The sequence below is a fragment of the Centroberyx affinis genome, unplaced genomic scaffold (assembly GCF_046629955.1).
Source record: "Centroberyx affinis isolate AG114_WGS23_722 - 3 ecotype Tasmania unplaced genomic scaffold, CSIRO-AGI_Caff_v1 ptg010090l_1, whole genome shotgun sequence".
Classification (NCBI taxonomy): Eukaryota; Metazoa; Chordata; class Actinopteri; order Beryciformes; family Berycidae; genus Centroberyx; species Centroberyx affinis.
In genome coordinates, this window is record NW_027284734.1 from 1 (window position 1) to 63523 (window position 63523).

General features: G+C 42.2%; 2 protein-coding genes across 4 annotated transcripts; both read right to left on the minus strand.

Annotated features, from left to right (window-relative positions):
- Window positions 1–15067: 15067 nt before the first annotated feature.
- msrb3 (methionine sulfoxide reductase B3) lies at window positions 15068–37865 on the minus strand. Of its 3 annotated transcripts, none has more exons than XM_071514812.1 (7): window positions 37645–37758; window positions 31295–31413; window positions 25514–25622; window positions 23443–23520; window positions 22783–22811; window positions 17513–17610; window positions 15068–16103 (listed from the first exon to the last, which is right to left on the minus strand). In XM_071514812.1, exons 2-7 carry the CDS (start codon window positions 31395–31397, stop codon window positions 15903–15905), a joined length of 618 nt encoding a protein of 205 aa, XP_071370913.1. In that variant the 5' UTR covers window positions 31398–31413; window positions 37645–37758; the 3' UTR covers window positions 15068–15902. The 3 variants fall into 3 exon arrangements, with proteins under 3 accessions (XP_071370913.1, XP_071370915.1, XP_071370914.1); XM_071514814.1 differs by lacking the exon at window positions 31295–31413 and adding an exon at window positions 28936–29089 and having other exon boundaries at window positions 37645–37754; XM_071514813.1 differs by lacking the exon at window positions 31295–31413 and having other exon boundaries at window positions 37645–37865.
- A 1129-nt stretch (window positions 37866–38994) lies between these two features.
- Window positions 38995–55380, minus strand: lemd3 (LEM domain containing 3). Its single transcript, XM_071514811.1, has 13 exons — window positions 54039–55380; window positions 51790–51830; window positions 51144–51213; window positions 50931–51004; window positions 50049–50128; window positions 49803–49948; window positions 47323–47424; window positions 46987–47089; window positions 46198–46376; window positions 44797–44878; window positions 43865–43970; window positions 43605–43683; window positions 38995–41910 (listed from the first exon to the last, which is right to left on the minus strand). The coding sequence occupies exons 1-13, from the start codon at window positions 55378–55380 to the stop codon at window positions 41732–41734; spliced, it is 2583 nt and encodes an 860-aa protein (XP_071370912.1). The 3' UTR covers window positions 38995–41731.
- Window positions 55381–63523: the final 8143 nt, after the last annotated feature.

Consider the following 63523-nt stretch of genomic DNA (forward strand, 5'->3'; position numbering starts at 1 on the left):
GGACAAAATCATATGTAACAGTAAAAATATTCTCAGATTTGGGTCCGAGAGACAAAATCTCATCAAATGGGGGTCCGTGGCCCGAATATGCACTAAACTAGGGGTCCTTGATATAAAAAAGATTGAGAATCACGGATATAAACATACTCAATGAACGATTGCAACACCCAGACAAGTTAAGGAGAGATGGAGATGGAGATGTATGAATGGAAATGTGCAAAAAAGTCTGGGTTAACAGGATGTGTAGAACAGCAGCAGTAGTATCAGACAGAAAGACTGCGTGAGATTGAACAGTATACAGTACATACAGTAGATAGCAACACTGAAACGCGTCCATGTGGTGCTGCTGTCTAGATGATGAATATTAATCTGTGATATTTCTTTTCTTACTTTGCTTAATCAGTAGAAACAGCTGCTCACTCTCCTCTTCCAGTCGGGCCAGTTGAGAGCAGTTACCAGCTGTCCATTCATCTGCAAGCACAAGTAACACAATGCCAGGCTCTCTCTCTCTCATTCTCTCCCTCTCTCTCTCTAGCACCTGCCAGCATGAGGAGGGACCCATGGAGCGTGTGTGTGTGTGTGTGTGTGTGTTGTTATCTTAACTAACCGCTGCTTACCAGGCCAGAATCCACGCCAGGAAGACGCCAACATCTCACCACTGGCCAACTGATAATTGAGAGGTGACAGAGAACACAGGACTTCAGCTTACCCACGATCCTCCTCTGGGATGGAGACGCCGCCCGGATATGAAGGATTTATCACCAGGGGAAAATCTTTATGTGGGGAATGCTTGAGCAGGTGGAACAACAATGACACCGCATCTCCCCTTTAAAAGCCATATCGGTGTACAGTAATCATTTCTCGGAGGTCACTGCGGTGCAAGGCTAAGTATATGTGAAGTGTACACACATCTGTTCATTTGATGATATTCTGAATCCTCTCACCACTCCTCTCACTTTAAATGCCTCACTGTAAACAACCGCAAACGTATTCATCAATTCATAAATCCAGTCTCAGCGGAGTAGTGATTTCGCTTTCATTTTGGCTTCGTCCCCGTAAAAAAAAAAAAAAAAGCTTTTCTTCCTTTTGCGTGGTGGCTCCCCTTTTATATTTAGAGTCTTGGCCGTGCGTCCAGTCGATGAATGCCGCCTCAGTGCATCTGTCCCAGCGACCTTTGGCAGTGTTGGGTTGTTGCAGCGTGGCTGGCTGAAAGAATGTGCTTTCTGCCGCTCCAAGATTTGTTTTGAACGGAGGCCAGCGGAGAGTCTCCAGGCTGAGTGGAAGCAAGTGAGCAGCAGTGACATCCAGAGAGCTGGCATTCACTCAGTGCTCGGGCCAGACAGAGGAACAGCAGAGTACAGCAGGGCTTCTCAGACGTTTTCATATCGCAGACTCCCAAACAGACACACATTAGACCACAGACCTCCATTTGATCAGATTTAGTCCCAGGAACACACATCGGAAGTATCTGTATCTGGGGAGATAAATGATGAGAGTGAAACCTCGGATTACAATAGTCATTCTTATGCAATCTCTAATTGGCATAACTTTTAGGGAATATAATTATAGTGAAAGTAACTGTTCCTCATTTTGCTGGAGACCCACTGGAATACCTTCAAGGACCCCTAGAACCCCATCAAGGACCGCTGGAATCCCTTCAAGGACTCTTGGAACAGCCTCACGGACCTTTGGAATCCCCTCAAGGACCCCTGGTATCCCCTCAAGGATCCCTGAAACATCCTCTAGGACCCCTTGAACAGCCTCACGGACCTATGGAATTCCCTCAAGGATCCCTAGTATCCCCTCAAGGATCCCTGGAACATCTTCTAGGACTCCTGGAACAGCCTCACTGACCTATGGAATTCCCTCAGGGACCCCTGGTATCCCCTCACGGATCTCTGGAACATCCTCTAGGACCCCCAGAACAGCCTCACAGGCCTTTGGAATTCCCTCAAGGACCCCTGGTATCCCCTCAAGGATATCTGGAACATCCTCTAGGACCCCTGGAACAGCCTCACAGACCTTTGGAATTCCATTAAGGACCCCTGGTATCCCCTCAAGGATCCCAGGAACATCTTCTAGGACCCCTAGAACTGCCTCACCGACCTGTGGAATCCCCTCTAGGACACTTGGAACCCCATCAAGGACATACAGGAACCCCCTCACAGGCCCCTGTTATCCCCTCAAAGACCCCTGGAACATCCTCTAAGACTCCTGCAACAGCTTCACAGACCACAGAATCCTCTCTACGACCTCTGGAACCCGCTCAAGGACCCCAGTTTGAGAACCACAGGAGTACAGTAAAGGAGAAAAATCAAGAAATGCAAAATGAGCAGATCGCTGTATACATTCTCTTCTAAATTATACTAACTAATGCACAGCAGCATTAGCTTTGGCCCTCTTAACTCCCACCCTCCAGACCAAACCGCAGAGTTTTCAGTGATACATTTTCTCCCACTGTCTGTTAGCTTCTTCGCAGTTTTGTTCCTTGTTTAATTGTTCTGTAACTGTCATGAATCAATTCCAACTCACACATGATGATTAAATCAGAAGACAAACGAATGCTTGAGATCGGTATTTACGCTTGAGACTAATGCTCAATGGTTGAGATAAATCAAATTCTGATCTTTATGATGTTATGGCTGGATATTTATCTGTGCAGTGGCAAAACTTTCCTTTTATCTCACGCAGCCAATTCCATTAGCAGGGACTGCACAGACGGTCAGCCAGCTGTCAAGAATTACTATTGTGGTTGGGGAAACCCTATAAAAATCCTCTTGGAAAAAAAAAAAAGAATCAAATTACTATTCACCAATAGTTGGCATGTCAAAGCTGAAAACTATCTTGGGAGCCTAGAGTAAAAGCATCCAATGTGGATCTATGGGGTTATAGTAAAGCACCATACATCAGGTGTAGTAATGCACATCTCCTCACCATCTTTTGAACTATAAAACTGTCAGTACTTCAGAGTTTCCCACAGTCCTGATAACTGGGAGCAGAACCCCAACTGTCTGCTGACTTGCTGCTATGCAAATGGCCAGTGCCTATAGCTGCCATTTCTATAAATAACTCTTGAGTAGACTCATATCTCCTTTCCTCCCAGGTGCTGACTCATAACCTTGATCTAGTCTTTTTCCTCCAGATGTGAGTCCTGCTCAGGGTTCCACTACAAAGGCCCAAATGGCCTCTGTCAGTTTTTACGGCGCTGGTCCTCGACGCGTCCTTATAAAAACTAATTGTCATTCAATCGCAGATTCTCAGAAGTCGACGGTGGGTACAAACAGGAGGCCCGGGAGCCCCCCAGGTTCATAATTGATCCCAGAGCTGCTTCTTCCGCTCGATTCCGCTCCCGCCCCCCCCCCCCCCCCCCCCCCACCTCCATCCAACCCCCACCCACCACCACCACCCACCCATTTCCTCCCCACCCTCCCACCAACCCCCCCCCTACCATTCCAAGCCTCTTAATTAATCAGGAGTAACATGACTAGGTAACGTGTTCCATACATCCTCCACTTTAAGAATAAATTGCCTCTCACTTTTCCTTCCCTAAATCTGTTTCCACTCAGACACCCCACCCCCACCCCCACCGCCCCCCCGCTTCCCCCCCCCAACCTCACCATCACCACCACCATTTCCCCTGACAGACCCCTTCTTTGTGTCCTCTGTTCCTGGTTCCCTGGTTCCAGATAGGGACCAGAGAGCAGACTCAGGGGTCTGCTCTCCCACAACAAGCAATACTTCCATCCCACACCATGTCCATTCTTCTAAAGGTGCAGCATGAGCGTCCATAAACCCCCCGTAGCTTCCGTCCGACCATGTTTGTGGGGTATTAAAGGCCTAGGCCGGCCTCCCCAGGCCTCACGCTGGGTCAGGACCAGGTCACCGCCACCAGGCTCATCATACAACCAGACACATTCACAGCAGAGATTCTCCAGCCCAGACAGGAGGAGTGTCTGATTTACACACACACACACACACACACACTCAAATGCATACACACACAAGGGGAGACAATCTAAGCTTCATTCTTTGAGCTACTTCAACCCAAATACTGTCTTTTTATGCTAGCTGGAAGGTCAAATTGCTTGTAGAAGTGTTTGGCTAGCTAGTAGCAAATTCATCTCAAGGTACCTGGTTTCCTAAGATCAGTCGTGTCATTTTACAACATTAGATAGTTTGATGTACATTGAGCATATTGCTTGTTGGACTTCTTCGGTATTAAATGGGTTTAATCCTTTGCTGAGGATGCAATCTTAGTGTGGTAGGCCTTGCTAAGTGTGTGTTTGTTAAGTTAAGTTGTAGTAGTGAGCTGTTATTGGTGATTTTTATTTTTCATTGTTAGCTTTTGACTGGCCAAGACACTTGCAGCTAGCAAGCATGTAACTAGCGCTAAGCTGGTTTTCGCTTGTTTTAATTCCCAACCCTGGGAAAAGAATGTCTGGTTAAGACAACAAATGAACTGTTTGAGAAGCACAGATCCTCCTCTCCACTTCCTGATGTGAAGAATAACAGCATGGCCTGCCCTCTTGGTGTCAGAGAGGTGGCGATTGCCTGGTAGACGTCCGAAGCTGTGATGTGTCACTGGCAAACCCCCCTGACATATTCACCAAATCACAATTAAAAAGCACAACACAGCCGTAACACGAGACAGGAGAGCCAGGGGGAAAAACATGGGAAAACGGGACGTTTTAGAGAAAACAGAGAGACGGGGAAGGCAGAAGGAAAGCATGCCTGCTAAATTACATGATTAAAATCATTGGAAATCAGAGCGGAGCAGCAGAGCAGAGCAGAGCGCCTGCTGTGGTCTCCACATAGCTGCAGCATTTCAGCCCTGCTGATAACCACAATGTCAGATGCCGGCGCATAAATATCTCCTATTGGTAGAAGAGTGGATGGTGATTGTTCAGATAGAAGGCTCTGTCTGTCTCGGTGAGATTAAAGACAGCGTTTTCTCTTGATGCTGTTTTTTTTCTCAGACGGTTCCCATTTGGAAGTAATCACGCAAGAGCAGCGCTGAGTGGGAGTGGAGGGCAGAGCCCGACTCTGGGTGGTGTTTGGGGGGCTGCTGGTGTGTGTGTGTGTGTCTGTGTGTGCGTGTGTGTGTGTGTGTGTGTGAGCTGTGGGTGAGCTGAGCCTCGGCGCTGCAGGCCTCTTGCCACGCTACGGAGCGCCGTTCACCCCCTTCATGTGGTTTCTGTCAAATTGCATCATTTGGACCGAGGCCACGGCAGCCTCCGTCCGACCCGCCGACTCCCTTGCTGCCCCCCCCCCCATCCTCCCCCCCCCCCCATCCTCCCCCCCCCCCACCCGCCTCCTCTCTCCCCTCGCCGAAAGAAAATACTTGGCAAAAGTTTACAGACCACAATGAGATCACTGCCTTCCCTTCCAGGAGAGGAGTCCTGGGCCAAGATACAGTACGGCCATTCCCCACCCCCCGCCAAACCAAAATGTCTCTCTCTCTCTCTCTCTCTCTCTCTCTGTCTGTCTCTCAGGCTGGAATCCGGAGTATCCTAACAACGGGGGCTTGGATGTTGTGTTTAATAGTTTTCCGAGGCCTGGAGATGGAGCGCTCCAAGGAGGTAATGCAGACGAGGTGGAGATAAGTCGGGACTGCGGTATCTGCGGAGCCAATTAACTCCTAGTGTATACGGCACAAGCCCTCACTGTTTAATGGGCTGGGGAGACTGCAATAATGAGAAGCAGGGCCTTTCTGTTTGTCTCCCTCTGTCCACTTTCTCCTCATTTTTAACTCATTTTGGACAGTAAGGATTGAGTGGATACTAGGGCTGAACAATTAATCGAAATTTTATCAAAATCGCAATATGGCCTATACTGCAATTTTCAAATCGCAGGAGGCGCAATATTTGTTAAAAGGCGAAATGTGTGTCAAAATACCATTTTAAATGAAATATTGTGGTGCTGCAGAGATGTCCTGGCCTACACATCATATTCTACAGACTTAAGAAAACATCCCCGCAAAAAATCACACCATAATCATTTTAATATGTTTTTCAATGAAAATGAGAATAATGATGTAAAAATTATCATTCCCTCTAATATCGCAAATGATATCGCAAATGATATCGCAAATGATATCGCAATTGCAATATCATTCAATCCCGTACAAATCTGCAATCTCCATAATTCGCGAACTAAAAAAAATTCTGGCACAAATTACCCCCCATACATCGGGGAAGACAGGGGTCACAGATAATCCCGCACAAATCAAACCCTCCATAATTTGTTTTTGCAATCTCTTTTTTTCTTCTTCTGCATACACAGTGTATCTCTTCCTCCTGTCATGAAAGACAGAGGCGGTAATGGAATCTATAGAGGAAGGTTTTGAATCCGTTTTGTCAGAATCAGAATCAGAATCAGCTTTATTGGCCAAGTATGTACACATACAAGGAATTTGACTCGTTGCTCTCAATGTACTTACACAGAATAAATATACAGCTAAAAACAAGGACAACAAGATGAACAGAGGTAAACCTAAATATTTAACTACTATGTACAACCCATGCATATATATAAAAAATTCCTTCCGCTAATCAGAAAGCGGCGAATTGTAAAATCCAGACCTTATACAGTTGCATCTGTGGAGAATGCATTTCACAAAGCGTACAGATTGTGGGGTAATTCATTAATTGCATGAGGTCTCCACTTATACTAGACCAGTACAAATAGGGCTTAAGTCCCTGCACTGATTAACCAGCTAAAAGGGCTCAGCAATCAGCCAGACTCATTAAAGACACTCACGGGAGTTAATGCTGAACCGAAACGTGGGTTCAAAGCAGACCTGGAGGTACATTGGCAAACACACACACACACACACATACACACACACACACAGGTCCTATTCTAAGCCGGGCGGGGGGGGGGGGGGGTTGGGGTCTGTGTATCTGGGTGGTAGTGCTGTAGCGCTGCTGGTAGAGCTCCTTTGTTTGCATGTGGGCTTCCTCTGTTCAGAGACTAATGGAGCCACTGTCCTAACATGTCTTAACAGCCGGCCTGATACTCCAACCAGGGAAACATGAGAGAGAGGGAGAGAGAGAGAGGGGGGGGGGGGGGACTGGAGGTGTATAGGACGAACACTCAACATACCGGCCTAAAATGGCATCAGAGCCTTGAATACGCAGTCCGCAGGATCTGATGGGACGCTCCTCTATAAACCAGGAGGGAGCGTCTATAAGCCCGGTCTGGAGGTTTAAGGGAAAAGGTGGTGGGTGAGTGAGTGTGTCTTCGGTGATAACAGACTGTAATGAGAATCCGTCTGACCCGGTCTTGAGTGGCAATTCCCTCGGGAACTCTTAAAGTAATAATCCACAACTTTTTCCATCTAAATAAATCTCTGTTTCGTGGCTCGCTATTGCAGATTGATGCCATACAGCAGGGATTCTACCTATAGTCGGTTCATGAAAGTTTTTACATTTTCAACACCGCTTTCCCGGGAAAAATCCTCTGCTGTACAGGAAGTGATGTACGGAAGAGGATTAGGGCCACGTGAAAAATGTGAGTTCTGAGTTTCAAGTCAGAATGCTGAGAAAAAAAGGCAGAATGCTGAGTTTAAAGTCAGTGTTTAAAGTCAGAATTCTGAGTTTAACGTCAGAGTTTAAAGTCAGAATGCTGAGTTTAAAGTCAGTGTTTAAAGTCAGAATTCTGAGTTTAACGTCAGAGTTTAAAGTCAGAATGCTGAGTTTAAAGTCCGAGTTTAAAGTCAGAATGCTGAGTTTAAAGTCCGAGTTTAAAGTCAGAATGCTGAGTTTAAAGTCAGTGTTTAAAGTCAGAATTCTGAGTTTAACGTCAGAGTTTAAAGTCAGAATGCTGAGTTTAAAGTAAGAGTTTAAAGTCAGAATGCTGAGTTTAAAGTCAGTGTTTAAAGTCAGAATGCTGAGTTTAAAGTCAGTGTTTAAAGTCAGAATTCTGAGTTTAACGTCAGAGTTTAAAGTCAGAATGCTGAGTTTAAAGTCAGAATGCTGAGTTTAAAGTAAGAGTTTAAAGTCAGAATGCTGAGTTTAAAGTCAGAGTTTAAAGTCAGAATGCTGAGTTTAAAGTCAGAGTTTAAAGTCAGAATGCTGAGTTTAAAGTCAGAATGCTGAGCTTAAAGTCAGAGTTTAAAGTCAGAATGCTGAGTTTAAAGTCAGAATGCTGAGCTTAAAGTCAGAGTTTAAAGTCAGAATGCTGAGTTTAAAGTCAAAGTTTAAAGCCAGAATTATGAGTTCTGACTTTATTCTCAGAATTATTATTTTTTTCTTTTCAGAATTCTGACAGTTCTGACAATCTTAGAACTCTTATTTTAAACTTTTTCACATGTGGCCCTAATCCTCTGCCATAGTGATGCGTTTATGGAAGCAGTTTTTTTTTTTAAATAAATAGGTAGGTAGGTAGAAGAAATAAAATAAGTTACAGTCTTACAGTCTTGAGTGTCTTTATTGTTACAGTATGTTGCATGTGAATGCTGAAATGTAAGTATGGCTGACATAACATTACTTTCTTTCCATTTTGTCTCGTCTTGTCAGTGTTCTGTAATATCATGTAACATCTGTATGTAACAACAGTAACATAATCCATATATTTTGGAAATCCATACCCCTGTCCCATATTTCCAACCAGTACAGTCTACTTAACATGTATTTAAATTGACACCTACCCCACAATCTATTTGACTGCTGTGTTATTTATTTTTACAGGATTTTTTTGGCTTACTTTCTAATTTATTTTGTGTGCTTTTATTCTATTTGTCTTCATAAGTTTCATCTCATCATTTCATGTATTTTCATGTTTTTTTTTGTTTTTTTTTTGGGGGGGGGGGGGAATCAATCATAAATACTACTGCAAAAGTCTGTGTGAAAACATAAGGCTCAGACTGCAGAGTGGAAGCTTAATGAACGCCTCCCCTCACTCATCTCATCTGCAAATGGATCATTTCCTCCGGCCGATGCCCCCTCCGTGTTTGTTTGACCTCCGGGGACGGAGATGACACGTTGTAAAATGTTGGAGTTTGAGATGCTCCAGCTGCCCCCCTCCCAACCCCCCCCCCCCCTCCTCCTTTCCTCCCCCCCCCCCCCCTGCTCTGTACCGCCGTCCTCCGCAGTCTAAACACACCTGACTTGTAAATATTCCTTATTGCGTACGTTAACATAAACGCTCTCAGCGCTGAGGCCCCCGGCCACCGGCTTTTCCCACACTCGGTGCTGCCCAACCCCCCCCCCCCCCGGCTCCAAAATGGGGTCCTCAGAGACCCGGGCCCGCCTGGGCTGACGTCACCTATCTGGATGCCACCCACACACACACACACACACACTCCGCACCTTCAACTTGTAGCGTAGAAGCGGGTAGAGAAGCAGCTTGTGACTGGCAGGTTGTTGGTTCCAATCCCTGGACTGAATGAGTGACACTCTCCCTTCCCTCTGTTAAATACTGTTGAGGTGCCACTGAGCAAGGCACTGAACCCCCAACTGCTCAGTGGCCAACAGTAGAAGACTGTGGCTGTACTGGGCAGCTCCCAGTGTATGAATGTGAAGTGCGACGTTCCCTAAATCAGTGGTTCTCAATGTAGGTTCCGGGGACCACCAGGGGACCTTGAGGGGGTTCCAGGGGGTCCCCAGCAAATTGATGAATTGTTAAACTTCAGCATTGTTTCATTTACAAGAAGTTAACACAATTATAGAATGTAGAAGAATGACTGTTTTCGTCAGAGTTTAAGGAATAGTAAAGGAATAATAGTAAAGGAATTCTGGGCAAAATCATATTTAACAATAAAAATATTCTCAGATTTGGGTTCGAGAGGCAAAATCTCATCAAATGGGGGTCCGTGGCTCTAATGTTTACTAATTTAAATTTTATTTTAAATTTGACCCTTTTCATGCCAAAACATGCCTCTGAAACAGCATTTAGACCAGTGGTTCTCAACGTGGGGTCCGAGGACCACCAGGGGTCCTTGAGGGGGTTCCAGGGGGTCCCCAGCAAATTGATGGATTGTTAGATTTCACCATTATTTTATTTACAAGAAGTGAACACAATTAGAGAAGGTAGAAGAATTACTATCTCTCTACCTACGATACAGATAGTCATGGAATTCTGGACAAAATCATATCTAACAATAAAAATATTCTTAGATTTGGGTCCGAGAGACAAAATCTCATCAAATGGGGGTCCGTGGCCCTAATGTGGACTAAACTAGGGGTCCTTGATGTGAAAAAGGTTGAGAATCACTGCCCTAAATAAATACAAGTTAAAAACTAGTGTGTGTAAGTGTTTGGATAATGGGTTAAACTGGGTTTAATAAACCCCCACAGTCAGCCACAGGACTAATATGATCATTAGTTGGTAGCAAAAGATACAATCGAAGGATTTTGTTTGTTTCTCTTTGTTATAATCAAGGCTGAAATGTGTTCACAGTGTGTTCAGGTGTTCAGAAATAGGACTGAATCCCACCAGAGATTTCTGTCCTGTTTCTCCTTCCCTCACTTTCTGTCCAAGAAAATAAAAATAATAAAAGGTGGGTGGACGATGAGCGCCCACTCTATGTTGTATAAAAATGGGCCACATTTTAAAGCCTGTATTTCTTTCCTTACTTTAAAAAAAACCTTCAAAACCATTTTACTGTATTTGTTTATTCATTTTTTTTTGTTTTGTCCTTTTTAGCCCTTGTCATTTTGTTTACTTACCGCTAGTTTGTTGTTCCCATATTGGCTTTTTTGCACATCTATTAAGTCATATAAGATCCGTGGCATATGTATGTGTGCTAAATGTTGATGTGTCCTACATGTATGCAACTTAAGAAGTAGCCTGTGTATGAGCTTTGACTTATCTCTTTATTTTCACATCTCTTATCTATCATTCTGTAATTGTTATATTAACACTCGTCCATTTTAACAATGGCTATTTGGTCCTATGTATGCCCTGTAAGCTACTTGAATTTAGTTTGGTTTATTATTATCGTTATTAACATTATTTTCAATGTACACCCAAGGACTGTTTGGGGTTGGTGGGGGGTGATGTTCTATATGCTTGAGGGGGAGGGAGGGAGTGGAGGAAAGGGCGATGGGGATTCTACTGTCAATGCAATTGTATTAAAACTCAATAAAATTGTATTGAAAAAAAAAAAAGAAAAACCCTTCAAAGACAAGAGGGAATCGTGACAATGTTGGAACACAACACACAATTTGGAATTTTGGCTGAACTATGGAACTAAGTGACTGTAGAAAGCGCTGTGGTGTAAAGCAGTGGTTCTCAACGTGGGGTCTGGGGACCCCCAGGGGTCCTTGAGGGGGTTCCAGGGGGTCCCCAGCAAATTGATGAATTGTTAGACTTCAGCATTATTTCATTTACAAGAAGTGAACACAGTTAGAGAATGTAGAAGAATGACTGTTTTGATCATATTTTCACTGTTATCTCTCTACCTACAATACAGATAGGCCATGGAATTCTGGACAAAATCATATCTAACAATAAAAATATGCTCAGATTTGGGTCCGAGAGACAAAATCTCATCAAATCCTTGATATGAAAAAGGTTGAGAATCACTGGTGTAAAGTATTTATAGCAGGGGAGCGGGGCTATCCCAGTGACTAGACCAGCTATCTCCTCCCGGGACTCAGATAACATTTGCCTGGCACATTTAAGCGACACCAAAGCAAACATTGACTTTTCATTCATGAAATGGAAACCCCTCACTCCCTTCAAAGGGACGCAAGTCAACAGATAAATATTGTCTTAGTGCCGCGCTCGGCCGCGTTCTGGACGAAGGCCACATCCAGCCTCCTGGTCAATCAGCGATCAAATTAGAGCACATTCCACATCAGGGATTCCTCGCCTGCTTCCTGCAGCCTGAGGCCCGGCTTCACTTAACGCTCTACCTGACAGTCCTTCAAGTAGACGACTGGAACTCAAATAGTCGGTCGTATATGTTTAGAAAACCCCAATTTTGTATTCTGTTATGTTTATATTCTATTCACAACCCGACTTTCATTCAAGCTTCATCTTCAAATGACTATCAATCTTGTATTAGAAAGCGGAATTTTCTTTTTGCTTTCCTTTTATTCCCTATGTGGTCCAAAGTCCTGGTTTAAAGGCTTTGTCAGCTGATTTTGTGCTTTGACAAAAGAAAAAATATAAAAATAGTAAATTGATATATATAACGGATGAAGTGGAGGATAAACCACCTTTTTATCTGTAGAATAGAATTTACCACCTTTTTATACAAATACGACGCAAGTTAGCCGATAAAGCACAGTGCTATAAAGAAAAAAAGTATGAATTAATGTTTTATTATGAAAAATACTAAATTTTTGTTCATATGTTCATATTTGCCTTATCATGGTCACTGACTGGAGGTCATAGTTTACTCTCCTTTTTATTTTACCACTACATCTCTGCAAATAATATGATTACATTGTCATGTGAACTCAGCTGTAATTGCTAGATAATGTAAATGTCCCTGGTCCTGAAAGAGCATGAGGACTAGCAAACCAAAATAAGCTGAGAACAAAGCAGCATTCCTGCTTTGTGTCCCAGGAGACCCGAGACCCCCCCAGCCCCCCCCCCCCCCCCCCCTTACACCAACACACTATATTCTTCCCAGTTAGTAATCAACGCAAGTCTACTGGGGGAACCTAAATGCAGAAACGTCATTTGAGGTACACTAATATTTGCATAAATTATATTTGTTTATATTATTTCTATTTATTTATATATGTGTTCAAAGGCTGTTGCAGATACTGATATATTTAGATTGGAGCTACCGCTAGCCGCTATAAGGAGGGAACATCGTCATGTCGCCCCCTGCTGTTGGCGTGTTTCAATGGTTTGCACATTTCATATTTCATATAACATAAGGTGCAATTACACCTCTATTTGAAGGTGTGAAATTGATCATTATAAATATAAATATATAACAACCAGGCGAGAAAAAGAGAGCTAGCACAAGTCAATCATAACTATGTAATAGAACTTGCTAAAAGCACTCGAATGGGATTTTGAAAGCACTGGTTTCAGACCCCATTGACTTGTACTAGCATTGCTAACACATGCTAACAGGAGGCTGGTGCTGCTCTCTCAGAGATGAATACTCTGATGTAAAAAATATTTTGAATGTTATGATAGTGGACACAGTTAGTGATAAATAGGATAGGTCTCCAAAATCGCCAAACTTATCCTTTAATGCAGGGTGACCTACCCCACCTGTAGCATTCAATGGCATGGAAACTGCTAGAAACTATTAATCTGCTAACATTAGCTCCCTGTTGATCATTTCCAGGATGGTACTATTTCCAGGAAATGGTACCATAAGCCCAATCGCCAATATAAATTTTAAAAAAAATCGAATTTATTTTCAGCAAAGTAATTTTTCCCTGAACAGACCATATTCTCAATACTAATTCGGATGTTTACTATGAACATTATTTAATAAAGGTTTATATCAGGCTAAAAATGTGGGTAAACTGCATCAACAAAATCCATAAAGTCAGTCCTGTCACAACACCGTCAGTCCTGTCACACAGGACATTATGATATAAAAATTGAATATTTGAGAAAATATTGATGAATTAATCTCTTTAACTGTGTAGATGAAGGTGGGGGTATATATCCACCATTACGTTTTTGTAAAAATCTCCTATGTAAAGGAGTTTTTTTTACAACTATATGAGTGCCTGCCGGTTATTCTGTGCTTACCATCCAGTACAGTTGACCGAAAAGTTGCTTATATTTCTTATAGGAATTACAAACCATGTTAGATACAATCAGGGACATGTGATCAATAAGAAAATGCTATTTCTATCAAAGAAATTCATTAAGAAACCATTCTAACATATACAAATTTGTCTGTGACAGGGCCTGACATTTTAGGGGTGAAACGTGTATAAAAATGTATTTTATTTATTTATGTATTTTATTTCAAGCATAAAAACATGCTGAGATGGCATGATATGTGTTTCTCATAGTTTAACATGTCCTCCATATGACTCAATGTTCAGATTCAAGAATATGGTCTTTTTTCCCCCAAGATTTTTAGAAGTGGAAATGTACGTTTCTGGTAGAATGTCCCTTCCTCAGATGTCTACTATGAACTTTATTTACTAAAGGTTTATATCAGGCTAAAAATGTGGGTAAACTGCAAATACAACAGCGTTTCATAGAGCGAAATTTGAATTTGAACACTTTTAATACCATGTTAATGCTACCTGGAGCTGACTTTAAGGCCAATTTAACAGCTAAAAATACAGAAACAAAGCTGGCAAATCCAGCCACACCACATCCCTGTCTGTAAGTCTAGACTCCTGCTGGATCTGTCCTGCAGGAATCGAGTGTTGACGGCTTTGATTTACGACGCGTATGGAAAAAGCATGCCACCACCGACACCTAGCGCTGCATTGTACTAGTATTGACACATGATAGCGTGGCATTGTCCCGACCGGCGGGCCAGTCTGCTGACCTCTGGGCGACCCCTCTTAAAACAGCCTCTCTAAAGTTTTACTGCAGCCGACTTCTGGCAGCTCGGAAAACTGTTCGGCGGGTGGAAAAAGCATTTCCCACCAGCGCACAGGGATCCTCCTGTTTGGGAATGCGGTCCGGAGATACATGGACAGCAACAGGGTGATTCCCTAGTATGAGTGCTATGAGTGTTTCAGTGTCATCTAAACCAGTGGTTCTCAACGTAGGGTGCGGGGACCACCAGGGGGTCCTCGAGGGGGTTCCCGGCAAATTGATGAATTGTTAAACTTCGCTATTATTTCATTTACGAGTTAACACAGTTAGAGAATGTAGAAGAATGACTGTTTTGATCATAGTTATCTCTCTACCTGCAATACAGATAGTCATGGAATTCTGGACAAAATCATATCTAACAATAAAAATATTCTCAGATTTGGGTCCGAGAGACTAATGTGTAGTAAATTAGGGGTCCTTGATATGAAAAAGGTTGAGAATCACTGATCTAAACAAAGGTGTAGAGCTCTGCAAATGTAAGGAGTCGTTCAATAATGAGAAACAAGCCAACCAAAGATAGGTTTGATTTGAGATAAACAAGATATCCACCAAAAAGAAACGAGGAAGTCATAAAAAGCGGTATCTAGATCTTTTTATTCAACAACTGTTCTCAGTGTAACCCGTGAATCAAAAAAAGGGAAAATACTCAACAAACACAAAGCACCGAAAGAGGCGAAGGAGCGAAGAAAGCGCCCTAAAGAAGCCATGCTACATTTTGTGTTCAGACTAAACATTTGTCATCTGTTCCGTTTTATTTGAAAGAATGCTTTGTTCTCGGCTTGATGCTTATTTTACTGCTCGCAGGAGCACTTGCATAGGGTTTTCCTTAAATCGTCAACCTCTCAGTATCAAATGTCACTTCAAAAATAAAACATTTCTCAGAGAAAGGACACACGGCTACACTCCAAGTAAAAAGCCTCCAATATACTCTAATAATAAAATACTTCAACTTATATTATCAAAACCTCTGAAAGATATATTTCTAGCAACACAATACTGCATCCATCGTTTGAATCGGCAGACCAAATTCTACTACACAGACCTAGGAAATTAAGGCGAGCAGTGGATAGAGGGTGTCTGGCAGCTTTGACTGTGGCCACACGATGGGTGTTTTGGAGGCCTGCATTATTTCAGAAAATCGGGAGTTCCCCCCGGCTGATATATTACGCTTGAGAATATTTGGTCTGTGTCTGGAGCCTGACGACCGGCCCATAAACCTTCCTTTCTCAATATGATCACCTGTCTGACATCATGAATCAAACTAGAAAGAAAAAAAAAGAAAAGAAAAAACACTAACATTTCTATTTATGTCAGATCGTTGCCATCTTTTAAGTAAAGGAGGCTTCCCGATGCGTCCGGGCCACGGTTTTTGAGCCTTGCTGCGGTTCCTGGAGACTTTCCAGGAATCTCATTCAGAGCTCCGTCTTCCCTTCGCTGGCTGAGCCGCCGCCGCCGGCCCCTGCGGCCCCGGCCCCGGCACCGGCCCCGGCACCCGGGGGAGCGGGGGAAGCGGCGTCTTGGGCCTGGAAAGCCAGCGAGGCTGAGTTAATACAGTAGCGTTTTCCTGTGGGTCGTGGTCCGTCATCGAATAGGTGTCCCAGATGAGCCCCGCACTGAAACACAGTGAGATGATTGGTTACCTAATGCACCGCGTTGAACTGAACTGAGGACAGTGGACACGAGCTGCAATATGCAACTCTCTGACATTATAGTAACAATAACTAAATATATTCTGCGTTATCGGTCTGTGTCCCTGTTTGTTCGTGACTAAATCCCTCATTGGACAGAAGTTGACTTTTCGATGTTTTGGGGCATACACCATTTGCTGTGGGCATGGCCAGCAATGAGCTGGTTGTGGCTATCAAGGTGAGGCTAGTGGCCACAGAGGGTAAGTCTTTGCACTAACAATAATGGCGGAAAGCAGTAAGAAAAGAAAGAACAGCGAAGAAACACGTTTTCTTATTGCAGATTGGCCGCGGTGTCCCGATAGATGACTGACAAGCGCTTTCTTTCTCTTAAATATAAACATGAATTCCTCCCAAATATTAAAACACAATCGAATGTCTTCCTGGGTTTATTTCAAACTTTGGACGAACAGTAGTTGTCTATTAACAGGATGGTTTGCATAGCCTAGTTACTTTCATCTGCTATGGACCGAAGTCTCCTGCCTGACTGGACGAACGCGTTGGGCTGAAAAACACGGCGGCTTATTCAGAAACGTTCTCTTATGTCACCTAAACAGTCCACAGAAATCCGTTGCTGAAAATATCTGAAGCGAGAAATAGGCCATGCAGTTGCTGAATCTTGCATCAGTTTAGATCTACAATGGCTAGTTTAAAAGTTTGTTCATGAGCTTCGGGACTTTCGAGAGTCACGTTGGACGCCCCTGATTTGCAGTAGACTAATAAGTAAATAGACTAAACAAGACTAAGTAGACTAGACCTCAACTTTATGCAAATGCAAGAGCGGCCAACAGGACGTGACATTTCTGGAAACTCGCTGCGTTGCTACCTTGGAAGCGTGGAAATGACGGAATTGGTAGAACTGTACCATCAGGCTAGATGACAGCTCATCAAGACTGAGTGGTAAGCGCTGGGGTTGGGAACTTGACCAACTGAGGGTGAGGAGGGCGGACTAACAATGTTAGGGTTTAGGGTTAGGGTTAGGGTTAGGGTTAGGGTTAGAGCTAACACAAATAGACAGACACTTCCATTCATACCTATGGGCAATTTTAGAGTCTCTAATCCACCTGACCTGTGGGAGGAAACCCAGGAGAACATAGGGAGAACATGCAAACTCCACCGGGAATCAAACCCAAAACCTCCTGGCTGTGAGGACACAGTGATAACCACTGAGACACCTGGGTGCCCTTCTCTGATACTATCTCAAAGGAAAAAAACGGAAGGAAAAAGACGTTTCTATCGTGTATTGCTGAGTTTCTAAGGATTTGTGGATGGGTTATGAGTAGCAGAGGAACCATATATATTTCTATATAAATATACTGTAGGATAGTACTGTGTACCTGGCTGCAGGTAGTCTCCACTCTGTGCATCCCGTAGGAGAAATCATCTGACAGACTGACGGACTCTTCTTTCACCAGGTCAAAGAAAGACGGCCAGCCTGTACACACGACAGTATAATATTAGGTACAAGTTAAGAGACTATAACATAACAATGCAGAGGACAGTGATAATTCACCGAGCAGCACTGGACATACTGCACTGTCTAAACACTGTGATGGCTGAACTTAGCCTTGGAGAGAAATGTACCATGTGCGCGTACGTATCTCTGTCTGTGAGTAAATACATGTGTGAATGTGTACGCAAGGATTTCCCAACGCTCCTTGGCCGCTTTCCCTCCTCCTCTGTCACCGCTTTCACTTCATCTTTGTTTGCCAAACCAGCTCTCGAGCATTTATTTTCGCAGTTTGTTCCAGCGAGACACTCAAGTTTGACTCTCCTTTCGTTTCCTAAGGGGGGGGGGGGGGAGCCCGGCCTGCCTCGTCACTGGAGAGCGGCGTGTAACACGGACACTGTTAAACCTAAAACATATTTCTGCGGGGGCTAAAGAGACAGAGTTTCTGTAAACAGGGCTGATGTGTTAGTGTCCGGATGGAGAGGTAGATAGTGCCCCCTACTGACCGTTTCAATTCTCGTATCTCAACATGAACTAGTCCAGGATCAGGTCACAGTGCTGCAGTTGCTGTTTTATTATAAGAGTTGTAAAGGTTTTTAACATAACCTTCGAAGACTAGCATCTTCCTAACAAACCGGTCATTATCTCTACACAATTTGTTGGTCATACAAAAAGAAACAAAGTGAGTATTCATGGGTACTTGAGCCGAGTTGATGTCTAATCAGACCAAATAAAACACATCAGAGGAGCTATCTCTCTTCCTCGCAACTGCTTTTCCACTGAGCTATGGGGGTCTTGACAATCTCTGTCGCCCATAAAACCCGGTTGAGGTCAAAGCGGCGCGGCAGCTCCTGATGGGTGGTCCCGTTCACAGCTCCCTAGGTAGGCCGGGGCCCGTCTCCGACACAGGAAAAGAGGTATCACTCTGCTTCAAGCTTCCTACCAAGGGGCCCACTGCACTGATTTCCACTGCAGAGCCACTTTTGAAACCAACAAACCCCAGCAGAGCCCAGCTCCCGCTTAATGGAGTCGTCAAGGGAAGAAGAGCGAAAATCACATGGGGTTAATTCACTTTTCTGCAATGACTGTTATGGCTAATATGTGTATTGGATAATCTTCAAGACTTGTTCCAATTTCCAGATTTTTAGATTAAAAAAATTTGACTTGATTCTGCTTATCGACATCCATCTTAACTCAGTCTCTTTAAGCCATAATGTAACTCCTGGATTATTTTGCTGACCTTGAGGCACATCATCAACTGCATCATACAGTAAGGCAGTGGTTCTCAACCTTTTTCATATCAAGGACCCCTAATTTAGTCCACATTAGGGCCACAGACCCCCATTTGATGAGATTTTGTCTCTCGGACCCAAATCTGAGAATATTTTTATTGTCAGATATGATTTTGTCCAGAATTCCATCACTATCTGTATTGTAGGTAGAGAGACAACAGAGAAACTATGATCAAAATAGTCATTCTAAAATGACAAAATAATGCCCTCAAGGACCCCTGGTGGTCCCCGGACCCCACGTTGAGAACCACTGCAGTAAGTGATGCTGACCTTGCTATCAAACCCTTAGGAAGCTGAATGAAACCGTGGCTGACCCCGGACTGAATGACAAGTGCTACACTGTTTTTTTTTTCCTCGTTTCACAAGGCTGGAAAATAACTAAAATGTAACGCTGCAGAAAAGCAATTTCCTGTAAGGGAGGCAACACCTAAAAAAAAATGAAGAGGCATTTGTTTGAGGTTTTGGAGAGCAGATCACTAGAATATGACAATCTCTCCCTCCGCACTTTGGACATGAATTCCACCTGACAGGTTCTATATAGCCATCCTGGAATAAAGTGAGAGGAATATGTGCAAGGGGATGCTAGTGCAACATCTTTGGCTCTGATGTACTGGACTGGTTACTATCTATAGGGAGTAACCTGGTGCAGAGTTTAACAGAACAGTATGGTAGTATAGATATAGATATTGCATAGATATTGCATTGACTGCAAAAAATCTCAATCTTAACAAGTCATTTAGTCTATTATTGAGTCCTAAAATCGTAGTTCTTAAAATGAGTGAAAAAATCTGCCAATGGGGTTAAATAATTTCACTTGTTTCCAATACAAATCAATTTGTTTCAAGAATTTTGTAGAATCAAGTGTCATTTTCCTGATAGTAGTGCAGTGATCTGCATTTTTCCCAGTTGTTTCAAGGTATTGACACTCATTTCTAGAGGAATCCTGAAACAAATGACACTGCACTGGAAACACGTGCAAGTTATATCACCTCACTGGCAGATTTTGTCTCGTTTTAGGTAAAATAAGATTTGAAGGCTGAATATGAGACTAAACAACTTGTTAATATGGTCGTGTTTTGCAGTGCAATACTTCTTACAAAAATGATCATGCTAAAAATTGGTGCCAAGAATTACTGAACAGAATCGGAGGGTAGGGCTGAACAATTAATCAAAATTTTATCGAAATCGCAATATATGGCCTACTGCAATTTTCAAATCGCAGGAGGCGCAATATTTGTTAAAGGCGAAATGTGTGTCAAAATAGCATTTTAAATGAAATATTGTGGTGCTGCAGAGATGTCCTGGCCTACACATCATATTCTACAGACTTAAGAAAACATCTTTGTTTGGTACAGATCCCCGCAAAAAATCACACCATAATCATTTTAATACGTTTTTCAATGAAAATGAGAATTATGATGTAAAAATGATCATTCCCTCTAATATCGCAAATCATATCGCAATTGCAATATCAGTCAAAATAATCGCAATTAGATATTCTTTCAAAATCATTGAAAAATCATCAGGGTAACCAAGCTAATATGGTAAACATTTGCAAATTCTCTAACATGATTGGCTATACTTTATACTATATTATTCTAATATAATAACATGATTGGCTGAACTAGAAAAAGTATATTCTGTCATATTCTCACTGTTAGGCCCCAACTCCCTGCAGCTTTACCAGCTTTATCCCAAATAAACCAAAGTGAAATTAGTTCTTAAAATAACACTTTGGAAGGAGCAAGGCACTTCAATACACACTTCTGGGTTTCTTTCGCCTCTTTCATCTTTCACCCTAAGTGCAGTGTATCAGATGTAATACACACCATGACAAATGCCACAACACTGTTCGCATCCCCTACATCAAACGGGCCAAGCTTAGACATGAAGCTGTAACGCCAAGTGTCCTATCAGTAGTGGTACAACTCGGCAGCCTCCTCCTTCCCCTACACTCCCACTGTGGAGAAGAAACCCATGGCCCTTGCCATCTACCCCCTTTCCTCTCCCCCAGTCTGGGAGGGGTCGCCTGGCCACAACTACAAAGCCATGAAATTCCACTCGAACCCAGGAAAAGTCTCAGGGGAATACAGGAATCCTATGAGTCAGAGCAGGAGAATCCCGGTGGATGGTTACTGCGCTGATCTAATGGAGTTTTATCGCCATGCCCGTGGCCCAGTGAATGGGGCAGTGTAAGGGAGATCTAACAAAACAGGAAATTGGGTATATATGAGCCTTGGTTTCACTAGAAACAGAGTGCTGTGCTCGACTGAGGTTCCCATCTGCTATTCGGAGCCCAGAGACACAGTGCAAGTGAAAAACCTTTATTCCTTTCAGGCCAAAATGCTTCAACTGCTCTATGAAAATAAACCCTGAGCCACGGAGTCCTTATTTTGTACCAGTAAGCGGTTCATTTAGACACGGACCCCCATTTGATGAGATTTTGTCTCTCGGACCCATATCTGAGGATATTTTTATTGTTCGATATGATTTTGTCCAGAATCCCGTGACTATCTGTATTGTAGGTAGAGAGATAACAGTGAAACTATGATCAAAACAGTCATACTTCTGCATTGTCTAATTGTGTTCACTTCTTGTAAATGAAATAATGGTGAAGTTTAACAATTCATCAGTTTGCTGGGGACCAACTGGAACCCCCTCAAGGACCCCTGGTGGTCCCCGGACCCCACGATTTAGACGAACTATAACATCTTATATCGAAGTTAATTTTTCCACAGATGTTTGAGAACCTAGCATGTATCTCTGTCTCGTCCCGTTGACCTCGTCACACTCCAACTTAGTTTGTCAATTCGGAGCCTTTGACAATCCCACAGAAGACAGGGAATGAGGTAAGCAAGAAGTAAAAGGCCATAGCTCAGCAAGAAGATGGACTGAGAACTCACCATGAACCAAACAAAAGTCTAAAAGTGCCTAGTGCAGACTCCTTCACAGTCCTCCTACCACATCACCTTTGGATATACAGTGTTCCTCAAGTTCACATCCATCATGACATCACTCATTCGTTTCTTTTAGGTATGTCCTAATTACAGGCGAAGACAAATGGCGGTTCGAGAAGCAACCGCAATTAAAAAAAAGCGGAGGAATTCCTGGGGATTAGCGATGACAGAAGCCACATGTTTACAGGCAATAACTTCATCACAGAATCCCAGATACCGTTCATTAAAAAGGACGCTCCGGAAATATTTTAATCTCCTTAAGACACCCAGATATTTCACATCAGAGGTGTAATTCACCAAGATTAATGACCATGAAGGCCTTCTCTTGCTCTCTTCTGAGAAGCCATTAGACAGCTGACTGGGAGCAGCCTCTGTCCTTGCAATCAAGCAGAAAGGGAGAAGTGAGGTCAGGCTCTTGGCTTCTCTGGTGTAAAACAACAGATAAAAACGCTTCCAAGATGGACTGCGCTCTCTAATCTCTAGCTCATGCCGACGGGTGACCTTCACTGCTGTGTATTTAAGAAGGCAGAACGGGCGATTATTTTGACTGACATTGCAATTGCGATGTGATTTGCGATATTAGAGGGAATGCTAATTTTTACATCATTATTCTCATTTTCATTGAAAAACGTATTAAAATGATTATGGTGTGATTTTTGCGGGGATCTGTACCAAACAAAGATGTTTTCTTAAGTCTGTAGAATATGATGTGTAGGCCAGGACATCTCTGCAGCACCACAATATTTCATTTAAAATGCTATTTTGACACATTTCGCCTTTAACAAATATTGCGCCTCCTGCGATTTGAAAATTGCAGTATAGCCATATTGCGATTTCGATAAAATTTCGATTAATTGTTCGGCCCTACTGAGAACATATCCAACATACAGTATGTGGGATCAACCTACCTGATCCAGAGTCGAATTTTGTGGCTGACCTGCAAAAAGGAGAATGTTCATTAGAAAAATTATTTTGTACAGTGACAGCAGCATCCAGGCTACGACAGTGGTTCTCAATGATGGTCCATAGAGGTCCAAGAGTGTTGCAGGTTTCATTCCAACCAAACACTATAGCAGCTGATTTCCCTGCTTAACACACCTTCAACCAGAGAGAAAGAAGTGATCAGTGAAATCAGCTGCTGTAGCGTTTGCTTGGAAGACTCTGCGGACTCTTGGGGACTCTTGAGAACCACTGGGGGTTACAATCGGCCTGTATCCCGGTACAAGTCCACAGTAAGGAGGCACTCTGCATGCTTCTGGAGGCTGGGAGGGGGTGGGGGGGGGGGGTCTGTGGGAACATTGTGTCTGAGATATGGGCTAACTCTGGCTGTAAATTCAGCCTCCTTTGAAGCTCTCCATCGAGCTGTGGGAAAATGGCGACCTGGTAATGGTTCCCTAGATGGGTCTGACGTGCTGTCAGGTAGCATTAATCTCTGTAGGTTTGTGTCAGGCGCCGCGTGGAGACTCTTCAACCAATTAGAGAGAGTGGCTCTGGATGAGTATAGTTAGAGCTGTACTAATAAAACACACACACACACACACAGACAGAAAGTGCAGCACTCGGCTTACTGAAATAACGGGGAACCGCAGACGACACAAGTGTAGGTTCCGTCCTCTTTATGGTCTGTGAACTCGCCCCTGAAGGCACTGCGGAGAGAGAGAGAGAGGCTGTGTTAGTAAACCTGCACGGCTCACCATGGTGAACGAATGAGTCACCATCAGCATGTCCACAACCACCAGTCCAACACAGACTACAAATAAATTCATACAAAATGCCAGGTTCGTCTTTTTTTTTTTTTGGGCATTTTTAAGAAAGACAGCTTTAAACGTCACATATGAAAGTGGAGGAGTGAAGCACCTAAGACCACAGTATATACAAAACCCACTAGCCTTTAGCAGCCTGGCGTCTGGGTCGGCTACTAAAGGCTAGTGGGTTTTGTCGCTGGCCAGGAGCCCGACTCTGCTCCGAAGGCCTCGTCTCCGGGCCTCCACCACCACGCAGAGCTGGTTATTGGGCATTTTTGACATTCCTTCCGCAAATGAGCCGATAAATACCTTCCTCACGTGTGGATTGCCGGGGTTAGAGGAGGGCGGAGGGATGGAGTCACTGAGTTCCTTTATTATTTTTGGCAAACATCTCTATCGATGTTTTTTGTTTTTTTTTGCCCCGCTCACTAGATAGCTCGCGGTCACCTCTGGGCCTGTAGGATAAGTCAGCCAGGCTTTGAGATCGGTTTGACAGAGGAATGTGGCTAAATAATGCCAGCAGATGGAGCACAGTCTGATCTCACAGCCAAATGCCATGTGCCGTGAACACAAGACATTGCGGTTAGACCGATACATTGGTTTTTTCACCGATATTGAGGTGCAAATATGATTTTACTCCTCAGTGTCATCCTGCCCCGGCCTTAAGGAGCTACTAACCCGCCCAAAAGAACTTCATTAGTTGGGCTTTCAATGAGTTTTAGTGTCCCATGATGGTCTAAATCAGTGATTCTCAACCTTTTTCATATCAAGGACCCTAAATTAGTAAACATTAGAACCACGGACCCCCATTTGATGAGATTTTGTCTCTCGGACCCAAATCTGAGAATATTTTTATTGTTAGATATGATTTTGTCCAGGATTCCTTTACTATTCCTTAAACTATGACGAAAATAGTTATTCTTCTACATTCTCTAGTCATGTTAACTTCTTGTAAATGAAATAATGCTAAAGTTTAACAATTCATCGATTTGCTGGGGACCCCCTGGAACCCCCTCAAGGACCCCTGGTGGTCCCCGGACCCCACGTTGAGAACCACTGGTCTAAATGCTGTTTCAGAGGCATGTTTTGGCATGAAAATGGTCAAATTTAAATAGATAGAATATATATACAGTACTGTGCAAAAGTCTTAGGCACCCTAGATTTTTTATATAAATTTCTTAGAAGTCTTAGATGTTTATTTGTTTTCTGCATTAGTGTGTCAGTAGACTGCTGTAAATTTTTGATATTCAGAAACTTTTCATTTCATTAGTTTTGAAAGCATCTTCACTTTATGGATTTCTTTGACATATGCCTAAGACTTTTGCACAGTACTGTATATATATTAGTATCAGCTTTAAAAAACCCATATTGCTTGTAGAGCTGCAACGCTTAATCGATTAGTTATCAACTATTAAATTAATCGCCAACTATTTTGCTAATCGATTAATCAGTTTGAGTAATTTTTTAAGAAAAATAAGTCCAAATTCTCTGATTCCAGCTTCTTAAATGTGAATATTTTCTGGTTTCTTTACTCCTCTATGACAGTAAACTGAATATCTTTGGGTTGTGGACAAAACAAGACATTTGAGGACGTCATCTTGGGATTTGGGAAACACTGATCCACATTTTTCACCATTTTCTGACATTTTATAGACCAAACAACTAATCGATTAATCGAGAAAATAATCGACAATGAAAATAATTGTTAGTTGAAGCCCTAATTGCTTGAGCCACGTCTCCATGTTTTATATTACAGAAGGTAGTAAAGGTAATACTCTACTTTCTCTTGCTTTTATGATGGAAAAAAGGTTAACACTTGACATTCAGCGTGATTCAATGTAAAGAATTGAAATCAGATCTTCAAGCCTCATTCCGAGTGTCTTCCCCCCCCTACCTCTCGGTCCCTCTCTCCTGGGTGACGTGGAACTGCATCGGCGTCAGGCGCTTCCTCAGCTCCTCCTGAGGGAAGCCCACCGGCCACGTCTTCTTGGTACGACATGCTCCTGAAGGGGGGGGGGGGAGGCAGGGAGGACAAAAAAAAAAAAAATTACTATCAGAGTCTTCTGCAGAGACTGGGGAGGGAAGGGCCGCATGTCACTACTTCACTTACTACACTATCCCTTATGCCTGGCCATTGTACTACAAACTGGCCCTCCCACTCCTCTGTCTCAACACCATGCTCATGCACTGACCTCCCTCTGGGGGTCAAAACAAGGGCCAACAGACCACTAGTTCCTCTCTGGCCAGATCAAATAGAGCTCGTATAGTTGTTTTGGTTGCATTTTCCAACTCTGTTGATTTCATGTTGGTGTGATTACGCTGCATTTCCTATGGTAAACAGTGCTGAAAAAGAAAGCTTGGAGCTAGAAGGGCTACACAGCTTTTTAACAAACTGTATACTGCATCACAATACAAATGCATGCACCCATTTCATTTCTTAAGCAAGTATACTATTGATTCTGAGTTTACACACCAGTGATTCTGTGTTGTGTCTGTGCATGGAGAGTAAAGATGTGCTACAGCCAGAGCATGTCATTGGGCAAACCACAAGCCAATATAAAATGTGGGGTTTGGGTGAGTTAATGCTGCATTACGAGGCCTGTTAGATGCTGTTATAGGTCAGTAACACGATCTATTTCTGCTCAGTGGTTATGAAGCGAAACAATGTTTCTTAGCATCTACGGACATTGTTTCACGACTGTCCTAAAAGAAAGATATAAGAAAGAAAAATGCAATCTACCCCGATGAGTTGAAGGTATAAATATTAGTCAATTTCCTTGGTATAACAACCCTGCAGCCTCTTTGCTGTTCCCAGGGCCAGGGGCTCCCAAAAATAACCGGGCGCTAAAACCATCTTTGTCTGGCTGGCTTACTATGAAAGAAATACTTTTGGGAGCACCGGCCCTGCTTGGCACAAGGAGAGGGACACATCCAGCTTATTTTGAAAAAAAAACTTGTGGAACACTTCGAAGCCTAAAAATAGGAAATAAACATTTTTTCCTCCCTGGTGTAGCAGTAACCAACACTGGGGATGGAAGGACGTCCATCTGTATGTCATTTAGTTAACGAGACACGACCGTCGTCTTAAGTAAAAGTGAATTGGACCGCAATTTCCTGGCAATGTACCACGTCTTTGCCACCGCCTGCTCCTGCTGTCTTCATTAAGAAACCATTGCCATTATTTCTACGCCTACCGTGTCCCACTGTTTCTTAAAAGGATGTGCTCCGTTTTCCTTTTTTTTTTTTTGCAGTGACCCCCCCCCCCCCATACGGAGCCTGTCGACCGAGTCACTGGTTGGGGTTGGGGTATGCGAGTATGTGGAGACTCCCCCCCCCCAAAAAAAAAAAAAAAAAAAAGATTGAAACCATGTGAATGGAACAAATAATGGGGACTTTAAAGGCCTCGTCAGTGAATAGAGTCCATTGATGCCCCCGGCTCCGTCCCGCGGGTAGAAAGTTACTTTTGACACACAAGGGGGGTTGAGGTATGAGAAGGGGATTCAAAGGAATGAAGGTGGTTTGCGGCTCTACCTTCCTTACTCGCCCCCCTTTTCACATTGTGGAAATGTGTAGCTACAACTAAATGTCCCGCTCCCTTTTTGGAGAGGAGTGTGAACAAAGAGAAAGGGGGGCGGGGGGGGGGGGGGGTACTTGGGTGTTTTTTTCTTTTTTCAGACTTTAGAGCCCCTGAAGCCCCCCATTCACAGGCATCCCAGTTGGAATGTGCCCCGCACCGTAGCCTGCAAATTATTTAGACTTGGTGCACTTCGAGGTCAGCCTCTAAATTAGCACACTTTTCCGACATCCTGGCTTTTCAACCTCAAGTGTAAATATTGTTTCCTAATTGTAAGCAAGGTTTGTTCTCCACTACCTCCTTGTGCTTATTTTAACTTGTCAAACTCCTTCCCTGACCCTCTTTTTTATCTGCTTCGCCTTCGCTCTTTCCCTGAAGGTGGTTTTTACCGCTCCAAATCAGGGAGTCCGTGAGAGGCAGACTGCACTAGAAATGTGACTTTTTCATCAAACGCGATCAAAACATTGTTTTTTTAGGCGTTGGAGCCACATACAATGAATTTATCCAACTGTCCGTGAGAGTACGGTCACAGATCAGTCAACTCTGCTTCTGAGACACACGCTGATAGCTGGCATTAAATATTCCAGTCAGTCAGACTCTAAATACAGAAAGAAACAGATGATGAACCAGCAGCTTTCTGGACCTATGAGGTACAAAAAAAAAAAAATGGTGCAAACCTTTTCAGATAAAGTGGAAATTAGTAAAGCAAAACGTTAACTAAAAACCACACAGTGCATGCAAGCTGCAAGGGAGGCAAGCCGTGAGTTATTGGTTACTTCCACGAGCAACTGAAATCGCAGCTGTACAAGGTAGGGCTGGGCAATATATCGATATTATATCAATATCGTGATATGAGACTAGATATCGTCTTAGATTTTGGATATTGTAATATCGTGATATGGCATAACTGGTTTTAAAGGCTGCATTACAGTAAAGTGATGTCATTTTCTGAACTTACCAGACTGTTCTAGCTGTTCTATTATTTGCCTTTACCCACTTAGTCATTATATCCACATTACCGATGATTATTTATCAAAAATCTCATTGTGTAAATATTTTGTGAAAGCACCAATAGTCATCCCGACAATATTGTCGCAATATCGATATCAAGGTTTTTGGTCAAAAAAGTATTGTGATATTTGATTTTGTCCATATCGCCCAGCCCTACTTACAACTGAACATTTAGCCCACTTCGTAGAAAATACAGAGATATATATATCGTGTATCGCCATTCAGCCTAAAAAATACAGAGATATGATTTTTGGTCCATATCGCCCAGCCCTAGTACAAGGTGAGAAGAGAGAGCATGGCAGAATGTGAGAGCAGGGCTGCCGACTGCTGAAAAACTCACTGGATTCTGAACTCAGACGACTTATGGACCATCTTAAGTTCTTGAATGTCTTGAAGCTTTTGCATCATCAGAAAAGTGGGCTAATGCAGAGGATTTTCTCATCTCTAGACCACTGTGAAATTACTTCTTATGAGCAAAAAAGTCCCTGTCTGCTCCCGTTACAAACTTTTGTCCCGATCATTTGTTTCATGCTCTGAATTGGTCCAATTTGGGAGTTCTCGAATTCTCACAGTTCCCCACAGGAACACTTGGTGGGTTTTTCAGCAGTTTACAATATCACTCCACACACACACACGATAAAGACAACGCTGACACACCCCCGAGCGGCAGCAAGGTGTTAGGGCTTTAGAGAGGCAGAGCACAGCAGGCACACAGCACCCAGTCAGTGGACCTGAGGGAAGACCGCAGGGCCTCAGAGCTACAGGCTGACTCTTGCTGATCAGATGCAGCAGATTGAAGCCCGACATGGCTGCTGGAGAGAAGACGCGCCGCCCGCCACTAGAACCAAATTACCCCCCCGGCGGGGCAACAACCGAGGCTCGGGGCTGGAAGAAGGAGATGGGGGATATGGGGGGGGGGGGGGCAGGCAGAGAGAGAGAGAGACAACACAAGACAACACGGGGTCAAGACGTTAAATACAGTGTTAGGAATGAGATGAGGAGTCTGTTCGGGATTCCCCCCCCCCCCTTTTCATGCAGAGTTCGGGACGCTGGTTAACGGACATGAGGAACATGGACAGAGAACCTAGAAAGACAGAAGTCATGAGTACAGCCTGTTTTTAGTACTTTTTTCCACTTAATTGCACATTGCAGGTCAGTCAGTGGAAAGCGTTTTCGCCACTGGGAGAGAGGATGAGTTAAAAGAACATCAAAGTCACAATGAAATTAAAAAAAATACTTTTCACCTTGTTAGACAATTTTCCATGTCATAATTAGGGCTGGGTATCGCCACTGATTTCCCGATTCGATTCGATTTCCAATTTGATTCGATTCGATTCAATATCGATTCGGTTAGGGATATTTCAGTTACAATATAAATTTTGCTCGGATATGAAAGAGATTCTCAGAGAACTAATGCTGTAAATTGTACAAGGAAACCACTAACCTGGTGCATTATTAAAAATATTAATGTTTACATTTAGAATTGACCCCAAAGCAGTTACATTAATGTACTTTTTATTTAACATGACCAACACACTACAGCAGTCAACACAATATAGTGCAAGTTGTGCAGCTCTACAGACTCTACAGGTATATATTGGGCATATATTAAAAGATCAATCTCGGGATGCTATGAATCGATATCGGATCATTCAAATGAAGATCAGTTTGAATGGGAAAATCGATTTTTTAAACCCAGCCCTAATAATAATAATATACATCTATTTAACAATAAATAACTTGTCTTTCTACGTCAAAATCCCAATACTTTTCCTCCCTGGCCAGCAGGTATGCATAAAAAATTCCAACCAATAATACCGTCACAGATTTTTGAACAATCCCCCCCTCCACCCCTCCCATCCCTCTCTCTCCCCGACGGATATCCCATCGGTTTACACTTCTGAATAATCTCTCTCTGTGTTATGCTCGGCCCCAACATCCTGTTTCAATGGGAAATACGTCAAATTATGCAAGCAAGATGCTCTCAAAGTGCTGTTTCATTGTGACTTGAAGCATTTGAGGTCTATATTATGACAGTTAGAAAGCTGCAAAGGATTATTCACAGGACGTAGTACAATATGTGGCTGCAACAAAGCCATCATGAAGAATCCCCGCTCTGTTTTGAATAACATGATGGTGATGATGATGATGTACAACACGAGGAAACACAAAGAAGAGATTTGAGATTTGAACCAGAGAGCTTCATAATGAACCATCACTCTTTACAATGCCCAATGCAGTGACTGTAGCACCAACACACACACACACACACACACACAAAACCCCCTGGGTGGGACACTTCAGTATACAGGCCTCCATGTTAAAACACAAAGTCTTTAAAAAAGCATAGGTGAAAATTAGGGTTAGACAGATATATGGGGCCGATATTGTCCTTTTATTAAAAATGGGATCTGATCCAGTCTGATATGATGGATGTGATGCAGTGATTGATTGATTGATTACATATTTATTGTACGATTGATCAATACTACACTGGTTTTTAACTCTACCTGATTCTAATGCAACAGATTCCACACAAGTAAACATGAATATATTTTATTATTGTTTATTGGGTAACACTTTACAATAAGGGTCACTAAGTTAAGGGTTAGTTAATGCTTAATAAGCATTAACTTACCCTTAATTAACAGTTAACTAATGTGTAATTTACTAATGTGTTCATGTTAACTAAGGTATTAATTTATACATTATTTAATAGTTTATAAAGATGACTATTAAATAATGTATAAATTAATACCTTAGTTAACATGAACACCATTAGTAAATGATTACCAGACACATTAGTTAACTGTTAATTAAGGGTTAGTTAATGCTTATTAAGCATTAACTAACCCTTAATTAATGTACCCTTATTGTAAAGTGTTACCGTTTATTGTATTGTTTACTATTATTATTATAGTATTATATGGGTTTGAATGGAGAGTTTTAGTGTGGTCTAAATGCTGTTTCAGAGGTTTTTCCAAAATGTTGGGGGAAATACTGAATACTTGCCTTTTTTTTTTTTTTATCTTAGGCATGAAAATGGTCAAATTTAAAGATATTGCCACTACAGCTAGCAGGTTACTCTACCTAGCAGAGCGGCAGGCAGTGCAGGGCGGCGGCCTGAGCTGCTGCCGTGCCCGAGGGCGCGATGGAGGGCCAGGCAGAGCCCACGTCTGAGGAGGACCGCCATGACACACACACTCACACTGAAGAGGGTGAGAGAGAGAGAGAGAGAGAGAGAGAGAGAGAGAGAGAGAGAGAGAGAGAGAGAGAGAGAGGAAAAGAGAAAGAGGAGCACAGGAGTTGTATTATTCTGTGACACAGCAAGCATCTGTTTGTGTGTGTGATTTGTGTTATTTGTGTGTGTTGGTACATCAATATCCACGTTATTCGGTACACCTCTCTTACGCAAATAGCTCACTCCTCCAGTGAGCGAATAAAGCATAAGTATAAAACATAAGTGTAAGTATAAAGGTTGAGAGATTCAGTTACTGTTACACTAAATTACTTTAGAATGGGCCAGATGCTGAGTTAATGCGGCATTAAAGCTGCTACCAGTAGAATCTGACATTTGATGGCGACCCCTTGAGTCCCTTAATGCAGTGATTCTCAACCTTTTTCATATCAAGGACCCCTGGTTTAGTCCACATTAGAGTCACAGCCCCCCATTTGATTAAATTTAGTCTCTTGGACCCAAATCTGAGAATATTTTGATTGTTAGATATGATTTTGTCCAGAATTCCATGACTGTCTGTATTGTAGGTAGAGAGATAACAGAGAAACTATGATCAAAACAGTCATTCTACATTCTCTAATTGTGTTACCTTCTTGTAAATGAAACAATGCTGAAGTTTAACAATAGATCAATTTGCTGGGGACCCCCTGGGACCCCCTCGAGGACCCCTGGTGGTCCCCGGACCCCACATTGAGAACCACTGCCTTAATGGTAGTGTTTTACGTCACTGTCGCAAAGATGACTTGCCCCCCTCTGCCGTGTCATGAGCCAAATTCAGGTCAGTCAGTCAATCAGCCGGTCAAACAGCGCTCTCTCACCTTGTATTGAGTGATGCTCGCTCGCTTACAGCTACAGTCTCACTAAGCTTCTCAAATGCAGTGGCTAAAGCATGCGTGACACATTTTTGTTTTTCCATTTTAGTTACAACTAGACTGAACTAGCAAAGCAGGTCTGCAGAACAAGTGTGGAATTTCTTCAGTTTGCCCAATGCTAACAAGACTGAGTGATGCTTGCGTACGCTACTAGCTTACTTGTTTGTTTGGTAAAATTAACAGTGTAATCAAATCAATTGCTTTTTTAGTTCCTCATAGCAGTACCACCCACTCCAAGGGACAGCACAAACTGTTGAGAAGTTGAAAATGTAAAGGGGTATTGGCCGTGTGTCGAAAGTCCAATGGGTGGGGAGTTTTTGTTCCAAAACAGAGTAGGGGCATAAAGAATGATTAGATTAGATCAGTGGTTCTCAACGTGGGGTCCGGGGACCACCAGGGGTCCTTGAGGGGGTTCTAGGGGGTCCCCAGCAAATTGATGAATTGTTAAACTTCACCATTATTTCATTTACAAAACGTTAACACAATTAGAGAATGTGGAAGAATGACTGTGTTGATCATAGTTTCACTGTTATCTCGCTACCTACAATACAGACAGTCACGGAATTCTGGACAAAATCATATCTGACAATAAAAATATTCTCAGATTTGGGTACGAGAGACAAAATCTCATCAAATGGGGGTCTGTGGTTCTAATGTGGACTAAATTAGGGGTCCTTGATATGAAAAAGGTTGAGAATCACTGGATTAGATTATCAGCAGTGTGCAGTAGTGTACTTATACATTGCTTATACCTGCAATCAGCAGCACTTTAGATGAAATGCATGGCTGTGCAGAGGACACATATATAGTTTGGAATAGGTTAACAGCATGAATCCTGGATTCTGTTGTGACAAGCTGATGGCAGGTTCGCAGCAGGAATCCTGGTTTCTGTTGCAACTTGCTAATGGCAAATTAACAACATGAATCCTGGTTTCTGTTGTGACATGCTAACAGGTTAACAACATGAATCCTAGTTTCTGTTGTCACATGCCAACAGGTTAACATGAATCCATGGATCCGTCCTGCCTGATATGAAAAGCACAGGCTGCTGGTGGTGTAACAGTGGGGAGAATGTTTTGTCGGCTCACATTAGGCCTCTTAGTACCCAGCACCAGCTATGTGTAGCTAATAAAGTGGATACTGAGTGTACTGTATCTGTGGTCACTGGAAATACATGGAGGAGAGCTGTATGTGGAATGACACCCATCTAGTGGTGAGACTGATGATCTGATCACAGAGAGAGAGAGAGGGAGAGAGAGAGAGAGAGAGAGAGAGAGAGAGAGAGAGAGAGAGAGAAAGGCAAACAGAAATAAAAAGAGACAGACAGAAAGAAGAAGCTGGAGGAGTTAGCATATTATACATCCTACAAGCCAAGTAACCTTGACAATTTCTTTTCAGCCGAAAATGAAAAACGTACACATTAAATTATACTTTATAATATTTTTGTCTGAAGCATAACAGATACAACTTGGCTGGTATTGTAATTCAAGCACACATTCAGTTTTCCAATCAAGGAAACCATTGGACCATTGGAATAATGAAACAAATGAGGGTACTGAGCACCATTTTATTAACTTGGCCATAGTAAATATCTAAAATTGTCTGGGCCTTCTTTCATTTGCATTGGTTCAAGGTACATTAAAATAAAAATACAATGCTATTTAGAGATTTTCATTAATGTGAATAAAGCTCAATATACATGTCATAGTGTGGAACAAGGTGTTTCCATTCATCACTACCAAGGAACCAATTAAGTTGTCCTGAATCAAGATTAGAGAACAAGAAAGATTCAGAGTCTGTTGTGATTCCAGGATATAAATACTACAACAATGCCTTCAGAAATGATTCAACCCCCTTGACTTATTCCACATTTTGTTGCGTTAAAGCCCAAATCAATATGGATTAAATTCAGGGTTTTTTTTGTCATTGATCAACACACAAGAACCCAGAATGTCAAAGTGAATGCTTTTATTCACAGATCAAAAAGGTGCATCCAAATTCGTCCAAGTGTACTTGCGATTTCTCTACAACTTTTGAATTGACCTGTGGCTGATTCAACTGACTGGACACGATTCAGATCAAAACACAAACGTCTAAATAAGGTCCAACAGGTGAGAGAGCATGTCAGAGCAGAAACATAAAGTGCAAGGAACTGTTTGCAGGATTCAGAGACAGAATTGCGAGGAGGCAGGGATCTGGGGAAGGTACAAAAACCATCCAACTTGACTGAATTTGAACTCATCCAGGCGCATCCAAAAAGACTGGAAGCTGTAATCGCCAAAGGTGCTTCTGCAAATTATTCACCAAGAGGGTTGAATACTTACTTAAATTAGATATTTCTAATTCCATTTCCAATACAATTGCAAAAATGTCTAAAAATATGTCATGCCACTTATGAAAATTATGGACAAAAAACACCAGTTCAATGCCTTTTGTATTCCGTCTGCAACACCACTAGATGCAGAAAAAGTCGGGGGTTGAACACTTTCTGACGGCATTGTACTTACTGAATATCCATCCAGTTTGGTCACATTAGGACACTTGAGTATTGGCCTTCAGACACTATTTTCAATCCATGGATCAGTCTGTGGACAGTCTGATCATTGGCCCAGCCTGATGAAGGTTAGGCTATTTAAATGTGTCCACTGCAGATCTGTCTGGATCAATACACTCAGCAGCCTCTGAGGCCACACAGGTCAATGGGTGACAGAGCGGTTACAGACTGACTAAAAACAGAAAACATTATCACTTGTTGACTATTTGGGACTGACTGTAATTATGAGATATGGGGTAGAACCAGTTCCCAAAATAACCCTGACCCCAGTCAAAACACCAAGGCCTAAATATCCAGCTATCTGGCTGCATACGGTTATTTCGAGAAAGCCAGATAGCCTAAATCCAAGGGAAAAAGTCACTTTGGCTGAGTGAGGTGCTGTGTGATGAACAGCTCTAGAATGATGGCCTTATATAGCAGTGTTTTCAGTGGGGCCTGACTAATAATAACCTGCAGGAAAACAGTATTCTACCAAAAGACATATCATCACAGCAACACAGCCTTCACTCCTAACACTTTAGACACATAGGTGGAGATGTTAGGGTGTTTCCTGGACTCCCTAGCATGCTTTGGACAGTGAACACAGCATCCCAAATAAGACCAAGGTCCATTTTTTTTGGTAGCAACAAGCATTCCACAAGTTATTTAGCCTGGCGGAGCGCTGAAGTGTTTTGATGCTGCGACAGCATTACAGCTAAAGCTGTGGCTGTGCAAAGTAGCCTTTGTTCCAAATGCAATAAACAACCACTGCAGAAAAAGGTACATACACTAACAGTATGACATTTTGACTTCAATGTACCTTTGTAGTCTGTTTGACACCGATATCTGCCCATGTATCTGTAATAAAATGATTTGCATGTGTTTTTACATGTTGCCTATGTTGGGCAAATGCAGTATGCTGTTCAAGTTCTGTGCTTAGACAGGAAGGTAAATGTGACTCTCTTCTTGTGGATGACCTGCTGTAAGGACAAGCTCCTACACTGTGAACCAAATGGTAAAGCATATCTATTACAAACTGTTGACAAAAACAATATAGTATACACATTCTGCCTAAGTTTATGCATCATAGCTCAGGCTATTTATTGTTGATCAAAAGTGTTAAACGTTGGCCTACTGCTCACAACAGCATCTCTGTACTGTAACTCCTATATGAGAATTTTTGTATTCCTTCACTCTTCTTCTTAAGTAGCATCTTTTTACATACAAGAGTATTGGGTATACTAAGATCTGTCATTTACAGTAAAACAGTAATTCTGGATTTTAGATTCCATAATGAATTCTGACTTGAGAGAATTCTGTTGAGATGATTATAAAAAGGAACCATCCCTAAACCTTGAGCTGATAATGGCGCATCAAATTGTTTGGAAGGACCATGCCAACACAGAATCTGTTAAATAATGCACCAACAATTGTAGAACGTGCATACAATATTAATGAGTGAACTTTTTTAGTGAGCTCCTCTTATTTTTGTCATTTTCTGGACAGCTACTTTTAATCTGACTTGAACTAAACACAAGAAACACTTCTACTTGAGAAAATCTATTTCAGTATTCTTTGGAAATGACCTGTTGCCTTCAGGAAACCTGATGGGTTACATTTTGCTGTTGTAGGACCATGGAATCTTTCAATATAAATTAAAATATGGAACTCCAACAAATTGGCCTTATGAGGTTGTCACATGACATGAGTTATTGGGTATAATTATTTCAAAGGTATAAAACAATGCAAGCTCACTGTATGTAAAAACTCATATAACAGGTCTGTATTAGTTTCAGTACTTCACAGGAATGACTAGTGCACCATATTGAAACACAGCTGTCTGTCTATTTTTACATGGTGCTTTATTGCTATATTGTTAAATTGTGTTACATTGTGTTGCAATGTGCTATACAGTGGTACATTATTTTGCATAGTGTCAGTCAGTCTGCTGCCAGTTTGTCACTATACTGTATATCTGATCCCAAACCTGCTGGTTCCAGTGGCAGTATCGCTACACTGACACCAGTGAACCATACTGTCAGTGCCTGCCAACAGCCAACACATAACAGCATCCATTTCTGACATGACAGTGCTGTTGTAGGGCTTTCCATTACGTTCTCTTGGGGGTACGCCAAACTCCATTACAAAATATTTCACTTTAATGTTGTGTTCCTTATCGGCAAGCGTACATACCTGATAGAATATTACTTAAGACCTTTTACGAATAAATAGCGTCTTCTGGTAAATTCGGCTTATAGATTACTACCAAGCAGAACTTAATTTCAATAAATTCTCGACTTTTAGAAGCTCGCTACCGCCCTACACGGTGCATTTTGGTGGAAGAACATTGGGGGGCATAAGTTTATATTTTATTGAAAAGAAAAAGTGTTGCTTGGTGTATTCGATGCGTGCCGAATTGAAGACCGACTGCTAACGTTTTGTAAAGGCTCTTACATCATGCCCCAAGTTGTTTATACTTTTACCGATAAAGTGGGGTAGGCGGAGAGGGACTGAAACTGGGGGTACCGCCACCCTTTAAACTGCCACATTTTTAAATACAGTTTGGAGGTAAGTTTCTCTCCGTAGAATAGGTGTCTAGGCTAATGGTCATTCAACATGCAGAAAGCTCTGGAAACGGTCCGTTTACAATAGAGCAGTGCGACCGACCGACCGACCGACCCTGTCTCACTGTTTGTATTAACGACAACTAACCAGCCCATGAAATACACCAGACTGACATAAATGAGAACTAACGCTAACCCACCTATTACATAAAATACACAAGAGACTGACATACCTGAGAAAAGTAGCAGGAGCAAAGCGACGTTGACAGCTAACGTTAAGTGTCGAGTAGCTAGTCGGTCGGTGTCAGGTCGGTACATCAGCTGTCCCTGTGACTGCACACGCTAACACAGCAGGCTAAAAGGCTAACAGACTAACCAGCTGTCAGTAGAGGCTAACAAACAGGCTAACAAAGTAAGAGGCTCATCGGCTAACAGGGTACATGCTAACAGGCTAGCAGACTGTGTGGGTATGCGTTCTTATTAGGGAATGACAGGGGCGATTCCACAGGCACAGACATTTCCAACTATGGGCAAGACCCCAGTCGGTTTCCGCTCTCTGTCAGCTAATAACCTAACAAACTAAAACAGCAGCCCCAACACAGCATGATGTAAACTACGAACTAAACCACCTTCAGCACAGACTGATATAACTAGCACAGCTTCAACCTAGACTGGTTTAACTCATTGACTGTAAGATATAAACTAACAAACTGAAACAACAGCATTGACATGGAATGATATAACGATTAAAACAGCAGCTTCAGCACAGTCTGATGCAACACAAAAAACTCAAACAGCCTCAACATTGACTGATGTAACATCAACTAAAACAGCCTCAACATACTGATGTAACCTAACAAACTAAAACAGCCTCAACATACTGATGTAATCTAACAAACTGAAACAACAGCCTCAACGACTACTGTAACTGATGTAACCTGGCAAACTAAAACAGCCTCAACACAGGCTACTGTAACCTAACAAACCAAAACAACAGCCTCAACACAGACTACTGTAACCTAACAAACCAAAACAACAGCCTCAACACAGGCTACTGTAACCTAACAAACCAAAACAACAGCCTCAACACAGGCTACTGTAACCTAACAAACCAAAACAACAGCCTCAACACAGGCTACTGTAACCTAACAAACCAAAACAACAGCCTCAACATAGACTGATGTAACCTAACAAACTAAAACAACAGCCTCAACATAGACTGATGTAACCTAACAAACTAATACAACAGCTTCAACAAAGACTACTGTAACCTAACAAACTAAAACAACAGCCTCGACAGACTACTGTAGGCTAACAAACCAAAACAACAGCCTCATAGACTGATGTAAGCTAACAAACTAAAAAAACAACCTCAACACAGACTGATGTAAGCTAACAAACTAAAACAACAACCTCAACATAGGCCGATGTAGCCTAACAACAGCCTTAACATACATAACCCAACAAACTAAAACAGCCTCAATGGCTGTTTTGGTTTGTTAGCTTACAAGCTAAAACTAACTAGAACTAACTTAGATGTGCACATCATAGAAAAGCAAAAAAGACGCAATTAAAAACCCCTAATAAACCTTTAATTTGAGCCGTTTTTACAATACAAGTGACAAATTACATTAAAACATCTGAATCTTTTTAAAGTCTGGATTATTGTACACCTCCCCCCTCTGGCTTGCAGGTTAGGGATATTGGTAAATTGAAACAATACAATGCAATGGAAATTAAGCTGCATATAATATTACATATTACAGTTATATCAATGTACAGTGTTTACATAAAATACATCAGAGGAAAAGAAACCATGAGGATGCAGCTGAAGTTCAAGCACCACCCTGGAGAAGTGCCACCACACCAAACCAACATTTACATTCACCTTCAATACAGTCATTAAGAAATAAAAAAAAAAAAAGAAAAGAAAAAAAAAAAAGCTGCAGGTGCACCAACATCAGGCTGGAGACATACAAAAATATAAAGATTACCATGATGCACTCAAGTACAGCAAAAACAACTGGCTTAATTCTCAAAGTGTTCACTTTATTTTAATTTACATATCCCGACAATCGTTTGAAGTGGATGTAAGGTCGATCCTTGAGTGGGAGAAAAACAATCGCATGACAAATGGATACGTGTAACATGTCTAGCGATATTAAAATCACGTGGGACATCAACCTGGCTGATAAAATGTGAGGAGCATCTGGTTGGATATCAAAGGAAAACCACTACAGAAGACTCAATTTGAAGGGAAAACTTTCTAACAAAATTACCTTACTTGCCCTTTAAACGATTGTATCGGTTTCAACATTTTATTAACCCAATACATTCTCCAGCGATGCAGTGCCAGTCATTTTTTAAAAAAAGCACAAAGTTAAGGCACAAATAGGTTGTCTGCTGCAAAAAAGTTTGCACCAGGTTTAGAACATTTTTAAATGTGCATCGTTTGTACAATTTTCCACTGCAAATACTGAATCCAACTTTCAATACACTGCATTTCCAAAAAGTAAAAATAAAAATAAAAATAAATCAAAATGGTGTCTGGCAACTCTTTGATCTTTAGCGTTTTTTTCTGAATACATGGGCCCTATCAAAACCACACAAGCAATCAGTCATCCATACATTTAGTACAGTCTCCTTGCAGGGGCTGGAATACTTGGAGTTGAACGTTACAAATAAGATCAGCTTATTCATCCTCACAATACTCCCCGTTACGTTTAGAAAACGGTCGGTTGCGTCCTTTCTTTCTGAATAACACTCAATCCAAGAGGGAAAAAAAAATAGGACATGACATCACGTCTAGATTTAGGAACATGGCTGGATACGATGAAAAAAAAAAACCCACTAATGACAATTAAATTAAACCACTAAAGTCAATTTTCAACATGGCAGGAAATGTCTGTTTTAAAAAAGTGAAATGACCACGGAATATGAGCCCGACATAAAAAGCTGAAGTCTATGTGCTCTTCTGGAACTGTTGATCATGTACACTAACACATAGACAACAATGCTGGAGGGACCGCAGAACCATTATGCGCCGCCGCTCCACCAGATGGATGTTTTGGAACTCCAAATTCATTTTCTGGAAACATCGATATTTATGTGCACAAAATTTATCCGACGCTTCCAGCAAAGGATGTCCGCGTGGATGGAAGAAAGAGGTAAATAGTAAACATATTAAATAATAATATAACATGGGAATACATTGGAATATAAATCGGAGAGGTGATTCTTAAAGAAGGGGGGGGGGGAGAAAAAGGCCATATATGGAATACATTAAAAAGCAAGCCAGAAATACTATGGCTGAGTGAACTTCCGCATTGTTGCCCTTTCTCTACAAGCTAGAACTATCGTCTTTGTATCTCTGGTGTCGAACCCCTCTTGGTAAGCTTTTGCCTCTGGATACAGATGCAGTCAGTTCGGAGTATTGAGCAGCAAGAAAAATGAGAGCTTATGGTTTTGCTTTTAATACAGATGAGTCGACAAAGCTACCGCCACCATTCACATGTATTTACAGCACCCCGTCTAAGTGTTTGTGCATGCCTTCCTCGCTTGACTTAAAAAAAAAAACAATACAAAAAAAAAAAAAAAAAAGAAACAACTACATAACAGGGAGTACTTCACCTCAAACATCTCCAGGAAATTAACATCCACATTATATGTTATAATTCAAAGCTTAAATAGAGGCATACTTTCACCGGTACATGCAGCTATTTCCATGTATTCCATTTCATCATGGGACCGATTTTATTATTTAAAAACAAAAAAAAAAAAAAAAAAAAAAAGGAGGGAGGGAGGGTTCAAGGAGTCTCTCTTGTCGCGCATATCTTTTAAATATGTCATTAGGACTTTTTGTTTCCTTGTTATATCCGTAACATTTGTAATACAAAGACGTAAGAAAACGAAGATATAGTGTCCGCTGCACCGTGGAACAGCTTCCTCATGCAAAGCTCCAGCGTCCCTCAGCCCGTCCGAGACTTCCAGCTTTCCGAAATAACTGACTTTTTAAAAAAAAAAAGAAGAAGAAGAAGAACAAAACGAAACCCGAAAAAAAACACACACACCACAGGTCAGAAAAGTCCAATGCCGGCGCTCCCCATCCGTGAAGAGGAATTGGGAGTCTTTCAGCTTCCCCCCCGAAACGGCTCCCGTTAAAAAAAAAACCAGGAGGTCTGGGAGGAGGAGCGGCAGACTGGTGGTGCGATGCTGGGTGGTAGGAGGAGGAGGAGGAGGAGGAGGGCATGGAGGCTCGTGTTAATGTTAATGCTGGGGAGGAGGAGGAGGAGGAGGAGGAGGGGGGGAGGGGAGTTCTTCTCAGGAGAAGCCCAGGGAGTTGACTGAGCTGCGGTGCTGCAGGCGGGGCGTGGCGTTGGTGGGGCTGATGGTGTTCATGTTGGAGCTGGAGGCCTTCAGGGGCGTGCTGCAGCCCTGGGCCTGAGGGAACCGCTGGTGGTACCGGTCCAGGCGCAGGTACTTCACCGTCACCAGTTTACCTGCCGCGCGGAAAAAAACCACAAGTCCATAACTGACAAACTGCCACCGTGTTTTTTTTTTTTTCAACATGCACATTCTTTAAGGAGGTGCTCAAGAACTTCAAATTTTTTCAGTCCGATGAGCTTTTTTTTAAGATTCAGGACCAATAACAACAACACGGCAGGTATGAAGCAAGGTTATTATCGTTAACGAAAACTAACAAAATAACGAAAACTAGGTGTGAAAAAATATTTTCGTGAACTGAAATAAAAATAAAAACGAGGCTTTACAAAAAAACGATAACTGAAACTGTATTGTGTGTTTACAAAACTAACTAAAATAGACTAAAATTATAGAGAAAATGTCTTTAGTTTTTGTCTTTGTCAATTTATTTTATACATAAGCCTAGTATTTTGGGTGGATATGAAATCTATCTTCCAATTATTTTTTTTTTCTATTTTTTTTTTTACCTTTTTGAATATTATATTACAAAAAAAGACTAAAACTAACAGTGAAACTAAGAAAAACTAAACTAAAACTAAGCCTTTTCAAAACCCACTTTAAAAACGAATTAAAACTAAACTGAAATTGAAAACAAAATGATTTCAAAAAATAAAAACTAATGAAAAATGCAAAAATATAATAACCTTGGTATGAATGCCACAGTATTAGCATTATTAGAATATAACACAGAAGAAGTGGAAGAAGGGATAGCTCTTCTACACTGTGAAAATGTGACTGTCAATGAGCACGTTTACATGGACTGCAATATTCCGATATTAACCCGATTAAGACAATACTCTGAATAAGTAACTGCCATGTAAACAGCATTTTCTGATTACCTTAACCTGAATAAGGTCATAATCAGAGTAAGCAGTAGTCGATTTAAGACATGTGGAGTATTCCGATTTTAGTCGCATTATCGAAGTGCGTTATAGACACGTATACAACTTAATCACACTATGACGTCCTGTCGGAGTTTTCGCAGCATTTTGCGACACCTACGGCAATCCAACTGCTTGACGACGCATGCTCTAGTTCAGTGATTCTCAACCTTTTTCATATGAAGGACCCCTAACTTAGTCCACATTGGGGCCACGGACCCCCATTTGATGAGATTTTGTGTCTCAGACCCAAATCTGAAAATTTGTCCAGAATTCCATGACTATCTGTATTGCAGGTAGAGAGATAACAGTGAAACTATGACCAAAACAGTCATTCTTCTACATTCTCTAATTGTTTTAACTTCTTGTCAATTAAATATGATGACGTTTTAACAATTCATCAGTTTGCTGGGGACCCCCTGGAATTCCCTCGAGGACCCCGTGGTGGTCCCCGGACCCCACGTTGAGAACCACTGCTCTAGTTTCCAAAAAATAACGGCTCGGACGTAGGACGTAGGGACGTAATGTGGGTGTGCGTCTTCAGTCATTAATCGGACTCTGCTCTGTAGCATGTAAACGGGAATATGAATGGAATATTCTATAAGCAACTCATGTAAACACCTTAATCGAAATATTGTCTTATTTAGAATAGGGTCAAAGTCGGATTATTGCAGTCCATGTAAACGTAGTCTGTGTTGCAATTCCTCGGTGGCCGATAGAGTGCTACAAGTCATAGATTACTTAATGCCTCTTTAAGCCTCTGGAAGGACAGATATCAGACTGATGTTGATGTGGTGTAATTTGCAAATGTCATCAAGCGTCTCATTTACCATCAAACCAGGAGCCATGAAGTGCCTTGAAGGCTTTCCCTGAGTGCTCTGCAGAGAGACACTTCACATAGACGCAGCCCTGTGGAGAGAGAGAGAGAGAGAGAGCAGGAAGCACATCAGTCTCTTCAGCTGTGATATCGCCGTGACATTAACGTGTTCTCAAGTGTAAAAGCGAGGATTATGGATATGAAATCAGCGAGTTATTATCCGCCGATGATGATGATGATGATGATGATGATGATGATGATGATGATGCGTACCTCACGCGAGTTCTTGTCGACAGCGATGTGGACGATGCCGTCGTTGTCGCTGCACTTCTCCAGGATGGCCTCATGGATGGCCAGGTCCCAGTTCTCCCCAACCTCCCTGAAAACACACACACATACACACACACACACATACATACATACATAGGTCACTTTGACGGTCTGGCCATTTACCTTAAGTTTAGTTCATTTATTTGCATACCGTAAAACTTCAATTAATAGCCTGGGTTTTTATTTGCTTCAAACACTCAACCGGCCTATATTTGGGACAGGCCTTTAATTCCTTTCGCACAAAACTCTTGCTCAGCAAAGATGGGAAATACTAATCAAATTGTTTATTTAAACCAGTATGAATATCAATTACGAATCGTTCATTTGATCTCGCTCCGAGAGACAGCGCTGAGAGAGAAAGAGAGAGAGAGAGAGAGAAAGAGAGAGAAGCGGTGGTCGAGCGAGCTAGAAAGTGAATGAAGAGAGGGAGCGGTGGTAGCGAGAAAGCCGGTGAATCAGAGAAATAAAACGTTATTTTCTGCTGCTTCTCCTGAGTTTTGTTCATCAAATTTGACAACTGACAGCTTGAATTTCAGGTCGTTCTTTTTTCTCTGTGCCGCCATGGCGATCAACAAATGTGACTGACGTTTGAATGCGAGTAAAAAACAAAATAAACTGCTTCCCAGCGTCAATGGCAACCGGCTTCTAATTGAGACCGGCCTTTATTTGTCAAAACGTGTAGCCACACCCGGCCAGTAAAAGGGACTCGGCTTTTAATTGGGACTCGGCTTTTAATTGAACGTTTACGGTATATAAATATATATATAGATGATAACACAGAGAAAAGAGGAATAAATACAATTTGTGCAGGTGAGACCAAGAAACCCCAGGAAAGCATCTCTACTCAAAAAAAGAAGCAGACAGCAGGTACTCACATGACTGGATCAAACATGTTTCTGATCTTCAGACATGGCGTTAGGCTGTTGGGAGGCGAGTTCCTCCGGTCTAGAGGGAACGCTGGAAAAGGACAGACAAAACCCACGTGAACCAATGATCATGAAGAAGACACAGTTCACACAAAGTTGATTCAGTACGGTCGAGTTATGGAGAGTGAATGAAGGTGCAATCACGCTGACAGTTTTCTTTGATCCGAAACCAAAATGGAAAAGTTGACTTTGTTGCATTTTTTTTAATTTGATTCATTTAGGTTCACATTGACCAATTACAAGCCAGGAAGAAATTGCTGAATATGAGCATCAGTCCAGACTGCGGTTTGGATTCAGGCTATCCCCGGACCCTGATACCGGACGTATTGATCCAACCGCCCAACCCTACTGGCTATTAATCTGTTTCCTTATACCCATAAAACCTTGTGTTTTGTTTCCTATAGCTGATTCAGATTACGTTCTCACTCCTAAGAAGAACATGCTTTGACGTGAACACACCATAGTCTGAATCTGTCATCCCAACCGACTGTGTCCAGACGACACTCCATACACAGCTCACAGTTTTCAAGTTAGAGAGGTGTGTTACACTTCCTGTAGTGAAATGGATGTTATGGGAATTCAAATCTAAATGTGTTTCAAACCCTGACTTTTAAGCCCAAAATGAGTTATATGCTATTATTGCATTGGCCAGGCTCCCACCACAACCAAACTTACTCCATTTACCAGATTAGGAGATACAATTTAATGGCATTTGTGATGCCCCCTAATAGGATAATATTGGAATGCTGTTGCAGACATCCTTAACGACCTTTGCTGAAAAGGTGTACCAAGTTTTGTGCTGGTTGGAACAATCAGTGACTGGTTTGGTGTTGGGCCATGCCCATGGTTAAGTTCATTGCTTGCTGGCGGCCATATTGTTTATCTGATCTTGGTGGAAAATGGTTACAAGCTATATCTTTGGCTATATACCAAAGTTTGGCCGTTACGAGTAAAAAATTTTAAAAGGGAAAAATGCTAATCGGCAAAAATATAAATCACTGCGGACTTTGGTGATCCAATTGGCAAATTTGTGGAGCAAATACAGGAATGTAAATCTATCCAACCGGAGTTAGGCCTTTACAAAGTCTTGAATTTGGACCTATAATCATAGCGTCCCCTTCAGGCCTATGGGTTTGAACCACTAATCATAGCAATGCAATTAAATATGTAATGGACTGTAGTGAGAATCAACTACACTGGAGCCTGGGACAAAATAGAGATCATATATATATTTTTTCCAGTGTTTGATTTTGCGACAAAGTGCCTGGGAGAGTTCAGAAACCTTCCCAGCCACAGTCTGAACTGACATCATCTGGCTGGTAGCTGGTGGCCATGGTAAGTGTATGTTACCTTTTCCCTGCCAGACTTTGGAGGGCATCAGGGAGATCTTGTCGCAGCTGAGCGAAGGCTGAATCCACCTCCAGACCAGGAAGTCCGCTCCGCCGATCCGCTGGGACTCCGTTCGGATCCTGGACTCGTTGGCCGAGAGGAAGCTCACGGCCCGGTCCCACACCTTCTTCATTTTCTTTCTGTAAAAACGACAGCGAAACTGAGACATCCTCTCCACTTCAACCAGGAGGAAGGACAGATTGTGTCCCACCATAACCTCTAGACCTAGTTAATAATCAGCTTATTCATTAATGACCAGTGTATGTAAACTACATTTATAGAGGAGTGATGCAGTTTGATAGTGTACAGCTACAAAGGAGTGAAGTATCTCATCCTGATTGACTGACCTGAATTTATCTTTGATGGTAAAAACAATACAATACCAACTTCATACCAGTGTCCAAAATTTACTTTTCATCAAGGACTGGCAAACTAAAAATTTTACCAGGCCAAAGTAATTACTACATATTTTTTCGTAGACCCGTTTTCACTGCTATTTCATGTATAGAATCAGGTACTGTGTGTTACTTAAAAATTCACTTATATGGTGGATAAAGTCTGTGATTCATCATGAAGTGCAACAGAAGTTAATATAACCAAGGCATTAAAATGCTACTTGGTGCATGACGGGGGTTTCACAATTTCAGGCCCTGCTTCACACAAACTTTCTTTCAAAATCTGTTCCAAGTCTTATAATAAATGATAAAGGTTTGCTGTGTGATCTGTCCGGCTGGTGGTGTCGGTACTGACCGGTCCTGAGGCTGGACCAGGGAGTCTCGGACGTGGGGGATGGGCAGGTAGGGCTGCAGATCCTGGTTCTCCTGGCAGGCCTCGCTGTGGCTCCTCAGAACATCTGAACAACAACACAGTATATTTTAAGGTTTTTAAATTTAAGACTTTTTCAGATAGCCTCTATTCGGCTCTTTAGCTCCAAGTGAGTGCTGAATCCTCCAATAAAAGCCGAATAAATCTAAGATCCCGGGTCAGTAGTCCAGTTGGTGCTGCGTATAAAACAAAATAATCGGAGCACCGTCCAGCAGTGTTTAAGAAAATATAAAATAATATGGTAAACAGAAATGGCCGTACCGATGATCCTCTCCACCATGTCGTACATCTGCCTGGTCTCCTCCTCGTCCCTCCTCCAGCGGTACTTCATGTAGTAGACCAGACCCCACACACAGCCCACCACTGGACCGGGACACAAACAGCACTTGGTTAGAGGTCAAACAACAACAGAAATAAGATCCTCTATAGACCCTTTTCACACATGGCTGACATACTTCTGCTTCGTCTTAGCAGGTTATAGATCGGTTCTCACCATTACCAGCAATGTTAAGAAGCCAACTTTCTGTTGCCTCGGATTCCATCTGTGGTCACTTATTATTCGCTTATGTTTCAACATAGCATATAACACAACACAGGTGTTATTCACATATCTTTCTGTTTCTGTTGTCAGACGACTGCAGCACTGTAAAATAGTGATTGAGCTTACCGAGGCTAAAGGTAATCATTTTAACGGTAATCGGTGCTGTTAGCATTTTGTGACCCTCGATCAAATCACTTTTTTATAGTCCTGCAGTCATCTGACAACAGAAACAGAAAGATAGATCAAAGACAACACTTGTATTGTGCAATACGCTATGTTGAAACACAAAATAAGTGATCACAGACCGAGTCGGAGACGACAGAAAGTTGGCTTTTTAGCATTGCTGCGAATGGTGAGAACCGATCTATAACCTGTGGAAGTACGTCAGCCATGTTTGTGTTTGAGGGTCCATTACTACTACTGCTACACCTACAGGTCGACCGATGGATCAGATAGGCCAATATTTGCATTTTGCATCATATCGGAATCAGCAACTAAGAGCTCCGATATGACCCATCCAGGTTCATATGATCTGGAACTGCCTGCAACACCAGCTATAGGCCTACACAGAGCTTCGTGAAACTTACTCGATATGGTATGTTTTCTCACTTTTCTTGGTCATTTCAAATAATAACTTATGGCGACCTTACACCAAACGACTTTTCAAGCGATGTCACTGTCGCAGACAAATTTCCAATATCGGAATAAAATCATGAGAGTTTTGCTGGAGTTGTGGCGCGCTCCCGTCATCTCGGCCGTTTGGTGTAAGGTCAGAAAACTCAGTCCCAGCTGTCTTAAGTCAGTCTTTTTCTCGTCTTCACGTTCCGATAAAATCAAACATGTTTAATATTATCGGAGGTCTTTAGTCTTGGCTCATGCAAATAGTGAAGTTCAATGACGTGAACATTGTCAACAACCAATAGTTGTGCTCTCTCCAGCAGCAAAACAGAAAGCAGCAGGTAGATAGTATATATGCTATGGCTAGCTAGCTAACCACTGTCCTGAACGGGGCTACTTGCAAGCTAACGTTAGCTACTGTAATGTTTGCTATTAGCTTACGAGCTAACCGTACGTTTCAGCTGAAGATTGTTAGCTTCAAATCATATAAATCTGGCTGCAGTGCTCCCTCTTTCCCTTTCTCTCATACATATGTGTGTGTGTATGTGTGTGTGTGTGTGTGTGTGTGTGTGTGTGTGTGTGTGTCTTTTCAAAGTCTTCTAGTGTATGGTAGGCAGTCTTTGCAAAATCTTATGGTCTGTGACTAAAAACTCAGTGACTTATGACACATTGTCTTTAGATGTGAGCTGGATGTGAGAGGGTGTCAGACTTTAGTCTTTTCAAAGTCTTTTCAAAGTCTTCTAGTGTATGGTAGGCATTACTGTAAATATGAAACTTGTCTTGACATCCACATCACATCCAGGCAGCCTGCTAAGAGGCATGTTGCTAGCTAATTAGGCTAACCTAGCTACGGTTACCTCAGCTAGTTAACATAACTACCAGACACAGCCACGTAGCGTTAGGTGCTTGCTACATGTGGACATCCACATCTAGCGCTTAGTGTATTATTACCATTACTGTTCTTATTATTAGCGGGCCAGCTAATGTTGGCTAGTGTTGAGAATGGTGCTCCAAAACATGATAGGCATTTTGTTTAACAAACCATCCGTCTATGTTGCTCCACCAGTTGAATTAAACTGAACACATTCTGCATTCATTCTTTCTTCTTTCTTGCTTCAATCACTTATTCGACTCTAATAATGCTGTAATCCTAACCTTTCCCTGTACTTCCCATTAATAAAACTGCCAGAAATTGCCAGTTGTGTATCTGTATGTAATCCCCATTTGCTATATTCTTGTTTATATTCCATATCACTGTTTATATCCTTTTCTTCTAGTACTATTTGCAGCTGCAACAATGCAGTTTCCCCACTGGGATCAATAAAGTTTCCCCTAACCTCACTTCTACAGCTGCACAAGCCTCCTCACAAGCTACACATGCCGTTATGTTACACTTAAAAGTTGATCTCAAATAAACCAGAGTGGGAAACAAAGACTAACCAGCCTCCATGCATAGAATCATTTTAGCTGTGGCTGGTAAATGTGCCTGTTCTACCGGCCGCTCTGCCAGGTAGGCGGCCGTTTGGTGTAAGAAAAATAGACTAATTCCTGCAGTCTGGTTCGTCTTGGTTGGTTCTCTGACCTGCAGCGATGAGGAAGACTCTGCTGACGACGGTGAGGAAGGCTCGGCGGAAGCGGCAGATGAAGGACATCTTGGGATGGGTGGACTCCAGCCGGGAGATCTCAGACACATCGGCCACCGGATCATCGGCATCCAGCCCCGTCAGCCTGGACACACACACACACAGTGAATAAAAGATATCAAGTTCACACACAGTGTTGCTGGTTAGAACGCGGACATGCGATTTGCTGTGATGGCTGAATGTACCTTATCCCAACGTCCTCGCCTGTCCGGACGATCCACTCCAGAGAAGTGTGGATGAACTCGGAAAACTCCTGATTCTGACCCTGAGGAGGAGAGAGAGAAATGGGTGCTGTGGGGATTAAAAACACACATCCAGTTCCCACTGTGGCTTTGGTGTAAAGTTCCATGACTTTTCCATGACCTAAAAATGTTCTTCCTTCCTGGTTTGCTAATGCTGGTTTCCACTAGAGCTGCAACGATTATTCGATTAGTTGTCAACTATCAAATTAATCGCCAACTATTTTGATAATCGATTAATCAGTTTGAGTAATTTTTGAAGAAAAATAAAGTCAAAATTCTCTGATTCCAGCTTCTTAAATGTGAATATTTTCTGGTTTCTTTCCTCCTCTATGACAGTAAACTGAATATCTTTGGGTTGTGGACAAAACAAGACATTTGAGGACGTCATCTTGGGCTTTGGGAAACACTGATCCACATTTTTCACCATTTTCTGACATTTTATAGACCAAACAACTAATCGATTAATCGAGAAAATAATCGACAGATTAATCGACAATGGAAATAATCGTTAGTTGCAGCCCTAATTTCCACTCCAGTTTGGATGAAAACCATCTAATGCAGTGAATGCGTGAAACAAATCTGTGCTTCTGGATATTCCTTGACTTTGCCGGAGAAATTATCAAATTCCCTGTCTGGAATACACCTCTCAAAATTCAATGATATTCCAGGAATTCCATGACCAGTGTGAACCATGGAATATAAGTGTGCAGTAGTCAACTTTGACACTATTAATTATTTAAACTGTGGGGGTTTTGTTGAACAGGTCGGCGTGGGAATGCGTTAACGTCCGATCTAAAGAGGAAAATGTGGAAAATGCGCGCGTACCTGCAAATACGCCACAGCCTCCTCCATGGACAGACTCCTGTTCGGATGCTGCTGGTCTCCACAGTCGTGCTGGCCTGCAATCACAACATCAAACCGTCACAATCTGCAAAGACCGAGGTTCCCCACTGGGAGAGAGAAGTGCCTCTGTTTGAGGGTAAAAAAAAAAAAAAATACCACCGCTAACAGAATGCGGTACAGAGCCTGGACACCCACCGGCGATGTGGGCAAGGTGGTCGTGTAGGTTGAGCAGGAGCTTGAGGATCAGGTCCTTCTCCTTCTTGCTCTGAAGGAAGAAAAAAAAAGGTTTTATCAAGTTAATTTCCAAACTTAGAATGAAAGATAGAATGTAAAAACAAGACGAAAAACAGAATCGGAATGTAGCTCTCTCGAGTCTGAGATGGCTAGAACTGCGTTTAGGCCTTAAAATGTCTTATTTAACTGTGTTCAAGACCATTTAAGGGCCTTGAGTTGAGGTAATATAATTGAAGGTATTTTAAAGGAATAGTTCACCCAAAAATGAAAATTCTGTCCCCACTGACTTCAGTTGTTTTGGAGAAGGCTGCTATGGAGTTGTGCTGGCGACCTCCCTGTGTGTTATATGGACAAACCAAACTTCACCTGTGTTTCAACTGGCATGAGGGGGTGAGGGTGATTTTTGGGTGAACTATTCCTTTAAGACTTTATTTCAGGACCTTCAGAAACTAAAGTGTACACAGCGCACTTACCTTTTTTTTTTTTTTTTTTTTTTTTTTTAAATGCAAAACCACTGTCTTGCTCTATATATTGAACCGACGCCTGTGCTACACAACTTTGCTGTAGACAAAAGCTAAAGGGAGGTCATAGGAAAATATCTACTTACATAAGAGCTGTCAAAGTCGCTGCCAAAAGGGTGGTTCTTAACTGCAAAGGAAGAGAAATAGATACAGAAGTCAGGAGACGGAAACCGACGGCGCGTTCGGCTCGGGCCTGACAAAAAGCATTGGGTTTTAGAATACGCCGTCCTCTGCCAGCAGAAGGAAAACAGGGTCTTTCACAATAAGATGGGGTCTGTAGAGGGGAGAGGAGAGGATTGTGGGATGTGACTGTAAGCGCAGACTATCACCTCCACACTTGACTCGGTGTCTGAACACGGAGCCCGGCCCCCTCTGGATCCTCACCAACCCCGGCTAGGCACCTTGGAGCGCTGCCATCGGACTATTTTGGCCATAATCACAGCAGTAAAGAAAATCAATCGTGTCCGCCAATCTAACCTTTAGGCCAGACCCTGTTTATATAGGCTAGTTAACTCAGAGTGATGCATTTAAAGGAAAACCCCCCCCCCCTTATCTTCTACCGCTGTCAGATCCCGTCAATCTGTGATGTTCGATGCATTCCAGGAGTTATTCTGCGATGAGTTTTGGAATCTATGTACCCACTTTCCCCTTAACCTGCCCCGTCTACTTCTACTTCAGTTAGCGTACGTTTCCCAGAATGCCTTTCGACAACCCCCAGAGAAGGGGCGTGAACTTGCAGCTTTCAATCAAAGCTGGGGGCGTATAAGCATATAAATATTAGGTAGCTAGATACCTTGCTGGTGAACGTTGGGGTGTGTCTATGTTACTCAAAACACAACAGTCCCGTTCCATTAGTCATTTTACACACTCTCCTTGACTTTCCCTTGGTACTTGGTAATATGACTAATTAAACAGGGCCAACATGTCTTGTGGCTGTATTGCATTCTGCTCTATTGAGGCTACCGTCTGCGGAAAAGTAAGTCTCTCTGCCTCTTCTACGATGGATTTCTCCCCTGTATGATGACTGAACGTCGGTGCAAAATGGCGGCTCCAGAAAGACGCCCTCGCTCTTTGACTGACACCAAAAACCTGATGCTTATGATTGATGTTTTGGATAGCGGGAAACATTTTTTTTGCTATCAAACTCCATTGTAGCTGCGCTTGAAATATGGAACGTGATGTCACATTGCAAGGTTCATCGCCAACAGTGTTAAAGTGTTTCGGGTTGAGTTTTTCCTTTAATGACGTCTCAATCACACTGGAATTGGCATCAGTAAAAAAAATTACATAATTATGTAATATTGTGTATTGAGATGTGTAAAGCTTTACACTCGACATCTCCATTTAAATCTGGCTAATTATATTTGCTTTACTTATAGAGACAGTCTTTACTCCACTTGACCAATAATAATAATAATATACATAATAGCCAAATGACACTTGTTACTCAGCTGTATTACTCTCCCAGTTTTACTGGACAAAAAGACAAGGAGCCTAACCCGACTCAATCACATACATGCTATAGTCTAGCAGTAGGAAAGGCCTGGGGATTCTAACCTGGAGCCTTGCATGGCCAGTTCACTGTAAAGAGCGCACAATTACATTAGTGTTTTACATGATTTTACATTTATTTGGAAGGCAGATTCCAGACCGATGATGATTTGCATTGGTGACACGGCATCTACTAGCAGACTACAACACACTAATACCTGTAAGTCAACAATTAAGTGCATCCAACCTGTTTGACAGATAGAGAAATAAGTGTTTGTAACTTTAGACTCATTCTCCCTCACAGCTGTGATTGTGCGTGTGGTCATAGCATCCCATCTCCCGTCTCTCTGTTCTCCTCACCAAAACAATCAAGACGGGTTTAGCTGATCTATGACCTGGATGTCTAGATGTCTGCAGTCAATGTGAAACTCGGCCACCTGACTGCAAAGCTGAATAACTGTTATTTGTTGACTTCTGAACAGTAGTCTAGCGGTTTGCCCCGGGGCAGGACACATGGATGCAGCCACCAGATGTGGTCCTGATCACCTGTCCTTGTTTACAGACTAGTAAACTTCAGCCCTGCTTGGAAGCATTGGGCCAACACTTGCTTCAACATGTCAACTAGGATGGCTTTTTCAAAGCAAACAGGCTGTAACATCACTACAGAAAGAGATATGACCAAGAGAAATGCATTTCAGTGTTACAGGTAGGCTTTCTTAATGTCCAAACCTTTAAAGATGGCGGTGAGAACACCTTCTAAATGTTTGTATTTTGAAATAACTGACACTGTGTAGGAATAAACAGTCAAGCTTAACATATAGGCTACCTTCTGTAATGTACTTACTGACTACATCCACCTCCGAGGCTCCAGAGCCCCTCATCCTCAGGTACATGAGGCCCAGGAGCAGGAAGAAGAGGCAGGCGGCCGTCAGCAGGAACATGGACAGGTAATGGGCGCTGAAGCCGCCGGAGGAGGACACCTCTTCCCTTTTGAACTGCTGGAGCAGCTCTTCCTCCGGGACGGACAGCTTCTGCTTCAGCGCTGCCTGGCTGTATGCATGGTTGGGGCCGGTGTGGTTGGAGTGGTTGGCCCGGTAGGTTTGGGACAGGGTGCTGTAGTTAGAGAAGCGGGGTCTCAAACCGATGCTGAATCTACTCGTGCTGCTGCTGGAGGAGGCTCCCTCTTCGCCGTCGACGTGGTTTTTGTGGCCGGCCTCTCCGCCGTGGTCCCCGGCGAGGGACACGTAGATGGACCTCCTGGGGAAGCTGCGGCTCAGCAGGCCGCCTGACAGGGCCGATTCTCCTCTCTTCCTCCCGTTCTCCTCCCCCTCCCCCCGGTCCCCCACCATGTCTAGACTCCCTGGCGGGTCATCTGCTCTGACTGCACCTCCCGTCTCCGAACCGCGGCCGACTCTGTGGGGAGGGGACGCGGTTTTCGGGTGGCTCCGTCTGGACGCCAGCCGGTCCCGCTGTCGGTCTAAGGCAGACAGGCCTCCGTCCTCCTCCTCATCCGAGTCTGAGTAATCCCCGGCTAGCTTACTAGTGTTCAAGTAAGACGCCCTGCTACCATTTAGAGACCGAGAGTCCTTCTCTGCTTCCCCCTCATCTTCGTCCTCCTCCCCCGGCTCCTCGTAACCCCTCCCCCCCGCCTCGGGGCTGGATTTGGCCCGATCCCCCCAGCCCAGAGAGCCGCTTCTATGTCCGTCCGGACCCGGGGAGGAGTTGTTACTGTTCGCGGTACTCCCAGCTCCTCCGTGACTCTTTCTAGCCGCGCTGGGTGTTCCTGTAGGCCTAATCTGCGGTTGCTGTAGAAACCCAGAGCCTCGGTCTCTCCTGTCGCTGTGGTTCAGGCCTCTTCTTTTCAGTGGAGTTTCAGCGTCAGACTCGTCGGAGCTGAAGCCGAGGACGGAGGACTTCCGGCCCGGTCTCCTGCTGGAGCTCAGGTGCGTGACGTCATGGCTGGCTGGCCTGGCTCCCGCCGTGTTGCCGCCGCCAGCGGTGCTGTTGATGCCGCCGCTGCTACGGGTTTTCCCCGGCCTGGAGCCCCGCTGCTGCTGCTCTTCGCGAAGTTTCTTCAATTTCTTCAAATACACGGGACGCGTGTTTTCGGTGACCGGGCCTGGAGTGAACCCAAAGCGCTTTAACTCGGAGAAAAGCTCCTCATCCGTTAACTGCGCGGCCGCCATCTTGGACAAAACTCCCAGAGAAGGCTCTGTAGCGGAAATGACGTACACGTGAAGTAGCAGTAGACCAGCTGGGCTGCGTTCAAAACCAGCAGCGAGCCACTTACTGGGAACACCGAGCTCAGTACAGCCACGGGGAACACCGGACCAGTTTCCACAGCCGGCTCCCAAGAGGAAAACCTGATTACAGACTATATTAAACTGTCATTATTTCTCTCTGTTTATGTCAGTCGTCTGCCAAACTAACGCTCTTACTGTGGTGGAGGTTGTAGAGTGATGCTGAGTGAACGTGTCTCAGCAGGCCCATGCAGACAGACTGGAGGTTAATATGAAGCCAACTGGTTACAGCCTGTCTGTGTCTGACTCGACCTGACTAGAGCAGTGATTCTCAACCTTTTCCATAACAGGGACCCCTAATATAGTCCACATTAGGGCTACGGACCCCCATTTGATGAGATTGTGTCTCTCCGAACCAAATCTGACAATATTTTTATTGCTAGATATGATTTTGATCAGAATCCCATGACTATCTTTGCTGTACGTAGAGGGATAAGTGAAACTATGATCAAAAGGGTCATTCTTCTACATTCTCTAATTGTGTTATCTTCTTGGAAATTAAATAATAGTGAAGTTTAACAATTCATCAATTTGCTGGGGACCCCCTGGAACCCCCTCAAGGACCCCTGGTGGTCCCTGCACCCCACGTTGAGAACCACTGGACTAGAGGACGGCGGGTCACGCAGCCTAAAACCTCTTTATTTTTTAAAAATTCACCATCACAGAAATATACATTTGTCTCCATTTAAAATGAAGGTTAAGCATAAGGTCAGCAGTGAGGTCAGCGTTGGGACAGTGTGGTTGTTTGGTTTATAATAAACATTTTAGTGTAAACAATAAGCTCAATAGAGGATTGTGAGTTTTAGACCTGTGGTAATGTCAGAAGGAATATAGTATTGATAGTACTAGGCCTATAGTCACATCATTATACATTATGGTGTAATTTATGCAATCTAATTACATCTGTGGTGTTATGCTGAGTTAGCCTGTTAATATGAGGCATAAGGACATTGTATTTACAACAATTAATGTCCATTTTAGTTTTATATAGGCTTTAAATTATTTTCTTAAGTCTTTATCTTGTTTTTGTCTTGATAAAGTGTCAATAAGATAGGATCAAACTTTATCTTATCTTTAATTAGGTTGCTGCAGCAGAATGAAGTGAATGGGGAAAAGGAAAAAACTGAATATAAGCACACAGCTTGAATACAAAAGAAGCAATAAAAACAGCAGAAATAATAAAATAATAACATTTAAAAGCAATAAATAGAATCTAAGCAATTGTGGGAATATGTAACCCTCCAAATATAAAAAGCATCCAAATAGATAGGTCTTAAGAAAGACATTTTAGGTAGTTCTTAAGAAAGTTCATAAGTGCAATTCCCCCAAATTTTCCCCAAATCATCATTCTCATCTACAAGCTTCTCTTGGCTTCTTTCTTAGGAACTTCTCAGAAGGCCTACAGCAACCACAATGTAAACAAGCATAAAAGGAGGATTTTCCTCCTGAGCTGTAACCCACAGTACTACAGTACAACAATTATTTAGGGTGGCTATATTTATGGTTTACTTCAATAAGTCACTTCAAGTATAAGAAAAGGCTCATACTTTGGTCTAATTTGCTTCTTTTCGACTACATGAGACATAGACCAATTAAAAATAGTGACAAGTTAAGCTAACAATAAAATGTCGAGCTTAAAATGTAACATACAGTAAGTAAAAATATTAATACTTTGAATTCAAAGGATTGGAGGAAGGTTATCTTAAAGTTAAGGGGAAACAAATTAAGAACAAATAGGCTATGAGAACTTGTAGGCCTATTCTCATTTATTTATTAAGGTTTTTTCTTAGGAAGGAAAATAAGAAGAAAGTTAAGAAAATACCAACTATTTTGTTGAATATCAACTTTTCTTAAGACCAAAGTTCAGAATAAATGTATAATATTTTTTTCCTGAGAGGGTTTTTTGAATCCAGCCCCACTGGTGTTTCTCCACACTGTTGAAATAACAATAATGGGATTCATTTCTGATAAATCAAATCATTATAGTAAAGTGTGTCCGATTTTGCTGAAAGGAAATTGTGATTTGAACTTTCCCTCAGACAGGGACAGTCCAGGCTAATCCATTTCTCAGACAGACGCATGTGACTCCCAGAGACGTTTACCTTTGAGAGCCCATGAACCTTTGAGACGGAGCGATGCAGCAGACCACACAGGAGGATGATTTGTCTTCCACCCAAACATCCACCTCCCTGCTCTGCCTGCCTTCGCCCTGGCACACTTTCAAACACACACACACACACACACACACACACACTGCTTTCTGACACGCAGAAATCAAGTGAACAAATCTGCTAAGCTGAAATCCTGTTGAAATGCCTTAACGCATTAAAAGGAGATTCAAACAGCTAGGGAAAGGACTCCATTCATGAAAGAGGAAGGGGTGTGTGTGACCAAAGCCAATCACAAGTCAATAGAAATATTTTTAGAATAACAGTAAAGACATCAAAACTATGAAATCACATAAATAAACTGTCTTATATTTTAGATTCTTTAAAGTAGACACCATTTGCCTTGGAAATAAATTCATATAGGCATCAACTTCACTGTTGATAGATAGATAGATAGATAGATAGATAGATAGATAGATAGATAGATAGATAGATAGATACTTTATTCATTCCCTTGGGGAAATTCAGGTGTCCAGTAGCTCACACAATCTGTATTAACATATAACTATTAGAGACAATACAATAAAAGAAGGTAATGCAGCATGCACAGGGTTAAAAACCAAAATTACTTAAAAGCAAAGAGTCATATAAATAAATGAATAAAAGGTGCTAATAAAAACAAAAAGGATATAAAAGTATATTTGTATAACAAATTTCATTTAAGCATAAACCTTTAGATCAAAATGGCTTTAAGATAATGAAAAACATACATTCAATCCTCTACAAACCAGTAATCCCTTAAAATAACCATATGTTTTCATTCATTTACATGAATTCACCCCTTAATTCATGCAAAATCCCATTGAAACCCCCTTAAACACCCCCTTCATCTTGACTCCTTACTTTCTAATTTAATGAATTGAATGAAAATCCAGGGAGACAGGAAGGTTTCCATGAATAACTGACCTGTAAACCATGCACAAAACCCATGAATAAATCCCTTATAAACCCATGATACTAACCTTACTTTTTTTTTTTTAGAGCTTTGTTATGTTTAATGGATAATGAATGTTTATGTAATGGAGAAATTAAGGATATTTCAGGGATAAAATGAAGGGGTTTGGTGTCCCAAGTATTGACTGGTGCTGTCACCCTGTCTCCTCCACTCTGGTCCTTTACTTAAGTAAAAGTACCAATACAGCAATGTAAAAATACTCCATTACAAGTAAAAGTCCTGCATGAAAAATCCTACTTAAGTAAAAGTACATAAGTATTAGCAGCAAAATGTAGTTCAAGTATTAAAGTAAAAGTAGTGGTTTGGTCCCTCTGACTGATATTTTATTATATATGACATAATTAGATTATTAATACTGAAGCATCAGTGTGTAAGCAGCATGTTACTGTTGTAGCTGCTGGAGGTGGAGCTAGTTTGAACTACTTTATATACAGTTAGCTAGTTTAGTCCAGTGGTTCCCAACCTAGGGGTCGGGCCCCTCCAAAGGGTCACCGGATAAATCTGAGGGGTCGTGACATGATTAATGGGAGAGGAAAGAAGAAAAAACTAAGTTCTGATACACAAATCTGTTTTCACTTTTTTGACTTTTTCTCAAATCTTAGATTTTTGCTGAAATATTGGATCATTGTAACATTTATTGAAATGAAACCATGTGAGGTTTAGAGGGAAAAATCACTATTTGGTGGAGCTGTTAACAACTCATAGACATCTGAAATGTGACCCGACTACACACTGCTTTTTGTAAGACGTCAAAAGCCAAAAAGGTTGGAAACCACTGGTTTCATCTTTAACAATGTGTTGTATTTTAAAAGCTTGTTATATTATCCATTGTGTCAAAACTCCATCTGAAAAGTAACTAAAGCTGTCAAATAAATGTAGTGGAGTAGAAAGTAGAATATTTCCCTCTGAAATGTAGTGGAGTGGAAGTATAAAGTAGCATCAAATAGAAATACTCAAGTAAAGTACAAGTATCTCAAAATTGTGCTTAAGTACAGTACTTGAGTAAATGTAGTTACTTTCCACCACTGGTCTCCCCCCCCACATCTACACCCACTAAATGAAGTAATTAGCAGTCTGTCCGGACCCCGGCCCGCCTCTGCCCCCTAGTGTCCGGCTGTCCGCCCTGCAGCCCCGCTGAGCTATAAGACGCAGCCCTGCGCTTCATTCCAGCAGCAGTAACCGGCGGACAGTACAGTGCACAGCGGGGCTGACAAACTTCAGCACAAAGCCGGCAGGGAAACCCCATCAAGTGAAACATTTGCAACTGTTCAGGATGGTCACCGACACACCTGTCCTCCGCCTCGCCGTGCAGAGCTGCTTTCTGCTGCTTGCGGGCGCTTTGGTGAGCAAAGCGCAGGACCAAGGAAGTTTGTTCATGTGGATTGATGCCAACCAAGCAAGGATCCTAATTGGTAAACACAACTCCACTTTACTTTCCCACTAGATCTATTAATTGGATTTTTTTTTAAATATATATTCTTGCATGCATTCATTCAAAAGTTGAAATGGTAACTTTGAAATGGGCAAAAAAAAAAAAAAATGTGTGTGTCATCTCGGCATGCTGAACTTTTGTTTTTGCTGGCAGGGTTTGAGGAGGATATTTTGATTGTGTCCGAGGGGAAAATGGCTCCGTTCACTCATGACTTCAGAAAGGCGCAGCAGCGGATGCCCGCGATCCCTGTCAATATCCAGCACGTCAACTTCACCTGGCAGGCCACGCAGCAGGTAGGACACACTGCGGGACTCACCAGTGAAACACTTAAAGGCTGCAGATCATGTGAAGGATGCGTGTCAGAGAGTTGTGACGTCCACAAAAGAGATTTTAATGAAGTCTAACTCTACAATAGGCCTATTTGATTGACAGCTGATTGACAGCCCCCACATAAACTCACTTTACCCACCTTTTTATTTGCGGAATAGAGTTTGCCACCTTTTTAGGCTGGCATAAATATATTTTTTTTTATATCAATTCATCATGTAAGGAGCCTACTATCAAACTGATGTAATTTATGTGATGTGATAGAGCTTTTTAAAATGAAAAAAGCAGAAATGAATGCTTTTCTGTAAACATAATTGCTTTCTGTTGATACACACAGTTTGACCACCGTTTTATTTACCACCACATGACTTGTTGACACTCATTATATAACAGCAACTGCATATTTTCTGCTCATTTGCGCGGCTGCGGAGCGCAGTTTCATTAATCCCCGCTCCCACTGCGGAGTCTGCGGTGAAGAGCGGATCAGACGTGAGGAAAAGAGGCGAACAGAGGAGGACTCTGACCACTCTCCTTTTTAATATTCTAATTGCCATCTCCTGCGGTATTTTACATGTCGGTGTGGCGGAGCTGCCGCCGCGGATCAAAGCCTCTTCAGCCATGTGCCAAACATCTGGCCCGGCCTGTGAGGAGCCGCTGGCTGGCTGCGGACGGCTGACCACCGCACAGCCTCAGAGAACTTCGTGAAATGAGCACGAACTCTGAACCGCAGGTTACGTGTCGTGCGTGTTGTGGACACGCATCGCGTGAACATTCCTCCACTACAAATTGGGAGTATGTGACTATAGCAGGGATAGGACGCGCCATTTTCACCTGGTTGTCACGTGAGTTGGCTAACAGTTACGTTTAGGCAAGTAAACAACTTTGGCTAAAGATACATCTGCTTAAGGTTAGGCAACTAAAACAACCTGGTTAAGGTTAGGGTAAGGTTTTAGTTATGGTTAATATGGAAAGCTTCACTTCAGTAAGCAGTGGTGGAAAGTAACTAGGTACATTTACTCAAGTACTGTGCAATTTTGAGATACTTGTATTTTACTTGAGTATTTCCATTTGATGCTACTTTATACTTCCACTCCACTACATTTCAGAGGGAAATATTGTACTTTCTACTCCACTACATTTATTTGACAGCTTTAGTTACTTTTCAGATGCAGATTTGACACAATGGATAATATAACAAGCTTTTAAAATACAACACATTGTTAAAGATGAAACCAGTGGTTTACAACCTTTTTGGCTTTTGACGTCTTCCAAAAAGCAGTGTGTAGTCGGGGTCACATTTCAGATGTCTATGAGTTGTTAACAGCTCCACCAAATAGTGATTTTTCCCTCTAAACCTCACATGGTTTCATTTCAATAAATGTTCAAATGATCCAATATTTCAGCAAAATCAAAGATTAGAGAAAAAGTCCAAAAAACTGAAAACAGATTTGTGTATCAGAACTTTGTTTTTTCTTCTTTCCTCTCCCATTAATCATCTCACGACCCCTCAGATTTATCTGGTGACCCTTTGGAGGGGCCCGACCCCTAGGTTGGGAACCACTGGACTAAACTAGCTAACTGTATATAAAGTAGCTCAAACTAGCTCCACCTCCAGCAGCTACAACAGTAACATGCTGCTTACACACTGATGCTTCAGTATTAATAATCTAATGATGTCATATATAATAAAATATCAGTCAGAGGGACCAAACCACTACTTTTACTTTAATACTTTAACTACATTTTGCTGCTAATACTTATGTACTTTAACTTAAGTAGGATTTTTCATGCAGGACTTTTACTTGTAATGGAGTATTTTTACTTTGCTGTATTGGTACTTTTACTTAAGTAAAGGATCAGAGTGCTTCTTCCACCACTGCCAGTAACCCGGGTCATCAAAGTTGAAGGTAAATGTATCCGCCCATCCCCTCCCCGCTGACCTCAACACCTTTACTTTCCACCTCACTATTCAATGTCAAACTACTACCTGTTTCTAGTTGTCTGACCCTCCTACTCCATTGCTGGTGGAGGAATTTCTCTCACTTTTACCTGAACTGGCATTTGAAGACACTTCATTTCACAAAATCTCAGGGCACCAGGATCTGAGTGTGTCAAACTGATTTGTATGCGGAGGGGTAAAATAATACATTAATGCTTTTCTAAAAATCAAACAGATTTTTGTTCGTATTGGTGGATGCCTTATGATGATCACAGACTGGAGGTCGTTTTTATCTGCCACTACATCGCTGTGTAGGCTACATCAGTGGTTCTCAATGTGGGGTCCGGGGACCACCAGGGGTCCTTGAGGGGGTTCCAGGGGGTCCCCAGCAAACTGATGAATTGTTAAACCTCACCATTATTTCATTTACAAGAAGTTAACACAATTAGAGAATGTAGAAGAATGACTGTTTTGGTCATAGTTTCACTGTTATCTCTCTACCTACAATACAGATAGTCATGGAATTCTGGACAAAATCATACCTGACAATAAAAGTATTCTCAGATTTGGGTCCGAGAGACAAAATCTCATCAAATGGGGGTCCGTGGCCCTAATGTGGACTAAACTATGGGTCCTTGATATGAAAAAGGTTGAGAATCATTGGGCTACATCACATTACAGCTGCGTACATCAGGAACATATTGCTAAAGAAATCACAGTAAAGAAAGTGGAATGTTATATGCTATATCATGGACTATTCATTATCTTGTTAAACGGTTAAAACTCTCGCTATGTTGTCACAATTCTGTCTCGTTTCTATTCATTGTGGAGTTTGAAAACTCTGAGTATGGCTTGCCTTCTTTCCTTTAAAACATAAGGAAAATAAATGAACAGTTGATTTAACAGAGCTTTAGTACTTGATGCCCTTTCTGGAGACCCAGGAGCCTCTGAAACGCAGATTAGGTGTTGTGGACATGAATAATGTGAAGATTACATTCCTCCACAACGAATTGGACACATCATTTACATGTGTTCATCACAGGAAAAGGTTAGCTGTTAAGTGCAGGCAACTAAAACAACTTTGGTTAGGGTTAGGTTTGGTAATGGTTAAATAAGATTTTTTGGTAACACTTTACAATAAGGGTCACTAAGTTAAGGGTTAGTTCATGCTTAATTAACAGTTAACTAATGTGTCTGGTAATCATTTA

Excerpts from the sequence above, each read along its gene's own strand:
- msrb3 (XM_071514812.1), bottom strand. The coding sequence starts at position 31,397 with ATGGCGGTCCTCCTCAGACGTGGGCTCTGCCTGGCCCTCCATCGCGCC. Across the intron at positions 25,623-31,294 it reads ACTGCCTGCCGCTCTGCTAG|GAGCATGTCGTACCAAGAAG; the intron begins GTAGAGTAACCT and ends CCCCCCCTTCAG. Across the intron at positions 16,104-17,512 it reads TGGAGACTACCTGCAGCCAG|TGCGGGGCTCATCTGGGACA; the intron begins GTACACAGTACT and ends ACTGTGTTTCAG.
- lemd3 (XM_071514811.1), bottom strand. The coding sequence starts at position 55,380 with ATGGCGGCCGCGCAGTTAACGGATGAGGAGCTTTTCTCCGAGTTAAAG. Across the intron at positions 51,214-51,789 it reads GCGACTTTGACAGCTCTTAT|AGCAAGAAGGAGAAGGACCT; the intron begins GTAAGTAGATAT and ends TTCTTCCTTCAG. Across the intron at positions 51,005-51,143 it reads CCACCTTGCCCACATCGCCG|GCCAGCACGACTGTGGAGAC; the intron begins GTGGGTGTCCAG and ends TTGTGATTGCAG.